Source organism: Mytilus californianus, unplaced genomic scaffold, assembly GCF_021869535.1.
Source record: "Mytilus californianus isolate M0D057914Y unplaced genomic scaffold, xbMytCali1.0.p SCAF_1, whole genome shotgun sequence".
In the NCBI taxonomy this organism is placed as follows: domain Eukaryota; kingdom Metazoa; phylum Mollusca; class Bivalvia; order Mytilida; family Mytilidae; genus Mytilus; species Mytilus californianus.
In genome coordinates, this window is record NW_026262581.1 from 136,986,399 (window position 1) to 137,040,077 (window position 53,679).

General features: G+C 32.1%; 2 protein-coding genes across 9 annotated transcripts; both read right to left on the reverse strand.

Moving 5' to 3' along the window:
- Window positions 1-257: 257 nt before the first annotated feature.
- On the reverse strand, window positions 258-4,573 carry LOC127736014 (uncharacterized). The gene is made up of 2 exons (XM_052246508.1): window positions 4,461-4,573; window positions 258-1,816 (listed from the first exon to the last, which is right to left on the reverse strand). The coding sequence occupies exon 2, from the start codon at window positions 1,800-1,802 to the stop codon at window positions 258-260; it is 1,545 nt and encodes a 514-aa protein (XP_052102468.1). The 5' UTR covers window positions 1,803-1,816; window positions 4,461-4,573.
- A 5,448-nt stretch (window positions 4,574-10,021) lies between these two features.
- Window positions 10,022-43,143, reverse strand: LOC127736145 (uncharacterized). Of its 8 annotated transcripts, none has more exons than XM_052246697.1 (3): window positions 40,727-43,143; window positions 36,926-37,021; window positions 10,022-11,641 (listed from the first exon to the last, which is right to left on the reverse strand). In XM_052246697.1, the coding sequence occupies exons 1-3, from the start codon at window positions 40,842-40,844 to the stop codon at window positions 10,077-10,079; spliced, it is 1,779 nt and encodes a 592-aa protein (XP_052102657.1). In that variant the 5' UTR covers window positions 40,845-43,143; the 3' UTR covers window positions 10,022-10,076. The 8 variants fall into 8 exon arrangements, 4 of the variants coding, with proteins under 4 accessions (XP_052102657.1, XP_052102679.1, XP_052102673.1 ...); XR_007998841.1 differs by lacking the exon at window positions 10,022-11,641 and adding an exon at window positions 22,880-23,412; XR_007998839.1 differs by lacking the exon at window positions 10,022-11,641 and adding an exon at window positions 28,149-28,681.
- Between the last annotated feature and the right edge of the window lie 10,536 nt (window positions 43,144-53,679).

Consider the following 53,679-nt stretch of genomic DNA (forward strand, 5'->3'; position numbering starts at 1 on the left):
TCATACAAGTAATCAAGATTTTCTTTTGGAAGTAAAAGTGTGCTAACAACACAGAATCAAACTGAAGTAATCACACGATGAAAGATTTTAAAACCCTATACAATTACAAAAATAAGCATTCAATTATTATAATTATATTTAAAAATATATTTCATTAAATATTATCAGTATTTTCATTCCAGTAGCGCAGTACTGGCTACTGGCTTGGTATCCAATGTGTTTCATTTTCAGGCTAATATCAAAATATGCAAAACTAATTATGACCTGTACAACGAATAAAAACACATAAAACTTTCGAATCGGTAAAACATAACGAAAGGAAACAAGAAAGTTTCAGTGTTTTCGATATGAATACTGCTGTAGTAAACTGGATTTTGGAATTTATATACATATTGAACCACGAGGAAAGTATAAGAAATCCAGTAACCAAAGTTAATTAAGCCAATCAATAGACATATATAATTTACTGAGAATAACTGTGATCTTGAAGATGTTATCGTGTATTTTTTCATCTGTAAAATGTACACGGTTTGGAGATACAGGACGATTATCCTTAAGATGCCTTTTATAATGAATAAACTTCGATATTTTGTGACAATTGGAAGTATTTTAGCCATTAAGTACAGAGTATAATATCCCGTCGTTATGATAAAGCTAAGAATCAACAGAACATTTCCAGTGTCGTATGCAGTATTCTCAATACGCGGCATACATTGATGTTGTACTGCATGAAAACACACTGCAAGAGCAAGAAGTAACACAGTATATTCGAATATGGTAGTTATAGAGGAAATCCAGAAGAAATCAGTTCCTATAACCCCCAATAATCTGAGTATTTCAATAATTAGTCTAGGTAAAGATATTATGCCACTTATTAGAATAATACAGTATGTTAACACTTGCTTTCGTGGAACAGTGATTGGTCTACACGAGACGATACTTTGGCTTTGTAATAATGCTGTCATTTCTGACGTTTCATAAGTAGCATTGTTGTCCTCTTCTATGCAACATTGCTTATGCGATGTCCTCGGCCATATTCCTGACAAAAATATTAAGCAAAGAAGCGAGTACTCAGCGAGCATGGGTTCTATAAAAGGACTTACGTTATGTAACAGTTGACGTATGGACAGAGATGAGTTGTTTTCTACGCATCGATAGGTGGTGTTTTGAGAAGTGTCCGAAACATTTTGTTTGCTTGTAGCATAGTACGTCCACGACGAAATATTTGTGACCACAATTATAATCAATCCATAAAAGGTAAACAGAGAATTGACGAATTGGTATTTAGAAAAATAATAGATAAAACATGTTTGAACCACATAGAATGAAAGACACGAAATATTATATAAAACGGCTCCTTCCAGACTCTCGTTGATATGGACAAACACCTTACATTCAACATGGAACGCTATCTTGAGGATACGAAACACTACAGATCCAAGACAAAACAAATATAAAAATTTCAGTTTAAGTGATTTGCTTTTATCATGAGATTCGATATCTAAAATATATGTCTTTCTGATTTTTTCTCGTATCCCAACTGAGACACAGGACACAATTCCAATGCAGTTCAAGACAATCAGAAGTGGTCGGGATATCACAGGTGCTGTGCTGCTTTTTTGCTCAAAAGTGTTGCAAATGTACATTACTTCAGCTAGAATGACTACTAAACTTGTTAGCATGATTAATCCCGCGATACTTCCATCATGGGAGATGTTATATCGGTGTATTTTGTTTTTCAAGTTACCCGCTGTGAGGGGAAGAATGAATATTGCTTTACACCAGTCTTTGGCTTTGTTCATTCTGATGATCTAGCCTACAAATATACAATGAATGTTTATACACTTATTGCAACAAATATTAAAGACGGATGAAACAGTTGTTAAGAAATGTTGAATTTTAGAATAATAATTATTGATGCCGGCGTATTATTTAAACGATTTGGTGAATTCCTGGTCGTTAGATCGAAATTGCGCTGTCGTCTGATGGTCCTGCGTACCTGTCACGTCACTTAATAGGACGTCAGAACAGTATTGGTGGTAGCTTGCCCGCCTTGAGTTCTAGAGGATCTCTGAGAGGTTAAAACTGGCGTTCCAAGCACTCAACATTTAGTTGTAAAGAAAAAAGACTGGTTGAAGAGTATATTATCACTGTGTAGTATCACCAACTTTAAAAATAAAGTATAAAGGTACACCCAAAGCGGTGGAAAAAAACAAATGTGAAGTCAGATAAAGTAAAATTCTTCTTATTTCAATATATTCTACGTTTTGCTAACAAGTAAAGTATTGTAATAGTGATTTCTAATAATGTAGCTACTATTTCGGGTGGATCATGATCCTTAATTGGTTTTTCTCTTTCTTCAAATCGTCAGAAACGGATAGAGTGGTATCTGTTCAACGAAGTTGTAACAAACTTCAGTTATTTATTTATATACAATGTATATTTATTTCACGCAGAACTATCTTTTATGTTAGAGCTTATTTTCACTAACACCGGACTGTAAAGTCAAGCAGACCTTTCATGTGTATCACGTGATTAGGCACCTATTGAAATTTCACAGATGAGTTTCAAATCAGTCGACACATGGCCATTGAGTAAAGCACACGTTTGAGTTTAGAGTTAGAAAAAATAGAAGTTGGGTATTTGAATTGTCAATTCAGGACATGGATAGTCCGTGCAGTATTATGCAGTTTAAAGTGGTCATAGCTCATTAAAGTTATTACTGCAGTAAAATTATATAATCTAGTTTTCTTTTCATTAATTTAGAATCAACCAAAAATGTGTGAAAATAGTTATATTCGTCTGTTTTATGATTTAAAGAAATCCTAGGTGAGGAACCTAAATTTTATATCTGCAGTATGTGCAATGTTCAACCTTACTGGGAAGTGTGCAGTATTATTGGTGTGAATACTGTGTAATCGTTTAGTTTCATTTTGTTTATTTCATAACATTTTATTTAGTTCCGTTTTGTGTGTGTTTATTTCGTTATATTTGTGTTTATTCATTTCATTATTTTATTTATGTTGAATTTACTTCATTTTTTTTTATTATTAAATTTATACTTAAATTTAGTTTGTATAACATTGGCCACTTGACAATCCAAAAGAACTTAATTCGTTACAGAAGCATGTGACGAGTTCAAACTTGTTATTTCTTTGACGTTTTCGTAGAACATATATATCATTTCGTATATCATATGTATGCTTGAGCAACGCTGCATTTTGAAATAAACTATTTTTTACACAGAGAAATTCATGTAACTAATGCAAATAGATTTTATGGCGAATAGCGGCGAATAGTTGATTACTGTACGGGCATTAGAATAGAAAGATTTTGCTAGCATTGTTTATTTGCTTTGGGGGTACCTATATCCGACGGTGAATATGTCCGTGTAGATTTATATAATTTGTTACGGACTTATACCTCCAGAACAAGCATGTTAACAATCGAATTAGCTTGACGATCTACTACAAAGAGTTATTGTTTTAGTATCACTCACATGATTTAAATCAGAAAGTCGTTGAAACCATAAAAAAGAAAGTTTAACATCAAAAAGTCAATTATATAAATACTTGACACATTTTTCAACAATTTTACATACATAAATAGAATAAATATTGAATACATTGCTGCTAAAGATTTTGATATAATCTTGCACGTTTTTTATGTTTTATCATTGTTTATTTGCTTTGGGGGTACCTATATCCGATGGTGATGCTACACGGTGAATATGTCCGTGTAGATTTACATAATTTGTTACGGACTTATACCTCCAGAACAAGCACGTTAACAATCGAATTAGCTTGACGATCTAGTACAATGAGTTATGACAAATTTTACTTATTGCTTTAGTTTCACTCACATGATTTAAATCAGAAAGTCGTTTAAACCATAAAAAAGAAAGTTTAACATCAAAAAGTCAATTATATAAATACTTGACACATTTTTCAACAATTTTACATACATAAATAGAATAAATATTGAATACATTGCTGCTAAAGATTTTGATATAATCTTGCACTTTTTTTATGTTTTAACATCCTTATCCAAATGGAAAACAAATATCTGGAAGATAATACATAGCTTTACTTTGAATAAAGTTTCGCTTGGCTAAGAATTTTCTTCTTATTCATCTTTTGTTATAAAAATATTAAAACTGTGCCAAAATATTATAAAACTCCAGTATTCAGCTATCTTTAAGCATTTCAATTCGAACATACATTTTGAGCCTTAATATTGTTAGTAACTCAAAATACGCATGAATTAATATAAAATGGATAGATCTTTAATAGGACCTGGTGTAAAAAAAGGGAAGCTGTCCTACATTTTTGTACGGTATCATCATTTTACGTTTACATGTATAATTTTATCCTGTATAAGCATGTATTTTTTGCCGCTAGACGTTAATAAACAGCACCAGCTGACATATTAATAAGCCAAACAGTCTGAACCATACTTACTTTGGATAATTACGAGGGTATATGTATACGTCTATGCCTTTATACGTAAAATATGCAATATTTATTTGTATTTACTAGTGTCCCATCTACACATACCGTCCAAAGAATATTGTTCTAGTTCAGAAGTAAAAATTACCTATGGTACACTTCCTTGTAAGTAATACTTCAGTCTTTTGTTTAATAGCGCTTCCTTATAATAACTTTATATAGTCTTACTTTAGTAACTTACAATTTAAGCCATAATTTACCTTTGGCACGGCTAATGGAGTGCAGTATGAGTTTCCTTGTTCCCGAAAGTGACTGACAAGATATCATATTATTTCGTATGCATCCTCACCATTTGGAGAATTTGCCATGAGCTTAAAATAGGTATTGCATTCACCACATGTCACGGTTCATTTGGTTTTATTAGTCCATTTGAAAAAGAGTGAAAAAGTGACTTTAGCTTAAAATGACATAGTAGAGTGCACATAAGGACGTTCTTTTTAATGCAAGAATTCTACAGAACTAGATTTAATAACATGTAAGTTTGATGCTGATTAACAGAGTTTTGTTGACATTCGTTGTCTTTGAAAATTTAAATTGATCACAATACGTATTTCAAATATTTGTACAGCTTTCATCGTTATATGATAACTGTATTATTCGGATACAGTAGCTTCTGCAACTAATCATTGGGAAAACATTGTTTCTTCAGTTTAATTAGCTTTCCGATTTTTTCTTTGATTTCATGATTTTTTTCGATGATTTATTCTACCTTCAATTCTTATCAGAAAATCGCTTCGGACACATAAAATTTTATTTTCACTGTTTTACCAATCGTTTTTTTTCATTGCCAGTTTTATCTATATACGGTTTATAAAAAAAGAAATATGACAGTATTTTTTCCATTGGTTCTGTGGTATAACGAAGTCAGTAAAATAATAATTGTATTACTTAAATGTGTTACTTACAACGGTTGATAGAGTCTAACGTTTGTGTTTGTCCGTTTTTATGGACATTCTCTTTTTGAATTTACCCTGGAGTTATTTTTGTTAATACTTCTTTTATTAAGTATTCAGTGAACAACGGTTACTCTCCTGGTCAAGTGGACCTTACAACATATAATACGCTGAAATCAGTATCATACGTTTCTATTATTTTATGCCATGGTATCTTCCAAATTTCAAAACTAAAATAATCTGATATTTATATTGCTTTTTTCTGGTTGATTTGCATTTCGTAAATTTTTAAACCTTAGATAAAAGCCGTGTAATTTCACACTGAACTTTGAGAATACGAGTTAATGGTACAGTCAAACTCATGAGGAACACACGTGCTTGACACTTTTTTTTTTATAATTGATTGGCCCTTGAGAGGTTCATAGGTGCCGAACAATTGTATGCGACGTACATTTGTTGCAATAACTTTTAATCCAAACGTACACTTTTAAAAACAATTTACCACAATATTTAAGAAAATAGTAAATCACTATGCAATAGATGAAGTACCACTCTATTTATTGTTAGTTCATTTTTGTACCATTTGTTATTCCCCTGATCGAAATTAAAAGTTGGATTGAGAGTGTAAACACTAATTTAACCCCGCCACATGTCCATCTTCCAGTTCTAAGTTTGGAACCCCGTTAATGGTTTTCTTTTGTTATATTCTAATAATTTGTCATCTAAAAGATTCTGGCATTGATGGCAGTATATTGACAGTGTTTGTTAAATATATTCACAATTGTTCAGCATTGGGAATAAGTTAAAGCTTGACTTATTAAATATCCATATGTATATTGTCCAAAACCTTAGGTTGACCTCTAAATTTCTATATTTGTGTCAATAATTGCTGCCTCATTGACGTAAACTAGAAATCTTCATTAGTTTATACTTATTACAACAGTTGATTCGATTATCCCTTGGAGCACTAAATTAGATATTAATGAGTAGTGATAATTCTACTGTTTGTGGATTCAATAATCACTTAATTTGATTATAATGGGTACATGTAAGTGATCACTTCACTGGTTGTGATTCAAGGATCACTTGGAGCACATAAATTGATTTTAATAAGTAAGCGATAATTTTACTGGTTTTAGATTCAAAGATCACTAAGAGAGTACTTATTTTGATTATAATGATTAAGTTATGATTTGACAGGTTGTGGATTAAAAGGATCCCTTGGAGCACTTCGTTTGGTTATAATGAGTAAGTGATAATTTGACAGGTTGTGGATTAAAATGATCCATTGGAGCACTTAATTTGATTATAATGAGTAAGTGATCATTTGATTGGTTGTAGATTCAATGATCACTTGTCACTTTTTCCCAGAATGTGACATACCGAATTAGACTCATCACCGGGTTTGTACTTGCGTGAACATCGCGACGGGTGCCAAATGTGGAGCAGGACCTGCTTACCCACTTGGAGCATTTTACTTGAATAAAATTAGTAAGTTATAATTTGACTGGCTGTATATGAAGATTTATACTGCAACTAGTTGTGTTTATTTCCTAAATATAGTAACAAAGCTATATTTTGTCCAATGTCAATTTCATCATGGATCACTTTTTCTACAATCAGGGGTTCATTTAGGGATGAAAATAAGTTTGAAATTTGTGTTACAATTTAAATAGCTATCAATGTATTTTTTTAAGCTGCAGTATAAACACAATATTTGGTCAATGTCATAAAATATAAACTTTTTTGTATGAGGCTGAGAAACTGGGGAAGGGCGAGGTTGTATATGTCTTTTATTTTCAGACACGACGTATGAAAATATATCATGCAAATTAAGACCTGTATAAGAATAAAAAGACATGAAACATTGAAATCTGTAAAACAAAAAGAAAAGAATTGAAAGGTATTAATATTTTCTATCTGTATACTACGGTAGTAAGGATCTCGGAATTTCTGTTAATATTGAGCCACGATGAAAGTATCTGAAAACCAATAACCAAAATTGATTAGTCCAATAAATAGACATGCATCATGTACTGAGAAATACGGTGATCTTGAAAATGTTATTGTATATTTTGTCATCTGTAAAATGTACATGGTTTGGAGATCCAGGGCAATAATCCATAAATGTCTCTAGAAATCAATAAACTTCGATATATTGTGAACACGGGAAGTATTTGCACCATAAATGACAGAATATAATATCCTGTCGATATGATACTCTATACGAGGCGCTGCTGGAAAGTGGCTACATAGAAATGGAATGTTTCAATGGGGAACTTTGAATCATCTCTTTTGTGTAAAGTTTTGTTCTCAACCGATCCTCATTGTCAATTTCTAGATGTAATTCAAGATATGAGGCAGACTTATCTGTATCTGGTGTATCCTTTATTTTGATTTCCATAGTATCGATACTTTCAACATAGTAACCAAACTTTGAATTATTTAGTGAGAGGACATTAATATAGCGGAAAGTGAAGTTAAGGGATAATGCTAGCTTCTCTTCGTTCTTCATAAGAAGCTCCTGTATGAAATCAACATCATATCAATAAAGGAACAAGTCGACAAGAAAAGAAGCACAGTACGTTCCTATTGGAATGCCGATTGTTTGTTGAAAAACACGTCCTCAAAACGTAACAAATATTTTGTAAATCATGAAATCAAGCATTTTGATAATATCAGTTTCCGAGAATGGTTTGAAAATAGAGTGATTATTTCATAAACTACGATGTACTCCTCCTTCAGACAACATACTTGTATCTAAGTTGGCCATTCTTTTTTATGAAACAAAGCCGGACCAATTATGTCAATTTGTCTTTGAGTTTGTCTTAGGTTGTATGTACTCTACAAGATCTTTAGAATGTTTTAGTATCAACATCTGATTAACGCCGTCTCTAGAATAGGTAGTTTTACAATAACTACAAAGCACAGCTTTCATTGCTAATAAAATTGATGTTAATATTTTTGAAAGAGGTTTTGTGGAGCACTTGGAAGACCAAGCAATATAAGGTTGTTTGTAAGGACTGGTTCATCAGTATTTTGAAGTTGTGTTTTCAATTGATGGATTTTGTCACACGATATTTTGGGCCTTTGGATAACACATTTTGCAGAGAAGTGTTATTGAAAATGTTAAGGTCACTTGTAATAACACTGCCAGCCAAATTATATATAATGTGGAATTAGCTTAGGTGCAACCAGGATGTTTAGACTAGAAGTCATCAATATTGAGATCCTACATCACGTGTTTGTAATTAAATTTTAGTTGCAATTGGTTTCGTATATGTATAAGAATTAATAGGTACAGATTGATCTTTGAAATAGGGATGTATATTCAAGTAAACTGATTTATGATGAGGGTATTGCCCAAGTTGATGGCATTGAAACCTTTGTTGACAAGGGAAAGTTTAAGTAAGGATCTATTCTCCTTTTCATCTTTTCCAATGCGAACTGGTTTGAAAGGTCTGTGACTGGCAATATCCCAGATGATAGCTGTAAGTTTGTATTGGTTTGAATGGAGGTTTTTAACAGTGGTTTCCAAACAAAAGTTGTACAGAGTATGAAGTTTTGAAAGGGATAGTGAATAAAGCTTCGTGTGAATATAATGAGTACAAGACGGATTTGTATAAATGGCAAAGGACATTGATAGAGACATCATGGAGTTGTGTCGGTGATGTAAAATGACGATGACCATGATTACGTCTACATCCAGGAGTAGAGCTGAAAATGTTCATCACATTTACCGAGCTACAGGAATGACTAGATAAAATACCTCTCTCGCGTTTCTCTTTTGCTTCTTTTAATTCTGTTCATTGTTTTGTTTTACTTTAGAGTTCTTTTTTCATTGCCAGTTTAGACTGTAAATAGTTTATTAATTATGCAGTTGTGATCACAAGTACTTGTTGACAGTACAATTAGTTTTGCCCTTTATATTTTTCAAAAGTGTGTTATTTTTTGTTTTCTCTTTAAATTTCAATTATTATCATGTTTTTCTGTGTTAAACTTACATAGATAAACCAGATTCGTTGGTGTTAGGACTGTCTTGAACTTGCTGTGAGGTGAGAGTTTTTTGCTTCGTGTTGAAGACATCACTGTGAATTGAGATGAAGAACAGCAATAAAAGCGCTGTTCCTTTGCTTTTTGTGTTTTGCTTTTGCTGTACATAAGCAGATTTTGTGTCGTGGATGGAAACCCAATATCCTTCGGTTTTCTATTAGAAGAGATATTTTCGTGCTATTAATTTTTATTTTCTAGTTTTTGGGATTGAGATCTCAAACCTAGTTCCTTTCCTAAGCCAGAAACCTCGTTGTGGTTGTCTTTTGTTTTATCAAAATGTGTTTGTTATTAAGGTAATTTGGTAATGACATATCATGGATGTTCACAATGTTTCTCTCCAGGGGCGATTTAGAGCTTGACATATTGTATAAATTGAATAGACATCTGTCTATCGTTGAAGACCGTATGTTTATTTCTAAACTTCTTTTCCTTTTTGTTTGTGTCGATGATTGCTGTTTCGTTGACGTCATACATCAAAACTCTTTTATGTTAATTTTTGCATACTAACCACAGCAGAATACATCAGGGATTCTAAGATTAATTAATTTGATTATAATGAATAAGTGGTAATTTGCAGTAGTGTTCTATTTTTTTAGACACGTATCACAATATATTATACAAATTAAGACCTGTACAAGGAATAAAAACATATAAAACTTTCAAATCTGTAAAATAAAACGAAAGGAAACCAGAAAATATCAGTGTTTTCTATATGTACACTACGGTAGTACGGATTGCTGAATTTGTAAGCATATTGAACCAAGATGAAAGTATCTGAAAACCAATAACCAAAATTAATTAGTCCAATTAATAGACATTTATAATGAATTGAAAAATATTGTGATCTTGAAGATGTTATTGTGTATAATGTCATCTGTAAAATATATACGGTTTGGAGATAAAGAACGATGATAGATAAGATGTCCTCTATAATAAATAAACTTCGATATTTTGTGAACGTTGGAAGTATTTGCATCATTAAGAATAGAGTATGGTATCCTGTCGTTATGATAAAACTAAGAATCAACAGAACACTTCCTATGTCATATAAGGTTTTCTCTTTACGCGGCCTACATTGACGTTGCACTGCATGGAAACACCTCACAAGAGCAAGAAATAGAACAGTATTTTCGAGTGTTGTAGTTAAAGAGGAAATCAAGAAAAAATCAGCTCCTAAATCTCCAAATATTCTTAGAAGTTCAGTAACTAATTTAGGTAAATATATCATGCCGCTTATTAGTATAGTACAGTATGTTATCCATAACTTTCGTGGAACAGGGTCAGGTCTACGTGATATGCTTCTTTGGCTTCGTAACAATGTTGTCATTTCTGTTGCTTCATTCGATTCATTACAGCCCTCTTCTATAATACATAGCTTATTTGTTGTCCTCGGCCATATTCCAGACAAAAATATTAGGCATAGGAGCGGGTATTCGGTGAGCAATGGTTCTGTAAAAGGTCTTGCATTTTGAAACAGTTGACTCACGGAAAAAGATGAGTTACTGTGGGAGCATCGATCTGTGTTGTTTTCAGGAGAATTTCTCAAAAGACCGTGTTCACTATTAGCATGGTGGGTCCACGAAGAAATATTTGCCGCTACAACTATGATCAAACCATAATATGTAAACAAAGAATTGACGAATTTATATTTACAAAAATAATAGATAAAGCCTGTCTGTACCAGATAAAACGAAACACACGAAATATCATATAAAATGGCTCCTTCGAGACTATCGTTGGTACGGACATACACCTTACATTCAACATGGAAAGCTATCTTCAGGATACGAAACACTACACATCCAAGACAAAACAAACATAAAAATCTCAACTTAAGGGATTTGCTTTTATCATGAGAATCGGTGTCTAAAATATATCGCTTTCTGATTTGTTCTCGTATTCCAACAGAGATACAAGACAAAATTCCTATGTAGTACAATACAATGAGAAGAGGTCGGGAGATAAGAGGTGCTGTTTTGTTTGTTTTCTGATACGTATGAGAAATGTACATTACTTCAGCTAGCATGACTACTAAACTAATAAGCATGATTATTCCCGCGATACTTCCATCATGTGATATGGCATTCTGGTGTATTCTATTTTTCAAGTTCCCCGCTGTCAAGGGAAGAATAAATATCGCTTTACACCAGTCTTTGGCTTTATTCATTCTGATTGTATAGTCACCACCTGAAAAAATACAATATATTTAGTAGAGCTTTATATATGGTGCAGAACACCGTTTATTGATACAAAGATGTCTCAATCGATTGAATAGTGTTGTTTGGTTGATGTCCGATTTAGTGAGTACTGAATAAAACTAAGAATACGTGTCTATGGTTGCCGTATATTGACGTCTAAGCTTTTTTTTAGGGGTAACATTAGATTTCTGTACCATAATATTTCGCAGTATAAACACCACCAAGGTATATCAGACACGAACTGGTAAGAAAATACCAGTTTTCTATGGACGTAATTACCCGTCTCAAGTGTAAACATGAATTAAAAAAGATGCGTAAAAAAGTTGAAGTTAAAAATTTTGATTATCGACGAAGTTGAGAAACAATGTAAAATCAAATTATGAAAATGTTTTTATTTGAATTTTAGAATGTAAACAAGGAAAAATATAAACATTAAAGGTTAGCTTATTAAAGGTTTCATAGCGAATTTCTTAATACTATCAAAATTCAATAACGAGAGTTGATATCAAGCGATATACAATTCTCCCGAGTTGTTAAACTTTTTCCCCCATGGTCAACAATATCATTGTGTTAAATGTTAAATTAAAAATTCCGCTAATCGATGATCTAGTCTTTTGCACATAGCAGTATGACGTCATATATGCTGTTCCGGAGTCAAACTTTAAAATCAGACATTTTAAAAAATTTTGTACGCTTCAGAATGCTATAAAATTTGACAAGAAGAAGATTTTCAGGTGAAAAATGTGAGTGTTTTGTATATTATTGAAGAAATCACTTATGTCCGTTATAATGGACGAAATGTACATCGTCTCAACTTTTGAAAGTCATCAATGACCTAACGAATAGGCAATTGAAATGTCGTAATATCGTCTCATGATGCTGGATAAGCCAATCAAATTAGCGTAGTTTTCCCATTCATTTGTTCGTGCAGTATGATACGAGAAATATCTTGTCATGCAAGAAATAGATAACAGGTCACAACCATAAGAGAAAGGTACCTTAACTTAAAACAGTTTCGTTAAAAGGTACGAAAGTTGTCAATACCATGGAACAAAAATATATTATTGTCGTTTGTAATATTTGTTCGATTATATAATAATTATGCCGCCATATCATAAAACAGACTGTGTGACCACGTTACTGGACGTTCTAATCACTTCCCCAGTGCGAGAGGTCACAACCATAAGAGAAAGGTACCTTAACTTAAAACAATTTCGTTAAAAGGTACGAAAGTTGTCAATACCATGGAACAAAAATCTAATATTGTCGTTTGTAATATTTGTTTGATTATACAATAACTATGCCGCCATATCATAAAACAGCCTGTGTGACCAAGTGACTAGAGGTACTAATCTCTTCTCCAGTGCGAGAGGTCGCGGGTTAAATCGCCTGTCAGGTGTCAAACTGGCATTTGCCTCTGTCTATCACAAGGCCATAAGAAGTAAGAGAAAAGACTGGTTTGCTCTACAAAGCATTATCCGGTTAGAGTGACATGACTTCCTGTTGACTGCTACATTGAGAGCTAGCAATGACACATTGAGGATCCGATTAAATGTGCTGATCAGATATCAAAAGATAGAAACAATTTTCCTTGTTTTTGTCCTAACCCTAACCCTATTCACTCAAGATCAAAATCAGTTAGTTGTAACGGTGGAAACGTTCTGGAAATTGAATGTGAGGGTGAATGTAATGTTTTTGAAATATTTTTTAACAATTGTACATATATTATATCGCATGTATCCATAAACTCAGCTATTCAGTTTAGTGATACATATATTCATAAAATCTACTATTCAGTTCATTGCTACATATGTCCATAAAATCTATTATTCATGGCAGTGCTGTAAATATTGAGATTAAAGATTGTTTTGAGATACAATATTACAATTTTACATATTTTTGTAAGATATTGCTCTTACAGGATCTTTAAACAACTTGAATTAAATTTAATCTGAAAGACAGTACAAAAAAAGTAAAATAGCAAAAAAACCGAACTCGATGGAAAATTTAAAACGGAAAGTCCTTATCAAATGGCAAAATCAAAAGCTCAAATACATCAAACGAATGGATAATAACTGTCATATTACTGATTTGGTATAGGCATTTCATGTAGAAAATGGTGGATTAAACCTGGTTTTATAGCTATCTAACTTTTCACTTATATGACAGTCGCATAGAATTCCATTATTTTGACAACTATGTGTGAGGATATAAAAGGTTAAATTGTCAAAAATTGGGATACAGCAGTCAACATTGTGTTATAATCTTAATCACTGTAAAAACAACAAAGAAAAACAAAATGGCATATAGACACTGTATAGACAAAGTACATAAGCAAAAATGAAAGACAAGAATACATATAAATACCGAGCCAAGCCAAAAGTGCATTACCAGAAATTGACAAAACAGTAAAGGTTAAAAATATACAGAGACAAATAAAAAGAACGCTATAACACGTAATTCAGATGATAAACAACGTCAGTACCTAGAATCTTTACTTCAAGACCATCATGTATTATTTGTGAAGTTGATACGGAATATTTATCAACAAGGTCTTGGTATCTTCCGATGAACTTTTTTTAGAAAAAGGACGAGACGTTCTTTGACATAACCCTGGTTCATCAATTTCTGCTCAGACACTGATGACATTAATAAAGTCTGAGTAGCAGCTACAAGCTCTTGAATATAGAAAACTTTTCTTCCAAAAGATTTTTCATTTTGGTTAAACATGTTAATCTAATACCTTTATGGTTAAATACCCAAAGATATGTATGTATAAGTGTTTGACTTCATAAGATATAAAATGTCCTATTAATGCCAACTTACTTTGTATTTAATAGTGCTCCATCTACATATACGGCCGAAAAATTTTGTGTAAATTAGGATAGTGAAAATTACGGTTAAAACTTGCTACATTTCCTTGTCAATTATCCTTCAATGTTTTGTTAAAAAAATTCTTCCTTCTAATAAATTTTCTATGTTTAAATTCTGAGAACAAAACTAACCAATGTAACTTAAGATTTATAACATTATTTAGCTTCGATAATTATTAATAGGATGCATTTAGTCGACAAAGAGGCGTACGCGTCAACAAACAGGATTCAGATACTGCCCTACATCATAACATATGTGTGCATGTGCACTTTTGGGCGACTTTTCATATAAATATAAATCACATAAACCATATCTTATCGTTCACATCGGTTTTTACGTTAAAAAAAGAAGAACGTGTCCATAGGACACAGATGCCCTACTTGTAAATATGCAAAAACTAAAAAAACAAAAATATCGAACTCGAAGAAAAATTCAAAACGGAAAGTCCTTTATCAAATGGCAAAATCAAAAGCTCAAACACATCAAACGAATGAAAAACAACTGTCATATTCCTGACTTGGTACAAGCATTTCCTGATGTTAAAAAAGGTGGATAAAACCTGGTTTTATAGCTAGCTACACCTCTCAGTTGAATGACAGTCAACGTGGTGTTATAATCTTAATTCCTATACAAACAAATAACTATTTCTACAAAGAAAAGAAAATCGCATATAGACCCTCTATAGACAAAGTACATATTAAGCAAATAAAAGACAAGAATACAAAAATGACAATAGCACAATAACACAATGACTGGATGTATAAATATCTAGCCACGCCAAAAGTACATAACCAAAAATATAATAAACAGTAAAGGGTAAAAATATACAAAGACAAATAAAAAGAACACTATAGGATGTTATTCAGATAAACAACGTCAGAACCTAGAATCTTTACTTCAAGACTATCATGTATTATTTGTGAAGTTGATACGGAATATTTATCAACAAGTTCTTGGTATCTTCCGATGAAAGTTTTTACAAAAAGGGCGAGATGTTCTTTCACATAACCCTGGTTCATAAACTTTCTGCTCAGACACTGGTGATGCTTTATAAAGTCTGAGTAGCACCTTCAAGCTCTTTAATACCGAATAAGTTGGGAAACGTATATCCAATATGCAGGTGAAGTTGGTATATTGCTGCTTCAGTGGGGGAATTTACAATTTCAAAAATAAAATTGTCTCGTTTGTCAAAGATTCTGGTACTGAGATGACCACTTATGTCAAATTCGAGGTATAAGTCTGAAAATGAGGCGGAGGAAGCCGTGGCTGTTGTTTCTTTATCAATCAATAAATCTGAATGTGAAATTCAATGATCTGGCTTCTTTGATCTTCTTGTTTTTGACAAGTGTCTGAAGGAACCCCCACTCATATAAAAATAAGAAGAGGTCGGCAAAGAGAGGCGCCCATTTCGTTCCCACGGGAATGCCGACAATTTGTTCAAAAAGTCTACCTCCCAATTGAACAAATATGTTGTCAATAAAAAAACCCAAGCATACTGATCAATTGTTCCTCGGTGTGGCATGTTTTATCTTTTTTTCACTTTTAACAAAATATGCTGTATGATATCCCAAAACAATAAATTTATAGCGTATGCTACCTTTTTTTATATTGAAAAGCATTGTTGATTATTTCTTATAGACATGGGGAATGGTGGTATACAGAGTTGAAAAATCAAAAGTTTTGATAGAATTAATATCGGAGAAAGATCGAGATTTAATATTATCCAGAAGTTCTTTAGAGTTTTTTAGAATCCACATATGGTTAATACCATTACGCGAGTCAATGTTCTAACTCAAACTTATTAACATTTTGTTTTCTTTGGTAACCTAAAGACAGTTTCTGTTGTTTGTTTTGTCGGCGAAACAGGAAATTTTGCAATTTTTCATTTAAAAAGGGGCATAATACTAGAACGATGAAAGTGACGCCAACCAAATTCGAACATGATCTGTGATTGGGGGTAATACGCATTGTGTAAACGGTTATAACATTTGGTTGTAGCAAAGTAAAGTTAGGGTGTGGAAACGGCAAATTCAGCAAGTATTCCATTAATAAAGGGACATAACTCAAGAACGGTGAAAGTGACGCAACCAAAATTCGAACTTGATCTGTGTTTTATGGCAATAAGCATTGTGGATACAATTGATATTTGGAAAAGGGAAACTAAAGTTTCGGGACGTACGTACAATGCATAGAAAAACAAACGTAAAGCTTGATATAGAGGAAAAACGTTTCTTGACATTTACCTAACCTTTAATATAAATTGTATGGTAGTGACAAACAAGAAAACAAAATCAAAATAAAAGTTAAAAAACAATGGCATAAGGAGTACAGACATTATAGAACAAGGTTATAGTTCTAAGAGGCCAGAAGATATATTTTACATGATAAAAGTCCAGAGTTATGATAACCCCAAATTGAATTACTGTTAGCGCTGTATAGACCCGCTTTGATATTTAACGTGGTCACTAATAGAATAATGCATAAAAATGATATTCAGACAATCCATGCAATAAATCATACAGATTGGTTCTATATAATGGCTGGAAATCAGTCTTCTGACGATATGTCAATGGAACTAGTTAAGTTATGAAGGAGTCACAGTTAAGAAATACATAATCCATATGAAAGATTCACAGTCGAGAAATGCTCACTCCACATACAAGAGTTACAGTTGAGACATTCACATCCCATATGAAGAGTCACATTAGAGAAATAATCATTCCATGTAGAAGAGTCAACAAAGCAATTCTATTAGGAGAGATAAAAAGTAACAAGTTATTTGTTTCCTATGAAAATGAAGTTTTTCTTGATAATTTCTAACACCAGGCTCGAAAATAGGCAGCAAATGACAACTTTAGCACAGGACAGGGTAGAGAAATTTTCTTGTGTTACAATATGTGTTTCTGAAAGTTATTTAACTGGATAGAGGACTACGAAATTTGACTGTTCTTTAACTTGGCTTGGTGGATGGTTGAAGTGTTTTGCATTATGTTCTCCTTGCCTTCCCTTCAAATATACACATAAGTAACCATTTAACTAAATTTTCCATAATATATACCATAAAACAATAAAAATCATTCAAAAAAATAAGTAAATAACTGCTTTAATAATCAGTAAAAAGTAATTCATGTTTGTTATCACTTCTGTTTACACTTTTAGGTTAAGATGATACAAAATCTTTCTTCTGATCAATTTTATGGCATGGGGATATATGTTAGTTGTTAGTCCGATATGAACACAACAGAGAAGAATCAGATATTACTGCCCTGTACAGATTCAGCATTAACATAAAAACCTGCGTGATGAGCTATGACAAGTTGATCTCCTTTTGCTACCTGTACAGGGATGCTAAAGCTTCCCTCATTATAATGTCCCCCATATCCTGGTATGACATTGTTATCATTCTTATTAAGCCAAACATGTAGATGTTTGCCGTTATTTTATCTCACTTTTCACGACACTAAGTACAACCCGGCTCTTGGAACTGTAAATACCCCGTACTTGGGTTGTTCCCTCCTCCGACGTTGAATAGGACTTTTTCAAATATTAATATCTGGCCTTTTTCTAAAGATATGAATTCACTAGTTTTAAAATGAACAGAAAAGGTTTTTGGATTTCTGTAAACAACAAAACATAAATATTAACATGATAAAACATAATACATATCTTAGATTCAACACAAATGTACCCTATTGGAAAAAAGAAATGGGGACGATGCCTTTTTCTGTTGAACTTTCTATCGGAAGTGCTTTTCTCTGACTTCCGGTGAGATTTTGATGTCTGGATTATGCAAGTCACTAGAAATGAAACGATATCCAATGTAACCAAATTTAAATAACTCATTACCACGAAGCCACATATTGTCTGGACTTGTCTGAAATGTATGGTATACCAGTTGGTTCAAGAGGTAAATTTACTGATTGTAGTGGTTAACCGGTATTTTATGTCGAGGAATCGCTATTTTATCGATTTTTTTGTGTTATTGAGCAAGGTACTCCGATATTACCCCATAGTTCATTTGATTGTCGACTCAATATGTAAAAGAAATGTACTTATAGAATTAACATTATTTGTATCTTTTTAAAATGTCAAGCAGGTACTTCAATAAATATGTGTTTTTATACGGGCTTTTTCTGAACTGTCAACAAGAGATACGTGCTTTATTCTTTCCTTGCAACATAAAAATAATATATCACATATAAAACAAAAACAAAAAGATACCGAGCCAAGCCAAAAGTACATTACCAGGAATTGACTTAACAGTAAAGGTTAAAAATATACAAAGACAAACAAAAAGATCACTATAACACGTAATTCAGATGATAAACAACGTTAGTACCTAGAATCGTTACTTCAAGACCATCATGTATTATTTGTGATGTTGATACGGAATATTTATCAACAAGGTCTTGGTATCTTCCGATGAACTTTTTTAGAAAAAGGACGAGACGTTCTTTGACATAACCCTGGTTCATCAACTTTCTGCTCAGACACTGATGACATTTATAAAGTCTGAGTAGCAGCTACAAGCTCTTGAATATAGAAAACTTTTCTTCCAAAAGATTTTTCATTTTGGTTAAACATGTTAATCTAATACCTTTATGGTTAAATACCCAAAGATATGTCGATGATATATATGTATAGGTGTTTGACTTCATAAGATATAAAATGTCCTATTAAAGCCAACTTACTTTGTATTTAATAGTGTTCCATCTACATATACGGCCGAAAAAATATTGTGTAAATTAAGATAGTGAAAATTACGGTTAAAAACTGCTACATTTCCTTGTCAATTATCCTTCAATGTTTTGTTAAAAAAATTCTTCCTTATAATAATTTTTCCAGGTTTAAGTTCTGAGAACAAAACTAACCACAGTAACTTAAAATTCATAACATTATTTAGCTTCGATAATTATTAATAGGATGCATTTAGTCGACAAAGAGGCGTACGCGTCAACAAACAAGTCTCAGTTACTTCCCGACATCTAAACATATGTGTGCAGGTGCACTTTTGTGCGACTTTCCAGATAAATATAGATCAAATAGACCATATCCCCTATGTTTCACATTGGTGTTTACTTTAAAATAAAACCAGAATGTGTCTATGGAACACAAATGCTCCGGTTGTAAATATTCAAGAGTCAATGATCTAATTCAAACCTATTAAAATTTTGTTTTCTATGAAACTTAAAAATAGTTGTTTCTGTTTGTTGAGTGTGCAAAACAGAAAATTTAGCTTTTTTTATTTATAAAGGGGGCATGACACAAGAACGGTGAAAGTGACGCCAATCAAATTCGAACTTCATTTCATTGTCAATTATCCTTCATTCTTTTGTTTAAAAACATCTTCCTTCTAATAAATTTTCTATGTTTAAATTCTGAGAACAAAACTAACCACAGTGACTTAAAATTTATAACATTATTTAGCTTTGCTATTTATTAATAGGATGTATTTAGTCGACAAAGAGGCGTACGCGTCAACAAACAGGTCTCAGATACTGCCCGACATCATAACATATGTGTGCATGTGCACTTTTGGGAGACTTTTCATATAAATATAAATCACATAAACCATATCTTATCGTTCACATCGGTTTTTACGTTAAAAAAAGAAGAACGTGTCCATAGGACACCGATGCCCTACTTGTAAATATGCAAAAACAAAAATAACAAAAATATCGAACTCGAAGGAGAATTCAAAACGGATAGTCCTTTATCAAATGGCAAAATCAAAAGCTCAAACACATCAAACGAATGAAAAACAACTGTCATATTCCTGACTTGGTACAGGCATTTCCTTAAGTTAAAAAAAGGTGGATAAAACCTGGTTTTATAGCTAGCTAAACCTCTCAGTTGTATGACAGTCAATTTAATGTTATAATCTTAATTCCTATACAAACAAATAACTATTTCTACAAAGAAAAAAAAATCGCATATAGACACTCTATAGACAAAATACATATTAAGCAAATGAAAGACAAGAATACAAAAATGACAATAGCACAATAACACAATGACTGGATGTATAAATATCTAGCCACGCCAAAAGTACATAACCAAAAATGAACTAAACAGTAAAGGGTAAAAAATATACAAAGACAAATAAAAAGAACACTATAGCACGTAATTCAGATAAACAACGTCAGAACCTAGAATCTTTACTTCAAGACTATCATGTATTATTTGTGAAGTTGATACGGAATATTTATCAACAAGGTCTTGGTATCTTCCGATGAAAGTTTTTAGAAAAAGGGCGAGACGTTCTTTCACATAACCCTTGTTCATCAACTTTCTGCTCAGACACTGGTGATGCTTTATAAAGTCTGAGTAGCAGCTTCAGGCTCTTTAATACCGAATAAGTTGGGAAACGTATATCCAATATGCAGGTGAAGTTGGTATATTGCTGCTTCAGTGGGGGAATTTACAATTTCAAAATTAAAATCGTCTCGTTTGTCAAAGATTCTGGTACTGAGATGACCACTTTTGTCAAATTCGAGTTATAAGTATGAAAATGAGGCGGAGGAAGCCGTGGCTGTTGTTTCGTTATCAATCAATAAATCTGAATGTGAAATCAAATGATCTGGTTTCTTTGGTCTTCTTGTTTTTGACAAGTAACTGAAGGAACCCCCCACTCATATAAAAATAAGAAGAGGTCGGCAAAGATAGGCGCACATTTCGTTCCCACGGGAATGCCGACAATTTGTTTAAAAAGTCTACCTCCAAATTGAACAAATATGTTGTCAATAAGAAACCCCAGCACACTGATCAATTGTTCCTCGGTGTAGCATGTTTTATCTTTTTTTTTTCACTTTTAACAAAATATGCTGTATGATATCCCAAAACAATAAATTTATAGCGTATGCTACCTTTTTTTATATTGAAAAGCATTGTTGATTATTTCTTATAGACATGGGGAATGGTGGTATACAGAGTTGAAAAATCAAAAGTTTTGATAGAATTAATATCGGAGAAAGATCGAGATTTAATATTATCCAGAAGTTCTTTAGAGTTTTTTAGAATCCACATATGGTTAATACCATTACGCGAGTCAATGTTCTAACTCAAACTTATTAACATTTTGTTTTCTTTGGTAACCTAAAGACAGTTTCTGTTGTTTGTTTTGTCGGCGAAACAGGAAATTTTGCAATTTTTCATTTAAAAAGGGGCATAATACTAGAACGATGAAAGTGACGCCAACCAAATTCGAACATGATCTGTGATTGGGGGTAATACGCATTGTGTAAACGGTTATAACATTTGGTTGTAGCAAAGTAAAGTTAGGGTGTGGAAACGGCAAATTCAGCAAGTATTCCATTAATAAAGGGACATAACTCAAGAACGGTGAAAGTGACGCAACCAAAATTCGAACTTGATCTGTGTTTTATGGCAATAAGCATTGTGGATACAATTGATATTTGGAAAAGGGAAACTAAAGTTTCGGGACGTACGTACAATGCATAGAAAAACAAACGTAAAGCTTGATATAGAGGAAAAACGTTTCTTGACATTTACCTAACCTTTAATATAAATTGTATGGTAGTGACAAACAAGAAAACAAAATCAAAATAAAAGTTAAAAAACAATGGCATAAGGAGTACAGACATTATAGAACAAGGTTATAGTTCTAAGAGGCCAGAAGATATATTTTACATGATAAAAGTCCAGAGTTATGATAACCCCAAATTGAATTACTGTTAGCGCTGTATAGACCCGCTTTGATATTTAACGTGGTCACTAATAGAATAATGCATAAAAATGATATTCAGACAATCCATGCAATAAATCATACAGATTGGTTCTATATAATGGCTGGAAATCAGTCTTCTGACGATATGTCAATGGAACTAGTTAAGTTATGAAGGAGTCACAGTTAAGAAATACATAATCCATATGAAAGATTCACAGTCGAGAAATGCTCACTCCACATACAAGAGTTACAGTTGAGACATTCACATCCCATATGAAGAGTCACATTAGAGAAATAATCATTCCATGTAGAAGAGTCAACAAAGCAATTCTATTAGGAGAGATAAAAAGTAACAAGTTATTTGTTTCCTATGAAAATGAAGTTTTTCTTGATAATTTCTAACACCAGGCTCGAAAATAGGCAGCAAATGACAACTTTAGCACAGGACAGGGTAGAGAAATTTTCTTGTGTTACAATATGTGTTTCTGAAAGTTATTTAACTGGATAGAGGACTACGAAATTTGACTGTTCTTTAACTTGGCTTGGTGGATGGTTGAAGTGTTTTGCATTATGTTCTCCTTGCCTTCCCTTCAAATATACACATAAGTAACCATTTAACTAAATTTTCCATAATATATACCATAAAACAATAAAAATCATTCAAAAAAATAAGTAAATAACTGCTTTAATAATCAGTAAAAAGTAATTCATGTTTGTTATCACTTCTGTTTACACTTTTAGGTTAAGATGATACAAAATCTTTCTTCTGATCAATTTTATGGCATGGGGATATATGTTAGTTGTTAGTCCGATATGAACACAACAGAGAAGAATCAGATATTACTGCCCTGTACAGATTCAGCATTAACATAAAAACCTGCGTGATGAGCTATGACAAGTTGATCTCCTTTTGCTACCTGTACAGGGATGCTAAAGCTTCCCTCATTATAATGTCCCCCATATCCTGGTATGACATTGTTATCATTCTTATTAAGCCAAACATGTAGATGTTTGCCGTTATTTTATCTCACTTTTCACGACACTAAGTACAACCCGGCTCTTGGAACTGTAAATACCCCGTACTTGGGTTGTTCCCTCCTCCGACGTTGAATAGGACTTTTTCAAATATTAATATCTGGCCTTTTTCTAAAGATATGAATTCACTAGTTTTAAAATGAACAGAAAAGGTTTTTGGATTTCTGTAAACAACAAAACATAAATATTAACATGATAAAACATAATACATATCTTAGATTCAACACAAATGTACCCTATTGGAAAAAAGAAATGGGGACGATGCCTTTTTCTGTTGAACTTTCTATCGGAAGTGCTTTTCTCTGACTTCCGGTGAGATTTTGATGTCTGGATTATGCAAGTCACTAGAAATGAAACGATATCCAATGTAACCAAATTTAAATAACTCATTACCACGAAGCCACATATTGTCTGGACTTGTCTGATATGTATGGTATACCAGTTGGTTCAAGAGGTAAATTTACTGATTGTAGTGGTTAACCGGTATTTTATGTCGAGGAATCGCTATTTTATCGATTTTTTTGTGTTATTGAGCAAGGTACTCCGATATTACCCCATAGTTCATTTGATTGTCGACTCAATATGTAAAAGAAATGTACTTATAGAATTAACATTATTTGTATCTTTTTAAAATGTCAAGCAGGTACTTCAATAAATATGTGTTTTTATACGGGCTTTTTCTGAACTGTCAACAAGAGATACGTGCTTTATTCTTTCCTTGCAACATAAAAATAATATATCACATATAAAACAAAAACAAAAAGATACCGAGCCAAGCCAAAAGTACATTACCAGGAATTGACTTAACAGTAAAGGTTAAAAATATACAAAGACAAACAAAAAGATCACTATAACACGTAATTCAGATGATAAACAACGTTAGTACCTAGAATCGTTACTTCAAGACCATCATGTATTATTTGTGATGTTGATACGGAATATTTATCAACAAGGTCTTGGTATCTTCCGATGAACTTTTTTAGAAAAAGGACGAGACGTTCTTTGACATAACCCTGGTTCATCAACTTTCTGCTCAGACACTGATGACATTTATAAAGTCTGAGTAGCAGCTACAAGCTCTTGAATATAGAAAACTTTTCTTCCAAAAGATTTTTCATTTTGGTTAAACATGTTAATCTAATACCTTTATGGTTAAATACCCAAAGATATGTCGATGATATATATGTATAGGTGTTTGACTTCATAAGATATAAAATGTCCTATTAAAGCCAACTTACTTTGTATTTAATAGTGTTCCATCTACATATACGGCCGAAAAAATATTGTGTAAATTAAGATAGTGAAAATTACGGTTAAAAACTGCTACATTTCCTTGTCAATTATCCTTCAATGTTTTGTTAAAAAAATTCTTCCTTATAATAATTTTTCCAGGTTTAAGTTCTGAGAACAAAACTAACCACAGTAACTTAAAATTCATAACATTATTTAGCTTCGATAATTATTAATAGGATGCATTTAGTCGACAAAGAGGCGTACGCGTCAACAAACAAGTCTCAGTTACTTCCCGACATCTAAACATATGTGTGCAGGTGCACTTTTGTGCGACTTTCCAGATAAATATAGATCAAATAGACCATATCCCCTATGTTTCACATTGGTGTTTACTTTAAAATAAAACCAGAATGTGTCTATGGAACACAAATGCTCCGGTTGTAAATATTCAAGAGTCAATGATCTAATTCAAACCTATTAAAATTTTGTTTTCTATGAAACTTAAAAATAGTTGTTTCTGTTTGTTGAGTGTGCAAAACAGAAAATTTAGCTTTTTTTATTTATAAAGGGGGCATGACACAAGAACGGTGAAAGTGACGCCAATCAAATTCGAACTTCATTTCATTGTCAATTATCCTTCATTCTTTTGTTTAAAAACATCTTCCTTCTAATAAATTTTCTATGTTTAAATTCTGAGAACAAAACTAACCACAGTGACTTAAAATTTATAACATTATTTAGCTTTGCTATTTATTAATAGGATGTATTTAGTCGACAAAGAGGCGTACGCGTCAACAAACAGGTCTCAGATACTGCCCGACATCATAACATATGTGTGCATGTGCACTTTTGGGAGACTTTTCATATAAATATAAATCACATAAACCATATCTTATCGTTCACATCGGTTTTTACGTTAAAAAAAGAAGAACGTGTCCATAGGACACCGATGCCCTACTTGTAAATATGCAAAAACAAAAATAACAAAAATATCGAACTCGAAGGAGAATTCAAAACGGATAGTCCTTTATCAAATGGCAAAATCAAAAGCTCAAACACATCAAACGAATGAAAAACAACTGTCATATTCCTGACTTGGTACAGGCATTTCCTTAAGTTAAAAAAAGGTGGATAAAACCTGGTTTTATAGCTAGCTAAACCTCTCAGTTGTATGACAGTCAATTTAATGTTATAATCTTAATTCCTATACAAACAAATAACTATTTCTACAAAGAAAAAAAAATCGCATATAGACACTCTATAGACAAAGTACATATTAAGCAAATGAAAGACAAGAATACAAAAATGACAATAGCACAATAACACAATGACTGGATGTATAAATATCTAGCCACGCCAAAAGTACATAACCAAAAATGAACTAAACAGTAAAGGGTAAAAAATATACAAAGACAAATAAAAAGAACACTATAGCACGTAATTCAGATAAACAACGTCAGAACCTAGAATCTTTACTTCAAGACTATCATGTATTATTTGTGAAGTTGATACGGAATATTTATCAACAAGGTCTTGGTATCTTCCGATGAAAGTTTTTAGAAAAAGGGCGAGACGTTCTTTCACATAACCCTTGTTCATCAACTTTCTGCTCAGACACTGGTGATGCTTTATAAAGTCTGAGTAGCAGCTTCAGGCTCTTTAATACCGAATAAGTTGGGAAACGTATATCCAATATGCAGGTGAAGTTGGTATATTGCTGCTTCAGTGGGGGAATTTACAATTTCAAAATTAAAATCGTCTCGTTTGTCAAAGATTCTGGTACTGAGATGACCACTTTTGTCAAATTCGAGTTATAAGTATGAAAATGAGGCGGAGGAAGCCGTGGCTGTTGTTTCGTTATCAATCAATAAATCTGAATGTGAAATCAAATGATCTGGTTTCTTTGGTCTTCTTGTTTTTGACAAGTAACTGAAGGAACCCCCCACTCATATAAAAATAAGAAGAGGTCGGCAAAGATAGGCGCACATTTCGTTCCCACGGGAATGCCGACAATTTGTTTAAAAAGTCTACCTCCAAATTGAACAAATATGTTGTCAATAAGAAACCCCAGCACACTGATCAATTGTTCCTCGGTGTAGCATGTTTTATCTTTTTTTTTTCACTTTTAACAAAATATGCTGTATGATATCCCAAAACAATAAATTTATAGCGTATGCTACCTTTTTTTATATTGAAAAGCATTGTTGATTATTTCTTATAGACATGGGGAATGGTGGTATACAGAGTTGAAAAATCAAAAGTTTTGATAGAATTAATATCGGAGAAAGATCGAGATTTAATATTATCCAGAAGTTCTTTAGAGTTTTTTAGAATCCACATATGGTTAATACCATTACGCGAGTCAATGTTCTAACTCAAACTTATTAACATTTTGTTTTCTTTGGTAACCTAAAGACAGTTTCTGTTGTTTGTTTTGTCGGCGAAACAGGAAATTTTGCAATTTTTCATTTAAAAAGGGGCATAATACTAGAACGATGAAAGTGACGCCAACCAAATTCGAACATGATCTGTGATTGGGGGTAATACGCATTGTGTAAACGGTTATAACATTTGGTTGTAGCAAAGTAAAGTTAGGGTGTGGAAACGGCAAATTCAGCAAGTATTCCATTAATAAAGGGACATAACTCAAGAACGGTGAAAGTGACGCAACCAAAATTCGAACTTGATCTGTGTTTTATGGCAATAAGCATTGTGGATACAATTGATATTTGGAAAAGGGAAACTAAAGTTTCGGGACGTACGTACAATGCATAGAAAAACAAACGTAAAGCTTGATATAGAGGAAAAACGTTTCTTGACATTTACCTAACCTTTAATATAAATTGTATGGTAGTGACAAACAAGAAAACAAAATCAAAATAAAAGTTAAAAAACAATGGCATAAGGAGTACAGACATTATAGAACAAGGTTATAGTTCTAAGAGGCCAGAAGATATATTTTACATGATAAAAGTCCAGAGTTATGATAACCCCAAATTGAATTACTGTTAGCGCTGTATAGACCCGCTTTGATATTTAACGTGGTCACTAATAGAATAATGCATAAAAATGATATTCAGACAATCCATGCAATAAATCATACAGATTGGTTCTATATAATGGCTGGAAATCAGTCTTCTGACGATATGTCAATGGAACTAGTTAAGTTATGAAGGAGTCACAGTTAAGAAATACATAATCCATATGAAAGATTCACAGTCGAGAAATGCTCACTCCACATACAAGAGTTACAGTTGAGACATTCACATCCCATATGAAGAGTCACATTAGAGAAATAATCATTCCATGTAGAAGAGTCAACAAAGCAATTCTATTAGGAGAGATAAAAAGTAACAAGTTATTTGTTTCCTATGAAAATGAAGTTTTTCTTGATAATTTCTAACACCAGGCTCGAAAATAGGCAGCAAATGACAACTTTAGCACAGGACAGGGTAGAGAAATTTTCTTGTGTTACAATATGTGTTTCTGAAAGTTATTTAACTGGATAGAGGACTACGAAATTTGACTGTTCTTTAACTTGGCTTGGTGGATGGTTGAAGTGTTTTGCATTATGTTCTCCTTGCCTTCCCTTCAAATATACACATAAGTAACCATTTAACTAAATTTTCCATAATATATACCATAAAACAATAAAAATCATTCAAAAAAATAAGTAAATAACTGCTTTAATAATCAGTAAAAAGTAATTCATGTTTGTTATCACTTCTGTTTACACTTTTAGGTTAAGATGATACAAAATCTTTCTTCTGATCAATTTTATGGCATGGGGATATATGTTAGTTGTTAGTCCGATATGAACACAACAGAGAAGAATCAGATATTACTGCCCTGTACAGATTCAGCATTAACATAAAAACCTGCGTGATGAGCTATGACAAGTTGATCTCCTTTTGCTACCTGTACAGGGATGCTAAAGCTTCCCTCATTATAATGTCCCCCATATCCTGGTATGACATTGTTATCATTCTTATTAAGCCAAACATGTAGATGTTTGCCGTTATTTTATCTCACTTTTCACGACACTAAGTACAACCCGGCTCTTGGAACTGTAAATACCCCGTACTTGGGTTGTTCCCTCCTCCGACGTTGAATAGGACTTTTTCAAATATTAATATCTGGCCTTTTTCTAAAGATATGAATTCACTAGTTTTAAAATGAACAGAAAAGGTTTTTGGATTTCTGTAAACAACAAAACATAAATATTAACATGATAAAACATAATACATATCTTAGATTCAACACAAATGTACCCTATTGGAAAAAAGAAATGGGGACGATGCCTTTTTCTGTTGAACTTTCTATCGGAAGTGCTTTTCTCTGACTTCCGGTGAGATTTTGATGTCTGGATTATGCAAGTCACTAGAAATGAAACGATATCCAATGTAACCAAATTTAAATAACTCATTACCACGAAGCCACATATTGTCTGGACTTGTCTGATATGTATGGTATACCAGTTGGTTCAAGAGGTAAATTTACTGATTGTAGTGGTTAACCGGTATTTTATGTCGAGGAATCGCTATTTTATCGATTTTTTTGTGTTATTGAGCAAGGTACTCCGATATTACCCCATAGTTCATTTGATTGTCGACTCAATATGTAAAAGAAATGTACTTATAGAATTAACATTATTTGTATCTTTTTAAAATGTCAAGCAGGTACTTCAATAAATATGTGTTTTTATACGGGCTTTTTCTGAACTGTCAACAAGAGATACGTGCTTTATTCTTTCCTTGCAACATAAAAATAATATATCACATATAAAACAAAAACAAAAAGATACCGAGCCAAGCCAAAAGTACATTACCAGGAATTGACTTAACAGTAAAGGTTAAAAATATACAAAGACAAACAAAAAGATCACTATAACACGTAATTCAGATGATAAACAACGTTAGTACCTAGAATCGTTACTTCAAGACCATCATGTATTATTTGTGATGTTGATACGGAATATTTATCAACAAGGTCTTGGTATCTTCCGATGAACTTTTTTAGAAAAAGGACGAGACGTTCTTTGACATAACCCTGGTTCATCAACTTTCTGCTCAGACACTGATGACATTTATAAAGTCTGAGTAGCAGCTACAAGCTCTTGAATATAGAAAACTTTTCTTCCAAAAGATTTTTCATTTTGGTTAAACATGTTAATCTAATACCTTTATGGTTAAATACCCAAAGATATGTCGATGATATATATGTATAGGTGTTTGACTTCATAAGATATAAAATGTCCTATTAAAGCCAACTTACTTTGTATTTAATAGTGTTCCATCTACATATACGGCCGAAAAAATATTGTGTAAATTAAGATAGTGAAAATTACGGTTAAAAACTGCTACATTTCCTTGTCAATTATCCTTCAATGTTTTGTTAAAAAAATTCTTCCTTATAATAATTTTTCCAGGTTTAAGTTCTGAGAACAAAACTAACCACAGTAACTTAAAATTCATAACATTATTTAGCTTCGATAATTATTAATAGGATGCATTTAGTCGACAAAGAGGCGTACGCGTCAACAAACAAGTCTCAGTTACTTCCCGACATCTAAACATATGTGTGCAGGTGCACTTTTGTGCGACTTTCCAGATAAATATAGATCAAATAGACCATATCCCCTATGTTTCACATTGGTGTTTACTTTAAAATAAAACCAGAATGTGTCTATGGAACACAAATGCTCCGGTTGTAAATATTCAAGAGTCAATGATCTAATTCAAACCTATTAAAATTTTGTTTTCTATGAAACTTAAAAATAGTTGTTTCTGTTTGTTGAGTGTGCAAAACAGAAAATTTAGCTTTTTTTATTTATAAAGGGGGCATGACACAAGAACGGTGAAAGTGACGCCAATCAAATTCGAACTTCATTTCATTGTCAATTATCCTTCATTCTTTTGTTTAAAAACATCTTCCTTCTAATAAATTTTCTATGTTTAAATTCTGAGAACAAAACTAACCACAGTGACTTAAAATTTATAACATTATTTAGCTTTGCTATTTATTAATAGGATGTATTTAGTCGACAAAGAGGCGTACGCGTCAACAAACAGGTCTCAGATACTGCCCGACATCATAACATATGTGTGCATGTGCACTTTTGGGAGACTTTTCATATAAATATAAATCACATAAACCATATCTTATCGTTCACATCGGTTTTTACGTTAAAAAAAGAAGAACGTGTCCATAGGACACCGATGCCCTACTTGTAAATATGCAAAAACAAAAATAACAAAAATATCGAACTCGAAGGAGAATTCAAAACGGATAGTCCTTTATCAAATGGCAAAATCAAAAGCTCAAACACATCAAACGAATGAAAAACAACTGTCATATTCCTGACTTGGTACAGGCATTTCCTTAAGTTAAAAAAAGGTGGATAAAACCTGGTTTTATAGCTAGCTAAACCTCTCAGTTGTATGACAGTCAATTTAATGTTATAATCTTAATTCCTATACAAACAAATAACTATTTCTACAAAGAAAAAAAAATCGCATATAGACACTCTATAGACAAAGTACATATTAAGCAAATGAAAGACAAGAATACAAAAATGACAATAGCACAATAACACAATGACTGGATGTATAAATATCTAGCCACGCCAAAAGTACATAACCAAAAATGAACTAAACAGTAAAGGGTAAAAAATATACAAAGACAAATAAAAAGAACACTATAGCACGTAATTCAGATAAACAACGTCAGAACCTAGAATCTTTACTTCAAGACTATCATGTATTATTTGTGAAGTTGATACGGAACATTTATCAACAAGGTCTTGGTATCTTCCGATGAAAGTTTTTAGAAAAAGGGCGAGACGTTCTTTCACATAACCCTTGTTCATCAACTTTCTGCTCAGACACTGGTGATGCTTTATAAAGTCTGAGTAGCAGCTTCAGGCTCTTTAATACCGAATAAGTTGGGAAACGTATATCCAATATGCAGGTGAAGTTGGTATATTGCTGCTTCAGTGGGGGAATTTACAATTTCAAAATTAAAATCGTCTCGTTTGTCAAAGATTCTGGTACTGAGATGACCACTTTTGTCAAATTCGAGTTATAAGTATGAAAATGAGGCGGAGGAAGCCGTGGCTGTTGTTTCGTTATCAATCAATAAATCTGAATGTGAAATCAAATGATCTGGTTTCTTTGGTCTTCTTGTTTTTGACAAGTAACTGAAGGAACCCCCCACTCATATAAAAATAAGAAGAGGTCGGCAAAGATAGGCGCACATTTCGTTCCCACGGGAATGCCGACAATTTGTTTAAAAAGTCTACCTCCAAATTGAACAAATATGTTGTCAATAAGAAACCCCAGCACACTGATCAATTGTTCCTCGGTGTAGCATGTTTTATCTTTTTTTTTTCACTTTTAACAAAATATGCTGTATGATATCCCAAAGCAATAAATTTATAGCGTATGCTACCTTTTTTTATATTGAAAAGCATTGTTGATTATTTCTTATAGACATGGGGAATGGTGGTATACAGAGTTGAAAAATCAAAAGTTTTGATAGAATTAATATCGGAGAAAGATCGAGATTTAAAATTGTCCAGAAGTTCTTATGAGTTTTTAGAATCCACATATGGTTAATACCACTACGCGAGCCAATGTTCTAACTCAAACTTATTAACATTTTGTTTTCTTTGGAAACCTAAAGACAGTTTTTGTTGTTTGTTTCGTCGGCAAAACAGCAAATTTTGCAATTTTTCATTTAAAAAGGGGCATAATACTAGAACGATGAAAGTGACGCCAACCAAATTCGAACATGATCTGTGTTTGGGGGTAATACGCATTGTGTATACGGTTATAACATTTGGTTGAAGCAAAGTAAAGTTAGAGTGCGGTAACGGCAAATTCAGCAAATTTTCCATTAATAAAGGGACATAACTCAAGAACGGTGAAAGTGACGCAACCAAAATTCGAACTTGATCTGTGTTTTATGGCAATAAGCATTATGGATACAGTTGATATTTGGAAAAGGGAAACTAAAGTTTCGGGACGTACGTACAATGCATAGAAAAACAAACGAAAAGCTTGATATAGAGAAAAAACGTTTCTTACCTAACCTTTAACATAAATTGTATGGTAGTGACAAACAAGAAAACAAAATCAAAATAAAAGTTAAAAAAAAAACAATGGCCTAAGAAGTACAGACAAAATAGAACAAGGTTATAGTTCTAAGAGGCCAGAAGATATATTTTACATGATAAAAGTCCAGAGTTATGATAACCCCAAATTGAATTACTGTTACCGCTGTATAGACTTGCTTTGATATTTAACGTTGTCATTAATAGAATAATGCATAAAAAATGATAATCAGACAATCCATGCAATAAATCATACAGATTGGTTCTAGCTAATGGCTGGAAATCAGTCTTCTTACGATATGTCGATGGAACTAGTTAAGTTATGAAGGAGTCACAGTTAAGAAATACATAATCCACATGAAAGATTCACAGTCGAGAAATGCTCACTCCACATACAAGAGCTACAGTTGAGACACACACATCCCATATGAAGAGTCACATTAGAGAAATAATCATTCCATGTAGAAGAGTCAACAAAGCAATTCTATTAGGAGAGATAAAAAGTAACAAGTTATTTTTTTTCCTATGAAAATGAAGTTTTTCTTGATAATTTCTAAAACCAGGCTCGAAAATGGGCCGCAAATGACAACTTTAGCACAGGACAGGGTAGAGGAATTTTCTTGTGTTATAATATGTGTTTCTGAAAGTTATTTAACTGGATAGAGGACTACGAAATTTGACTGTTATTTAATTTGGTTTGGTGGATGGTTGATGTGTTTTGCATTATGTTCTCCTTGCCTTCCCTTCAAATATACACATGAGTAACCATTTAACTAAATTTTTCATAATATATACCATAAAACAATAAAAATCATTCAAATAAATAAGTAAATAACTGCTTTAATAATCAGTAAAACTAATTCATGTTTGTTATCACTTCTGTTTACACTTTTAGGATAAGATGATACAAAATCTTTCTTCTGATCAATTTTATGGCATGGGTATATATGTTAGTTGTTAGTCCGATATGAACACGACAGAGAAGAATGAGATATAACTGTCATGTACAGATTCAGCATTAACATAAAAACCTGCGCGATGAGCTATGACAAGTTGATCTCCTTTTGCTACCTGTACAGGGATGCTAAAGCTTCCCTCATTATTAGGCCCCCCATATTCTGCTATGATTGTTATCATTCTTATTAAGCCAAACATGTAGATGTTTGCCGTTATTTTATCTCACTTTTCACGACACTAAGTACAACCCGGCTCTTGGAACTGTAAATACCCCGTACTTGGGTTGTACCCTCCTCCGACGTTGAGTAGGACTTTTTCAAATATTAATATCTAGCCTATTTCTAAAGATATGAATTCACTAGTTTTAAAATGAGCAGTAAAGGTTTTTGGATTTCTGTAAACAACAAAACATAAACATTAACATGATAAAATATAATACATATCTTAGATTCAACACAAATGTACCCTATTGGAAAAAAGAAATGGGAACGATGCCTTTTTCTGTTTAACTTGCTATCGGAAGTGCTTTTCTCTGACTTCCGGTGAGATTTTGATGTCTGGATTATGTCACGTCACTAGAAATGAAACGTTATCCAATGTAACCAAATTTAAATAACTCATTACCACAACATATTATCTGGATTTGTTTGAAATGTATGGTGTACTACTTGGTTCAAGAGGTAAATTTACTGATTGTTCCCTAAACTATATCGGTTTTTCCAATATTTTACCGATTAAGCACCATTTGTAGTTGTTAACCGGTATTTTATGTCGAGGAATCGCTATTTTATCGATTTTTTTTTGTGTTATTGAACAAGGTACTCCGAAATTACCCCATAGTACATTTGATTGTCGACTCAATATGTAAAAGATATGTACTTATAGAATTAACATTATTTGTATCTTTTTAAAATGTCAAGCAGGTACTTCAATAAATATGTGTTTTTTATATGGGCTTTTACTGAGCTGTCAACAAGAGATACATGCTGTATTATATCCCTGCAACATAAAAAAAATATATCACATATAAAAAAACCAAAAAGATGGTAATATTTCCTTGAATGGAGATTCGAAGACTAAGCTTATTACCTGTAAAAATTTAATTACTGTTTGTTTTTACTTCACTTAATTGTAATAAGACAAAGTTCCTTAAAAGTTAACACTTTTTACTTGTTATTTGTCAGCAGATAAAAAAATGTAGTCTCTAAAGGAATAAACCATCTTTATCAATAAAGAGACGCAGTTGTTGAATATTTGCATATTGATATGTATTGAAACTGCCAGTATGAAACAGATTCTTTCTACTTTTCGTTCCATTCGGTTTGTAATTCTATGAAAAACATTAAAAGACATAGGAGAATTATAATATTAGATGAAAGCGAATTTCAATGGACTGTTTATACGATGTTGAAGTGAATTGGATTATTGCAATGCATCGTGCATTGTACATGGTACAAAATATTGTTTGCATAAACACAAGAAAAAATGTAAAAAATGAAGATAGCTTAAGTGTCCAATCGCAGGATAGTTATTATTTTACTGTCTTTCGTATAACCGAATGTTTTGCACATTTTATCAATGACTTTTTAAATAAGAGTAAAATGCGGGATATTGTTTTGAACTTTTTGAAAAATCTCGTTAATAGAATGTTTTTAGTTTATTGTATTGACACCTTGAATTAAAAAAAAAAAAAAATACATATGTATGAAATACGTCATATGTTCAAAATTATGACTTAAGACCGGCTGATTTCAGTACTTGTATTATTTTTAAATTTTGTGTTAATTTTCTGCATTTTGGCCTAAATATTCTAGCATTAAATTCAGAACTGTAAAATAACACCACTTTGATATCTTATTATAAATATAAAGATACAAAATGTATAGAAAAGGTCTTACCCCCTTAAAGCTGTATTGTTTTATAAAAAGTCTTAATTAATGATTTTGATGTGGTTTGGTTTACTTTTTAGTAAGGCATAGGCCCATACCTATTATGTCCAAAATAAGTATTCGTTTACGTGCTTTAAAAAAAATCAGATATGTTTGTAACATCATAGTAACATCACAACTATTTTGTCTGCATTTTAAAAGTGTCCAGATTATACCTTTTATTCAATGTATATATATATGAACGTCACACGAGTATGTTATGTTGATCAAGTTTCTTCGAGCGAATTACTGTTTACTTATCTTATATATGAGGAAGGCTATATGTCATTAATTCGAAGCAGCTTGATGCACGGCGAAAAATTATTAATAAAAACTGTAGGTTACCAGAAACAAAACTCAACAATTAACAAAAAGAAATTATGTGTCCGCCAATAGATACTTGTATGCCCAAGTCAAATCCATACATCAATCACAAAAAAGTGTAATTCCATGACGTATTTTCATTACTTAATAATAAGTTCAAATTTAAAAAGATGTTTAGATAAACATGTATTTGTTTTTTTTTTGTCATCTAGGATTTTCATATACTTATAAAAGTTTGCAATCTAATCTAATAAATAAGTTAACTATATCGTACTTTCCTGTTAATTCGACCTGCTGATACAATTTGTAATGTATTTTGTTATTGAATGTTTACTTATTGTCACACTGTTTTTAATAAATACCACCTTTGATAAGTGTTTAGTATGACGATAAGTTTTCCCATTTGTACTCGTACTAGGAACAACAAAATTATTTCCGTACTCCATGTATACCTTACAACAAAATTATTTTTATTTACCTATGTACGTTATTTTATTTGGCGGCATTTTGTCCAAGGTTATGGTTGTCTTTTTGATATTGTTTTATGTCGTAACTACAATACCCTTCCCTTTTCACAAATGTGACCTACCGAATTAGACTATTTACCGGATTTGTAATAACATAAGCAACACGACGGGTGCCACATGTGGAGCAGGATCTGCTTACCATTCCGGAACACCTGAGATCACCCCCAGTTTTGGTGGGGTTCGTGTTGCTTAGTCTTTAATTATCTATGTTGTGTCATCTGTACTATTATTTGTCTGTTTATCTTTTTATTTTTGGCCATGGCGTTGACAGTTTGTTTTCGATCTATGAGTTTGACTGTCCCTCTGGTATCTTCAGTCCCTCTTTTGTTGGTGTGGTTCATATGTGTTTCTCGTTTCTCGTTTTTTATATAGATTAGACCGTTGGTTTTCCTCTTTGAATGGTTTTACACTAGTCATTTTTTGGGGCCCTTTATAGCTTGCTCCGTGTTGAAGGCCGTACTTTGACCTATAATGGTTTACTTTACAAATTGTGACTTGGATGGAGAGTTGTCTCATTGGCACTCATACCACATCTTCTTATATCTATGTATTTACAATTAATTGTGTTTCCTTGAATTGTTTTACATCTAATTACCTGTTCGATCAAGCTTGGCTGAAATTTCCCGAATTCTTTTTTCATTCACGTATACGTACATCGACATCAGTGCTGCAATACACATGGCTGCTATTGCTTAAAATAGAATAAATATATAAAACTGCAGTTTTGTAATATATTTTACAGACTGGCAGGATAGAAATGATGAGCAAGTCTTTCTCTGATGAAATTTTTAAACAAATCTAGATTTTTTTTTAAAAATAGACCTATCGAAACTTTATGCAGCAAACATGGTTAGCAAATAATATCTACAAACAAATCAATATGGTCGAAATATTTAATTAACCCATTATATAAGTCTTTGCCCTTGAAAGATGATCTTTAGTATTTTTTTGTAGCTTTTTGGCAGAAACTATTACAGATAAAGAGAAGCTGAAAACAGCAATAATTGTCAAGAAAATAGGATCTTAAACAAGTCAACATGATCGAAATATTCAATTGACCCCTTATTATTGCTCCTTTAAGACAATTTACCTATTTGTAGGGTTTTTGTTTGCAGAAACCATAATAGATAACCTTCAATTGCAAATATTTTTGGCAATAACTACAATTAAATCAACATGGCCTAAACTAATATTTGCCAAATCACCAATTGACCCCTTAAGGAGTTGTTGTCCTTGAAAGACTATTTTTATTCATTTTTAGCCGGGTTGGGCGATGGCCTAATGGGCTGGCGGACGATAAAAAGTGGATAACTTATTTGTGTAATCTATTTTTCCTTCAGTTTTCAACCCAGAACCCTGAAAACTTCACAGGAAGATTGCACACATGATGAAGTTGTGTACCTGTTATCAAGGAATTGTTTGAGGAATTTTTCCTCATTTATCCAGACATGGGATGTATTTTAGTTGATTTTAGTCTCTGATGCATGATTTTTTATTAATTGTTTTTGGCTTTTAACTAGCTTTCAGTAACTGCGAGTACTCCTAAAACGTACTTTCATGTTAATTTGACATGTTGACACAATTTGTAATGCATTTTTGTTATTCAATGTTTACTTTTTTTGTGTTATATCTCGTCTCACTTTTTTTAATGTGTACCACCTTTGATAAGTATTTAGTATGACGATGAATTTTCACTTCTGTTCTCGTACTATGAACAACAAATTTATTTATTTTGTAAAAAATATTTCCGTACTCCTAACAACAAAATTATTATGTTTAAATTTACCTGTGTACGTTATTTTATTTAACGCCATTTTGTCCAAGGTTATAGTTGTCTTTTTGACATTGTTTTACATCCCCCTTTTTTATTTAATATTGAATTTATATTGTGTCATAGATCAAATTCATTCGTTCAGTGTATGTTTACTTGTTTTTGTTAATATGAATCTTTGATTGAGTTAAGCCATTTCAATTGATATTTTATAGTGTCGATGGTGATAATGACATTTACTGATTTGAGCAAGATTTAAATATTAAAGTACACTCTAATTATATGAATAAATAAGTCGTTAATTTTGTTAAGGTATTCGAATATGTCAACTTTGAGCAAGTTTTAGATTTTAATGTGCATTTTTCGGCTAGACATAAGTATGATAAAGGAGAAAAAGACGTTTGCTGAGTCAAGCAAGTTTTAGTTTTTAATGTGTATTCTTCGGATATATTCTAACGATGAAGAAAGGAGTTATAAGTGTGACAAAGGTAAAATGACAGTTGCTGAGTCGATCAAGTTTTAAATTTAAATATGACTGTGTATATACCAGTTTTGAATATATATAATTAAGTGTGGTGGCGGTGTATATAAGTGTATAAGGAAGAAGTTCTACATTAAATGGAAGTGCCAGAAATGCTGATTTCAAGATATAAGGGATTTTACATTTCAATAAGGGATTCTACACTTCAAGAGGATTATCTGACTGAGGTGGTTCATCTGATAAAGGTGGAAATTACAGAATAGGTAACAGGTAACAGGTGTCTTTCTATGTTGTAATGTTACACTACTATTTACGGTTAGGGTGAAGGTTGGCGTCTGTTAAAACGTTTAAACCCGCTGCATTTGTTTGCACCTGTCCTAAGTCAGGAACCTGTTGTTCAGTGGTTGTTGTTTGCTGATGTTGTTCTTAAGCGTTGATCGTTTTTTATATAGATTATACCGTTGTTGTTTTCCTGTTTGAATTGTTTTACACTAGTCATTTTGGGGCCCTTTATAGCTTTCTGTTCGGTGTGAGCCAAGGCTCCGTGTTGAAGGTCGTACTTTGACCTATAATTGTTTACTTTTTACACATTGTGACTTGGATGGAGAGTTGTCTCATTGGCACTCATACCACATCTTCTTATTTCTATATATGAGAACTTAATCATTTTTCAGCAAAATTTAGGAAAGAGGGTACAAGTTTTGTGTAATAAACTGCTCCTACAGTTGTTCAACCCAGATCCCTGAAATTTCAAGGAAAGATTGCATACATGTTGAAGTTGTGCACCTACTATTATGGAATTGTTTGAGGACTTTTCCCTTTCTTCCAGACTTGGGAACTTAGACATTTTTCAAATATTTAAATATTTAGTATAGAGTATTTTTCAATGTTTAAGAAACATTCTGTGCAACCCGGCCATTTTGTCTTTGATCTAGTTTCGTAGTTTTTTTGTAGAAACAAAAATAGATAGAGGGAAACTTTAAATGGAAAATATATTCAGCAAAAAAGTCTACAAATAAGTCAACACATTGATAACCGAAGATATCAATTGACCCCTGATAAGAATTATTGCCTTTTGAAGAATATTTTTACCATTTTTACCCTTTACAAAAAAAATATGCAGAAACTTTAATAAATAGGTAGATACTGTAGATACAATAGAAAACATTATTAGCATTACAATCTATCAAAATGCCAACATGGCCAAAACCATTGGATGACTCATTAAGGAATCATTGCCCATAATTGACAATTTTGACTTATTTCATCTTTATAAATTTATAAAATGAATTCATCTTTATAAATTTATAAAATGAATTCAATTACCAAATATAAATGCTTATAAACAATATTGCCATTAGAGTTGTGCAATACCTAGAATCTATACTCGAAGACCATCGTGTATTATTTGTGAAGGGTCAAAATCTGAAAATTGTTAAAACGTACGGGTATTCGAATATTGAAGAGTCAGATGTAAAAAAAAAGCAAGACATCTTGTTTCTAAATGATTTTCAAACATTCCGCTACGTCGTTTTCTTTCTTTCTTTCTTTCTCATTCCCTCACCCCCGTCCGCCAAGGAATTCTTTTTCATTTTCTCATTATCTTACACAATGGTTTCAGTAAATCTGTCCAAATAAAATCTATACCAGTGAAAAAATTCAATGTATATATATATATATATGAGCATCATCGAGTATGGAATGTAGGTCAAGTTTCTTCGAGAGAATCACTGTTTAATTATATGACGTCTTATATAATAAAGGAAAACCAGTGAGATATACGGCGAAAGATCATAAATAAAAAGAACTGTACGGTATAGATAGATTATTGAGACAGCAAACCACACAACAACAAAAAATATGTGTCCACCAAAAGATATCTGTATGCATAAATCAAATCCTTGCATCAAACTCAAAGAATACAATTGTTTGACGTATTTTCATAATTTCAAATTTAAAACAACGTTTAGATTTATTTGTCTTTTATCATCAGCGATTTTCACATACTTTTAAAAGTTGTATTTTCAATTTAATGGTGCAGCACGATCGTTTAATGTATGTTTTGTTTATAAAGAGGAAGTCTTAAAATAAGTTAATTACATGTACAAATTATTATTTTTTTTAATTCTTTTACATCTCATTACCTGTTTTATCATGCTTGACTGAAATTTCCTCAATTCCTCTTTCATTTTCATATACGTATACGTACATAGCCATCAGTGCTACAACAATAGCATTAATGAATAATAATACGTTGCTCATATCTTTTAAGTGATTTCTTTAATAAATTGCTATTGAAGATCATGTATAAACCATACAGTCGTGTGTGTGTGTGTGTGTGTGTGTTTTATTCTTGTCTGGACAGCTATTCGCAACAATAAACAAATGGAGATATTTCATATAGAATCAATAATCAGTCGGATAAGACGACGAACGATCATATTACATTAAAACATAGCATGTACCAATGACAAATTAAAGATTTGTATCACTGATTTCAATTGAAAATTATCGATTAACAGGTTAAGTAATGGAAGGTGTGGAGATTTTGTTATAAGTCCGTATCTTCTACATAATGAAATGCCTGTACCAAGACAGGAATATGACAGTTGTTTCCCATTCGTTTGATTTATTTGAGCCTTTGATTTTTTCATTTGATAAGGGACTTTCAATTTTGAATTGTCCTTGGAGTTCGGTATTTTTGTTATTTTACTTTATCTACTCAACTTATTGTAATTTAATGACATACAATACAGTCACAGGGGACGCTGACATCAAACTGTGAAAGATGCATATCGACTGATTTTAATCATAAACTTGAAAACCAGTACATTGACACCTTTTAAAAATGACATTTGACTTGATTATGTATGAAGATAAATACACAGCAAAAATGCCTGTTTTTTCTGAAATCACGAAAATTCAATAATAATTAATTATTTCCAAAGAATTGTTGCACAAATTAAGAGCATACTTATGTTGCGAAGATATTCCAAATGTTTTTACAAACATCCGCTTGTGTTTATCTTTTAAAACAAAAAGATATTAGGCTAAAATGAAAAGATGAATATTAACAAACTATATTGTCTGCTTGTTAATCAGCATTAACAAAACTTTGAATATTTTAGCTGAAACTTGTATAGAATATTTGAATGAGTTGAAGAAAGCTTCATTTCGATTGACACATAAATTTGCTTTGTCGTTTTAGAGTTACAGGACTTTAATCGTCGGATTTTGGTCAAACTAGTTACATTTCGCGCACTATCTCTTAGTGCTTTGATTGATTTCCTCAAAAAGCTTTACACCATTGTGTTTAAAGTTGTACTCACAATTTTCACACATTTGTATCACACAAGATAAATATTTATATCACATGCATTTTGCACAAATGTATATAAGATTCTCTCGTGGTAATCACGGGATAATCACGTTTTAAACTACTCAGGTGATTTGCACGTTTCAGTTTCACATTTATATCACATTTAAATTTTGGATGTGATTTCAACGTATAATCACATGTTCATTTATTTTCACGTTTTTGTAACGTGTAAATTTCACGTTCTCCTTTTTAAATTTGCCTCGGATTTCGGTATTTTTGTCGTATCCTTTTCACATGCTTATTTTTAAACGTTATTGTCGCATGTGCACTTCATATTAATCATGGTAATATCACATGCATTACATATGTACGTTGTTTTTGCATTGGCCATGTTACAGAATAAGCAGATACTAACAAATCATATACATATTTATGGATTCTAGACGATCCGATGCATATCTAATTTGCTGGTCGGTCGTTTTTAAGGATTTCTTTATGCATAAACATGTAAGGTCTTTCACATAAAATGAAATATAGTAAGTTTTAAGGTTGATACACTGACTAAATAAGATTTTTCCTAAAAAGACAAGGTTTGCTTGGCTTTGATCATAAAATAACTACAGAATCATAGAAGTAAGTAAAAATTTACAAATGAGGTGCTGTTTCAACTGACCAAGATGTTGGTAAATATCTAGATGTTTCTATAATGCCTTCTATTCTATATTTATGAATTTAAAACTAAGGTTCATCAAACATTTATGCATTTGATAAAACCACTTACAGTTGCCTTCATATCAGCTTACAACTACATTAAGTGTGATACAAAGACTGCTAAAGTAACTGTTTTCCCTATTTTGATCTAAACTCAAAACAGACAAACATAAGGTCAAGGTCATATGATGTATGTTAGACGGTCTTCTCACCACCAACTAATATGCAAACCTTAAACAGCCTAAAACGGAAATAAACATACCAAATATTGCTGACCTATCATGTATAGTAGATTTCTTCCCATAGACTGAACCTCAAAAAAGAGTTTGAGGTCAGGTGACAATGACTGGTTGACAAGTTCTCGTCATGAACTGTATCCAAACAATTTTATTGTCTAGATAAATATGGGGATACGATATTTCTCACCATTCTTACCATTAGTGGTGTGTTGATTTTATGCAGATATTTAATATACTGAAGTTTTTTCTAAAAAACTACTAGTAACTGATAACAGATAATTGTAACAATAGGAAAGGATTACTTTACTAAATGTAGATTTAAAATTATTGTCTTTTGTTCTAGCACAACGCGTAAAGAATATACTACCAAACATTATTAATGAAGATCAAACAGGGTATATTAAAAACAGATTTATTGGTTTTAATTTGAGACGGATGTAAGACATTATTGATTAAGCAGACGCATATACGATTGAGGGGGCAATAGTTTTTGTAGATTTTACCAAAGCTTTTGATTCATTGGAATGGGATTTTATGTTAATCACTTTGAAACATTTTGGATTTAACAAATCATTTATAAACTGAGTAAAAACATTATATACTGGGTTACAAACTTGTGTTATTAATGATGGATGGATTTTAGAAATTTTTCAAAACTCAAGAGAACTAAGGCAAGGGTGTCCCTTATCAGCTCTCCTTTTCATTTTATCTGTGGAGATCATGGCTTTAAGACTTCTAAAAAACAGAGATATCAAAGGGTGGTAGTTAAATTAGATAATAAAAATCATAGCATTAAAATTTCCCAACAAGCTGATGATACGACTTTATTTCTCAGTAATAAGAAAGAAATTAAAGCTGCAATCAACAAAATAGAAATGTTTGGATCATTTTCTGGTTTAATTTTGAATAAAAATAAAACAGAGGGTATATGGAAAAGAAAACTGAAAAATAGCAAAGATAAGAAAGCCGGGATTAATTGGACAAATAAACCAGTTAAAGCATTAAGAATATATGTTGGTCATAACAGAGAAGAATGTTAAAAATTAAACTGGGAGAATAAAATTGAGAAAATGGATAAATTATTTCATTTAAGGGGGAAACGTAATTTAACTTTAATCGGGAAAATACTTAATATACAAATATTAGTTTTACCACTTTTTACATTTTTGACAAATGTCTGTACAGTTCAAGAAATATAGAAATGATATAGAAAGTAAATGCTATAAATACATCTGGGGTGGTAAATCATATAAGGTTAAAAGAAATACCATGATTAAGTCATACGAAGAAGGGGGATTACAAATGATTGATATACAAAGTTATTGTGTGTCTCTTAAAGCATTTTGGGTAAGTAAACTCATTAATAACGGTATTTCAAACTAGAAGTGGATTCCTTTAAAATATGTCAGTGTGAATGGTATAAATTGTTTGATTTTTAAGATGAATTTTGAAGAGAAGAAAATTCTAGATTATATCAAAGACATCCCTGAATGTTATAGAGAAGTATTTAAATGTTGGGTAATATCAGGTGGTTGTCAGACAAAAAAACCTACAAACTTCACAGAAATAAGTAATCAGGTAATTTGGGAGAACAAACTGATTAATTTTCAAAATAAAACCATTATTTTTGAAAATTGGATAAAGGGTAACTTGATATTTGTCAATGATACTATAGATGTCACAGGTGATATATCTCAACATTTTATTTTGCAAAAATGAGTCTGAAAGAATAATTGGATAGCAGAAATAAAGATTTTGAAAAAAGCCATCCCAAAAGACTGGCTTCAGATGTTAAAGAATGAAAGTTCTATTAAGAGTATTGTAAATATTCCTGAACATAAATTGATTTGGAAAGGTAATTACATTGAGGCTACACGTTTTTCAACAAACATATTATACAAGTCAATTTGTAGAGATAAAACTGAACCCTCAATTGGTGTTAGCAAATGGATGCGTATTTTACAAATTATTGAGAGCCTTAGCATTAATCAATTATGTTTTTTCATGTTTCATTATTTAGAAGAGAATAAGTTAAAAAATATATAGATGGAAACTTTTGCAATTCATATTACCAACAAAAAACTTATAATTTAAATGGAAACAGAAGAACGACGGTCTATGTAATGTATGTAACGAAGAAGAAGATTATAACCACTTTTTTATTTCTTGTTGATTTTTAGAAAAAATTTGGAAAAGTATTCATGAGTTAATGAGAAAATCAAATTTTGATTTTAGCGTATCTATATGTAGATGTTCTCACTCATTGCCATTTTTTCTGCAAACATTCAAAGATATTTTGAAATAAGAAATTGTAATAATAGCTTATCAAGTTTTGTGTTGCCTTAATCAAATCATTGAATTGAACGGTACTGATCATGTACTAAATAGACAAGACAGCATATACAAGTTTTATTGTATGATTCTTTAATTGTTCAATGATTCAAATAGGATCAGACACAGTTTAAACTTATGAAGTTCCTTTTAAAACAATTTATTTCTAGTCATTTGTGTCAATGATTCTTTTATCTTTACATGTTAGCACCCTAATATACCCTTCTTTTTAACATAGTTATATATTTCAAACCTCACCTAGATCCTCAAATATTGACAAATACTTACTATGTGAAAATTTCTTATGATTATAAAAAAAAAGAAGTAAAAGGCATGGTGTATATAGACATTTTTTTTAACAAGGCGTTAATGCAAATCACACTGATGTCACAATTTTCCTCGAGGCATTTATAATTTTATAAAGGTATCTTAATTAATTCAGATAATTCGGTAAATGAATATGATATATTGAATAAACATATATTAGTAATGTTCCCGTAAAATTAGGTTAATGAAAATAAAATAAACATTTTGAAAGCTTGTTTGTATATAATACTACTTTTTAGGACAATGATTTGTATATTAATGTCTACTATACAAAGCCTTGTTTTGGACTTTGGATAATCAAACGCTCAATATCATATATATATATACGATCTTTTTGGCTGTTTTCTGCTCACTTTAAACATGTTAAATTAAATTAATAAAGTTGCGTGTGTTGGGTTAAAATGGTAATATTAGTCACGCAGTATATTATTAGAAAATGAAATGATATTGGATTTAGTTAATTAAATACACTCAGCAATAACAACCAATACTAGTAAATTAAATGTTGTTTTTTTTTTCAAACAAAATGTTTTTATCTCTTATCTATTTATTTTTCTTGAGGAGGTTATACATATCCCAAGTATAATTTTAATATATTAACATTATCATCGGACAATTTATGATTGTTAATTCGGCGTTCGTGTTTACCTGTACCATTGAAGTTTATTATATTGACCACATTATTTCCATGCATGGCAGGATTTAATTTTTTTGCGTTGAATAGATTTAATGATGAAAAATATTCATTTGAAAAAAAAGGAAGTATCAAGAACTATTCCTGTACGTATTTGATATTTCTATATACAAAATTAAAGATAATAATGAAAAATGAACGTCGAAATCTATGAAGAAGATATTTACGTATTAAAAAGGAAGAAAACTGATTTATATAATACCTTCGAATTGTGACATGACTTCACGAACAAACTTTCAGTAAAAAGGAAATATAAAGACAGAAACCGATTTTTGAATGGAAGTTACTGAATTATAATTTTTTTTTTTTTAACTTTTATACGTCCATGCAATTTCCAATTTTAAATAGGAAGAAAAAAGATATTTAAGTACTAGAAACAGTCAGAACCGTAATAACATTTTGTTCTGTGGTTTGTATGTTGTGTCGACTAGACTATTATATTATTTGTTTGTGCGTTTCTCTGTTATGAATGTTCTTGCGTGTGTTTGTGCTGTATTTCTGTCACGTAGTGTTTTAGCGATATTTTTTAACATTGTCATAAAGCGGGAGGTTTGGCATGCCATGAAACCAGGTTCAACCCACCATTTTTTCTTAAAACGTCCTGTACCAAGTCAGGAATATGGCAGTTGTTATCAAATAGTTCGTTTCTATGTGTGTTGGCGTTTGTTTTTATTGCACTTCGGTGTTCCTGTTGTTCCTTTGTTTTCCTCTTAAAGTTGATGTGTTTTCCTGAATTTTGGTTTGTAACCAGGATTTGTTTTCTCTAAATCGATTTATGACTTTTGAACACCGGTATACTACTGTTACCTTTATTGATATACCAATGATATATGTATATGTCTATGTCTTGATAAATTTAAAATGTACATTTTATGCCAACTTACTTTTTATTTAATATTGTCCCGTCTACACATACCGTCCAAAGAATATTGTTCCGAAGTGAAAATTACCTACTGTACACTTCTTTGTCATTAATACTTCAGTCTTTTGATTAATAGTGCTTCCTTATCACAACTTTATATAGTCCTTCTTTAGTTACTAACTATTGATGCAATAATTTAGCTTTGAAACTTACAAATGGGATGCATTTAGTTCGTCTGAATAAAGTCGAAATAAATGGAAGAGGCTATTGGGAGTATACTAGGCGTTCCGTTTTCGCGCAACTGTTTAACACAATACATATTATTTTGTATGCAACTTCACCTAGAAGAAACTTGCTATATGTCATGGTTTATTGGCTTTCAAAAGTCCATTTAAAATAGATTTAAAGTGACTTAGGCTGAACATGACATAGTAGTGAACATATCAACACGGAGCAAAAGCTCTAAACTCATTGCAAAATCAAGATGACCCCTTGCATGTGATATGGGATAAGGGCTAAGTATATACATGCCAGTCACTTCTTTACTCAAACATCTTCTTTTAGTCAAACGGACAATCAAAACACATTCGAAGAGGAACTGACGGAATCAGGGCAAACAATGGATATCGACGAAAGACAAACAAAAGTCTACAAATACTACGTAAAAACCCTAAGGCTGACCTACACTAACCCCTTTGAAAACCGGGAATAGTCTCAGGTGCTCCGGATTGGTAATCAGATTTTGCTCCACGTGCAGCACCCGTGTGTATATGTGTTTGGTGAAAGTGATCAGCTTGATTACACGTAAACCATGCATACACTGCTTCATTTGTATTTATTATACCTTACATACATCATAAACAATTCGAATAGGTTATACAATATCACGTGACATGGAATAATTCAGTTAATTTTAATCTAATCCAAGGAAGCACGAATAACCCTAAAAATAAAAACACTCAGCGATGAATAACCCTAAAAATAAAAACACTCAGCGATGAATAACCCTATAATTTACCGGCGAATATCTTTTTGAGCCTTTTTTTATTCTGTACGAGTTATCTCTCGGAAGAATGATGTCATTAACGCCTGTAAACAAAAAGGCAAGACAGCGGTTTGAGAACTCGACAGAGGATGATATACAAAGACTTCTTTGTGACAAAGACGCTTACAACACAACAAATGCGACCAAAGCAGCTTTGACATATTGGACGCTATTTATGTTATCAACAGAAAGAGAATGAAATTTGATACGCCAGAATCACTGAACGATGTTTAATCAGATTTTACGCAGACACCAGGAAAAATGATTGATCACATTACAAACTTTCAGCTCTGAAGGGAATATGGTTCGGACTAGAACGACATGTCCTTCAGGAAATGGATGCTGACATTATAAAAGACATTACATTCAAAAGGGCAAATGAAATATTTGAAGCTGTTTCTGTTCAACTGAAACGGGAAGGACTTGGCAGTATTGACCACACCCCATCGTTAGATGAACAAGACTTGCAAAAACTATATGGAAGTGTTGCCATGAAAATATATACTCCTCCAGGCCTCCTACACAAAGTATGATTCGACACAATGTTTCACCTATGTCGGCGAGGACGAGAAAAACCTACGAAAATTAATAAAAGCACTTTTGCCATACAAAGAGATGCCAGTGGACGGGAGTATGTTTTCGAGGCCCGTGATGAGCTTGACAAGAACCATTGAGAGAATTCAAACAGCTGCATTACTGAAGGTCGCATGTATGCAGTACCAGGTAAGGAAAAACTAACCATTGACTTCAGAGAAAAGATCGGCAAATTTAAAACAAACAAAAAAAAAGAAAGAAAATTTGCAACTTCAAAATGACACAAAAAAGGCAAAACTGAATATTATAATAATAATAAATGTCAATTCCAGGTAATTTGAAAGAAACGACATTCTCAATACAAGTTTCGTTGATGGTTATACATAAATCTGATAATTGAGTAAGTTTTTGTATTGAACTTATTTCATACAAATTGGGTTTTTTTTGTGCCTTTATTTTCACACTGTTATTGTTACACCAAGATTGTACAGCATTTAAAATCATTTTTGCAATATGCTGTTAATTTTTCAATATTTTATAATGAAAATGCAATGTTGAATCATCTGCATATTAATCCATGTTGGATTGTTTAACATGAAGTGGTAAACCATTGATATAAATCAAAAATAATAGAGGACCTAAAATAGAACCTTGAGGTACTCCATATTTTACAAACGTTTTATCAGATTTAATATTTGCGTAAAGAACTTCTTGTTGTCTTTTAGAAAAATAGGATTTTATCCAATTTATCATATGTTCTCCGATATGATACAATTTTAGCTTTTCTAAAAGTATGGCATGGTTAATAAGATCAAAAGCCTTACTGAAATCCAAAAACACAGTACCAACTATTTCTCCATTATCTAATACCTTAACCATTCGTCAGTTAGTTTAGTCAGGGCGGTTTGACATGAATGACCTCGTCTGAAACCTAACTGAGCTATATGTAATATATATTTTATTATTCAAGAATTCATACAACTGTGTACACACATGTCGTTCAAAAATCTTAGATATGGTTGTAATATAATGGGTAATATTGTGTATTGTTAATCGTGATCGTAAGCTTGGCTAAGGCGTTACAGATATAAATACGTCTGCCATTACAACTTTCTATTCAATAATAACATAATCGAACACCACAATAACGCGACGTCACAAAGATAGCGGGCGCACAGCAAAAGGGTACGTTTGACGTTAGCGCAATTCTAAACAATGGTATTTAAGATAAAAATTGAACGATAATTAGAGGGAACATATGTTGGTCCTCCTTTATGTAAAGCAGTTCCTCTAGCATGTTATATTTTTTTCAGGAAAACGATTAGATGTTATACTTTTGTTTATTAGAAAAGTTGGTAATAGGGATATTATCTCTGCACTATGTTTTAAAATTTGGGACCAATTCCATCTAAACCTGCTGATTTATTGATATTCAGGTGTTTCAGTTATGTACACACCTCTCCAACAGAAATTAATAATATAAAATTTTCTGTTTCCTTCAATTTTTTACAAGTAAAATTTTGTATCAAAGAAAAATCCATATCTGAAGTATTTTCTAATAAGTTTTTCAGAAATCGAAGAAAAATGAACATTCGATTGTCAAATAGTCTATTGAGACAAATAAGTTGATATATATATATCAGGGAAAAAGTGTGTCAAACTTGCTTAAAAAGACATTAAAATGTTAAATACCAAATAAACAAAACAAACCGGATCACTTTAATCACTTGAATTTTATGTACATGCCCAAGTTAGCAGTGAATGTCTTTATAACATACTAAACTGACAGATTTGTTTACTTGTATTTTAATTTTCTTTTTAAGGTCACCCTCTGTCTCCTTTCAAAAAATATTTGTCCAAGCTAAATAAAAAAAAAGAGATTACTTATGGCAATGTCCACTGAATTCGTGCGACGACTCGTGTGAAATATGGTACATGAACAAATTTTTAGGAAAACACGTTGCCAAAGGCATCTCCAAACAAGCTAGTCTATCTTGTGAATTTACTAGGCAACATGCATTACTGTCCTAGTGTTACGGACAGAAAATCGCCTTTTAATTGTAGCCAACAAAAGACACAAATCAATAATAAAGTTTAACAAGATTTATTATACACAAGTTTACAAGAAGTATTACACAAAAAAAAATGTCAACTTAACTGTCAAAATATATGCCCGATCTTTGTCTTTTCTTTATCCGGAAATCTTCTTGGGAATCCACGCAGAATATTACGTCCAATAGGTCACAATCTAGTATGATGTAGTTTGTAAATAAAAGTGTCAATCCAACTGCTGAGAATATTAATGTCTATCGATATCTATCTCTATGTTTATGTCTATGTCTGAAAGTTTAACTTTAGTGTCTGTATATATATAGTTGTCACGGAAATCTCTAGAACACTGTAGAAAGGAAACTACTAGCAAACTTTATAACGGAAACTTCTAGAACACTGTTGACGTTTAAATTACGCATCTTTTATTATGATCATTCTGGAAACGTTATATAAGTAAAATAGAAAGTTCTAATCATTACATCAGTCTGTATGATTGTTCCAGTGATTTCTAAACTGCACAGTTACAATATCATCTTGTAAAAAAGTACAAATTATGTAAACATATTATTAGGCCACACAAAACAAATTAGGCCAACTAAATAAATATGCTAGTTACAATATCATAACACTAGATGTGACATTATGAGTGTGTCCGGACACAGATCAGAAGCTTCTAGAAAAAAATATACAGGAAAGGTAAAAACTTCAAGAAAATTTGAAATGAGCTATAAATACTGACGAGATTATTAATTAATTACCCTCTCACAAGAACAAATTCATGTTGACGGAGAAATAAATTTGTCCCAAGAATACATTGACCAACTTATGAAACCAATTCCACTGGTAGAAAATTTAGAACCAAATACTGAATGCGTCTCAGTTGATGTTCATGCAGATGATGGAGAACAACCTGTCAGTATGTCTAACTGGTGCAAACTGCCAAATTAATAACTGATGGATAATATGCCTAAACCACTCGAGAACATACCATTTATACCCATCATTACCAATTGCAATGTGATATTCAATGTGAATTTGATTTCAAAGTGAAAAATTATCATAATAATTTCAGTCTTGGACAGTCTGTTCGAATTTGTGTAATTCTAAATTCCAGCTAGATCAATAAAAACTGGTTTCATTAAATACTCTCTTTAACTTGCAATTGGAGTTTGTCAAATAAAAGACAATTTGAAAAAATAAAACTGAAACAAATATTCAACAATTGTGGCCCTTATAGCAGTGAATATCCAAAATTGTCAACCCTAAAAAGTTATTTCCATTCGGGCTTCGCCCTCAGGGAAATAACCTTTCAAGGGTTGACAATTTTGGATATTCACCTTTCCTTAGTGCCATAATTGTATAACGTACTTTGTTTTAGAAATTCAAATCTAGAGTTTTGAAAATGTAACCAGAAATTCTATAGCAGTGTCAGTAGTTACTAGTTGAAGATTCAAGAATCACTAGGAGAACTTATTTTGATAATAATGAGGAAGTTATAATTTGACTGTTTGTGGGTTAAAGGATCCGAATTAAGAAACTAAATGGGCATATCAATACCCACCTACATCAATTTTTAAAGACCAAAATGTTGCAAAACACTTGACCTACCTCCATGACAAATATGTTGTTGTCCCCGCAGATAAAGCCCCAAACAACATCGTTTTTGTGTGTAAATATCATTACATAAACTGCTTGATAAATGAATTAGGTATTGACAATTCACTTGGAAACTCAACATATACCCCCACGACACTTACCAAAGAGGAAATCCTGGATAATCATAGGTCTGTTCTATGTTCCTTTGGAATTTCAACCAAAGATGAAGAACTGGATCTTCCATCACTGTATTGGATACTTTAACTACATAAGTGTCCTTACAAACAACGGTATTGCTGGGTCTTCCAAGTGGTCTACGAAACCTCTTTCTAAATTATTAACATCTATTTTATCAGCAATCAAAGCCGGGCTCAAAAGTTATTGTGAAACTGCCTATTCTAGAGGTGGCGTGAATCAGATGTGGATTCTAAAAAATTCCAAAGATCTTTTAGAGTACATACAATCTAAGACTCTCTCATCTTGCATTAGTATTAAAACATTTGACTTTTCTACACTTTACACAAGTATTCCCCATTCCAAACTAAAAGACAAATTGAAAGAGTTGGTATTACTTTGTTTCATTAAAAAGAATGGCGAACGTAGATACAAGTATGTTGTCTTGGGGAGGGATACATCCTACTTTGTAAAGAATCACTCTGATTCAAACAAAAAATTCTCTGAAACTGACATTATCAAGATGCTTGATTTTTTGATTGACAACATATTTGTTACGTTTGGAGGACGTGTTTTTCAACAGACTGTCGGAATTCCAATGGGAACCAATTGTGCCCCTCTTCTTGCCGACTTGTTTCTTTATTATTATGAGGCTGACTTCATACAGGAACTTCTTAGGAAGAAAGATAAGAAGTTAGCAATATCCTTTAACTCTACGTTCCGCTATATAGATGATGTTCTCTCACTAAATAATACAAAATTTGGTGACTATGTTGAACGAATCTATCCCATTGAACTAGAGATAAAGGATACTACAGATACAGTTAAGTCTGCCTCATATCTTGACTTACATCTAGAAATTGACAATGAGGGTCGGTTGAAAACAAAACTTTACGACAAAAGAGATGATTTCAGCTTCCCAATTGTGAACTTTCCATTTCTATGTAGCAACATTCCAGCAGCGCCTGCATACGGAGTGTATATCTCCCAATTGATACGATATTCCCGGGTTTGTGTTTCCTATCATGATTTCCTTGATAGAGGATTGCTGCTCACAAGGAAGCTATTAAACCAAGAGTTCCAAATGGTGAAGTTGAAATCATCCCTTCGTAAATTTTACGGACACCATCACGAGTTGGTTGACCGTTATGGAATAACCGTTTCACAGATGATATCGGATATGTTCCTTATGTCGTAACTATAATACCTTTCC

Excerpts from the sequence above, each read along its gene's own strand:
- LOC127736014 (XM_052246508.1), bottom strand. The coding sequence starts at position 1,802 with ATGAACAAAGCCAAAGACTGGTGTAAAGCAATATTCATTCTTCCCCTC.
- LOC127736145 (XM_052246697.1), bottom strand. The coding sequence starts at position 40,844 with ATGAGCAACGTATTATTATTCATTAATGCTATTGTTGTAGCACTGATG. Across the intron at positions 37,022-40,726 it reads AGTCAAGCATGATAAAACAG|CAATAGCAGCCATGTGTATT; the intron begins GTAATGAGATGT and ends TTCTATTTTAAG. Across the intron at positions 11,642-36,925 it reads AGCCAAGCTTGATCGAACAG|GTGGTGACTATACAATCAGA; the intron begins GTAATTAGATGT and ends GTATTTTTTCAG.